General features: G+C 43.4%; 6 protein-coding genes across 10 annotated transcripts; 5 read left to right on the top strand and 1 right to left on the bottom strand.

Annotated features, from left to right (window-relative positions):
- Nucleotides 1-18,079: 18,079 nt before the first annotated feature.
- Nucleotides 18,080-22,580, top strand: LOC123114427 (uncharacterized). The gene is made up of 2 exons (XM_044535892.1): nt 18,080-18,257; nt 20,042-22,580. Exons 1-2 carry the CDS (start codon nt 18,240-18,242, stop codon nt 22,340-22,342), a joined length of 2,319 nt encoding a protein of 772 aa, XP_044391827.1. The 5' UTR covers nt 18,080-18,239; the 3' UTR covers nt 22,343-22,580.
- A 1,786-nt stretch (nt 22,581-24,366) lies between these two features.
- On the top strand, nt 24,367-25,069 carry LOC123117857 (pectinesterase inhibitor 8). The gene has a single exon (XM_044538525.1). It carries the CDS (start codon nt 24,425-24,427, stop codon nt 24,971-24,973), a length of 549 nt encoding a protein of 182 aa, XP_044394460.1. The 5' UTR covers nt 24,367-24,424; the 3' UTR covers nt 24,974-25,069.
- Nucleotides 25,070-26,018: 949 nt separating this feature from the next.
- LOC123114425 (uncharacterized) lies at nt 26,019-32,345 on the top strand. Of its 4 annotated transcripts, none has more exons than XM_044535888.1 (4): nt 26,019-26,375; nt 27,258-27,345; nt 27,749-29,353; nt 29,833-32,345. In XM_044535888.1, the coding sequence occupies exons 3-4, from the start codon at nt 29,339-29,341 to the stop codon at nt 31,078-31,080; spliced, it is 1,263 nt and encodes a 420-aa protein (XP_044391823.1). In that variant the 5' UTR covers nt 26,019-26,375; nt 27,258-27,345; nt 27,749-29,338; the 3' UTR covers nt 31,081-32,345. The 4 variants fall into 4 exon arrangements, with proteins under 4 accessions (XP_044391823.1, XP_044391824.1, XP_044391826.1 ...); XM_044535889.1 differs by having other exon boundaries at nt 26,019-26,380; XM_044535890.1 differs by lacking the exon at nt 26,019-26,375 and adding an exon at nt 26,573-26,610.
- A 2,688-nt stretch (nt 32,346-35,033) lies between these two features.
- LOC123114424 (beta-fructofuranosidase, insoluble isoenzyme 4) lies at nt 35,034-38,993 on the bottom strand. Its single transcript, XM_044535887.1, has 8 exons — nt 38,931-38,993; nt 38,262-38,316; nt 37,715-37,838; nt 36,311-37,185; nt 36,038-36,196; nt 35,703-35,944; nt 35,511-35,604; nt 35,034-35,436 (listed from the first exon to the last, which is right to left on the bottom strand). Exons 2-8 carry the CDS (start codon nt 38,292-38,294, stop codon nt 35,248-35,250), a joined length of 1,716 nt encoding a protein of 571 aa, XP_044391822.1. The 5' UTR covers nt 38,295-38,316; nt 38,931-38,993; the 3' UTR covers nt 35,034-35,247.
- Nucleotides 38,994-46,850: 7,857 nt separating this feature from the next.
- On the top strand, nt 46,851-49,945 carry LOC543415 (beta-fructofuranosidase, insoluble isoenzyme 3). 2 transcript variants are annotated; one of them, XM_044535886.1, is made up of 9 exons: nt 46,851-46,965; nt 47,044-47,278; nt 47,430-47,438; nt 47,578-47,971; nt 48,114-48,603; nt 48,745-48,903; nt 48,993-49,237; nt 49,326-49,419; nt 49,511-49,945. In XM_044535886.1, the coding sequence occupies exons 2-9, from the start codon at nt 47,110-47,112 to the stop codon at nt 49,703-49,705; spliced, it is 1,755 nt and encodes a 584-aa protein (XP_044391821.1). In that variant the 5' UTR covers nt 46,851-46,965; nt 47,044-47,109; the 3' UTR covers nt 49,706-49,945. The 2 variants fall into 2 exon arrangements, with proteins under 2 accessions (XP_044391821.1, NP_001414916.1); NM_001427987.1 differs by having other exon boundaries at nt 46,916-46,965; nt 47,102-47,278; nt 49,511-49,910.
- A 10,335-nt stretch (nt 49,946-60,280) lies between these two features.
- LOC123114423 (probable xyloglucan endotransglucosylase/hydrolase protein 30) lies at nt 60,281-61,851 on the top strand. Its single transcript, XM_044535884.1, has one exon. The coding sequence runs from the start codon at nt 60,538-60,540 to the stop codon at nt 61,618-61,620; it is 1,083 nt and encodes a 360-aa protein (XP_044391819.1). The 5' UTR covers nt 60,281-60,537; the 3' UTR covers nt 61,621-61,851.
- The last annotated feature ends 9,285 nt before the right edge of the window (nt 61,852-71,136 follow it).

The raw sequence follows: 71,136 nt of genomic DNA, 5'->3' as shown, positions 1-71,136 counted from the left end.
GTCTGAGAGCGACACGTGAAGATACGTTTGAACAAACCCCAGTGCGGTCGACAGCCCAAGAAACCCTCACACATGGACACGAATGCAGCAAGATAGGCAATGGAGTTTGGGGTAAAGTGGTGGAGCTGCGCTCCAAAGAAATTCAAGAAGCCACGGAAGAAAATGCTTGGCGGCAAGGAAAACCCACGATCAACATGAGTGGCCAGAAGCACACACTCACCCTCTTCTGGCTGTGGCTGCCACTCCTTCCCCGGCAACCTCGCAGCTCCGTGAGGGATCAAGCCCTCGTTGGCCATGTCGAGGAGGTCCGTCTCCGTGATGGTCGACTGGATCCAGTCTCCTTGGACCCAGCCTTTCGGCAGGCGGGATCTGGACGAGGACCCTCTGCGGCTGGTGGATCTCCCCTTCGCCTTCTCCGATGCCGACGCCTTCTTGGCACGCTCCAGCGCCGCCGTCTTCTCCTTGGCCATGGTCGCCGGTGAGATGCACGAAGGGAAGTGGTGCGGGGGCGAGAGCGGGCACGCTGAGCAGGGAGGAAGGAAGCAGAGGGAGAGAGGGAGAATGCTGAGGCGCAGCACAGAAATCCTCGCCGGGCACATTTATAAGGTCCCTTCCGAGTGGCTGACATGTGGGCCCGGTCGATCTAATCATATCTGGGAGCAGTTATGAGGACTGGATACGTGGCGAAAAAGGCGGCGCGGAGATCGAGGCGTCTATGCCCCGTCCCATCCGAACGCCGCGGTCTGCCCCGCTTCGCGCGCGCCCCCAAATTTCGCACCCCGCGGAATCCGCGAGCAACAAATCAGTCTGTCAGACGCGGTGTTTCCGGCGATCCGTCGCTCGGAGATCGTCGAAGCTCGAAAGATCACTCGACGCAAAAATAGAATGGATCGAGTCGACCGAAGACAAATTGCTCCCTGTCAACGAAGAGATTCTTTGATCCAGAACAGCGCACAACTAGAGCGCAAAGGTTAATCGGAAACGACATCAACTCCTTCTTCACTCGAAGCCTCAATCCATTCGGGGGCTAATGATGGGGTTATGTACCTAGGGTAGGGTCATGGACCTGTTCCAAGTAACTTACCCTAGGACATCCCTAGAAGAGGTCGCCTTCCAGTCGACCAACGAGGATTCACTCGACTGGCCTGAAGGACTCGACCACGAAGACTCACTCGACCACCAGGAGGTCAAGAGGCACTCTGCACCGCAACGGCCTGTAATTAAGTAGACTTTATGATAGTAAAGGCACTTTATGTGGGGCGTTACCAGTAACCCCCCAGACTTAACTCACCTTAAACCCTCTCCTACGTGGGCTGGCTGGGGTCCTGGCGCACTCTATATAAGCCACCCCCCTCCACAGGCAGAAGGGTTCGGCACCTTGTAATCCATACATTCATAATCCACTCGACCGCCTCCGGGCTCCGAGACGTAGGGCTGTTACTTCTTCCGAGAAGGGCCTGAACTCGTACATCCTTTGTGCTTACAACCTCTCCATAGCTAGGACCTTGCCTCTCCATACCTACCCCCCACTCTACTGTCAGGCTTAGAACCACGACAGTGACCTCGTAAGGAAGGACGAAATCGAGAAGCCCATGCCATCAACGTCAATCGCCACCATGTCTGAAGGTGCTAGTGTTGTTTAACGTAGTAAAAGAAACCACACCTATGATCACCCAAGATCAATATGAAGATGCATTACGGGTTGGGATCACGATCTTTACCGTCACCGAGTTGCAGCGGATGAAGAACATGTTGTAGTAGATCGTACTTGGAGTCTCTCGAACCGTCGATGAACGATCCCTCGTACAGACCACGAAAAGTCCCTCGAACTGAAAACCGAAAGCACAACCTCTCTACTTGGTTGCAAGCATGCAGCCTACACGATCCAGCAGCGTCTTTGCTGTCCAGAGCTAATCGTCGCCGGAGAATTAGAGGAAGGAGATTAGAACCACACTGTGTTTCTAATTATGAGGACAAGAGGATTAGCCACACTCTGATTAGTCAATTAGGACCAACTAGAACATGAACTACAATAACTAGAGGAGCCTCCAAAACTTATGTGTATAAATTTATCTATAGAAACCTTTTCCACCTATATATAATTTATCAGTAATACCCGATATTACCTGATACTCGTCGAAACCATTCCGGTGACACCGAAACGCTTCCGGATTCTATCAGAACTATTTCGAATATTCATGAAATAATTCCACAAATATGTTCTCATGACTCCCGTCCTACTAACACTCGGTGGATCATGATTGCCTTAACCTTATGAGCCGGTAGATTCGGTAACTCATATACATGGACGAAACCGTTCGCTCAGTGACCGACAACGAGACCGTGGACGTCTATATTGGTCCGTGTGAGTACAAACGAGTAAACCTTTGATTATCATGTATTGTTTCCTTTGCTTCGCGATACTTCACAAAACCCAAAATGCATCGGTCACCTTGGCTTGAACTGAGTAAGGACTACTAGGTGAGGTGGGGCGATGTGTTATTATAAAATAGATCCCGTGGGTGGGACGCATGTTTATCATGCGCTCGCTCGCTCGCTTGCTGAATTTAGTACGAGTAATTTTGTGTTGCCGACATGGGTGGGCCCGTTGGCTCCTACAGTTTTCTTTCTAGTGCCATGTCTCTTTCGCCTGTGCGCACGTAGATCCATCAACACATGTGAATGTGAATGTGAATGTGAATGTGATGTGCTGCTGCTGGGCCGTTCAAAATGAGCCGTGGAAAATGGCTCACCCATATTATGCTCCTACATTTTTGGCGGTACAGGTAGATCCATCATCAGTGTACGTGCTGGACCTGGACCTGTCTCCTGCTCCTATCTCAATCTGTCTCATAGTGAGTTTTTCTTTTTTTCTGGCAAGTGTAGAGTGAGTTGTTGTGTTGTGTGGCATCGGTCCCGGTCAGCCAACATTTGTCCACAAGCACTATGCAAGACGTGGACTGGCCTGAAAATAACGTCTCGTGTGTTTATTGTTTGTTTCTTTTTGGGATCTGTTTTTCTTTTCATATGGTTTTCTCTTGGTATTGGGAGACCGATTTTTGTCCGATTTCAGTGTTTTTTTTCCTTCTGGTTCTTCTTTCTGGTTTTGTTTCTACTTTCATTTTCCTACTTTTCTTCATAAATACATGAATATTTATTACAATAAATACGTGACCACTTTTCAAAGTTGCATCAGCATTTCTTAAAATTGCACGTATGGTTTTTAAACTTGGGAACACTTTTTAGTTACACATACATTTTTGTATGTGCATGATCAATTTTTAACTATTCAAACATTTCTATAAAATATGGACACTTTTTTAGATCCATGCACATTTTTTTAGAAATACGTAAACATTTTATTTTTGCGGTGTGTGAATATTGTTTCTATAACACATGAACAATTTTACTTCTAGTATTAAATACAATTATATATAAACTAATGCTATGATAAAAATGGTGCTCGTGATCCTACCTAGTGCTTGCGACAAGAGAATTTTCTATTTGATACTCTTTGCGTTAAATTGTTGGCATATCACACACGGCGAGCGTTGGTTTGCTGACCCAACTGCCATGGGTGGTCGATTTTCGAAATGTTATGGATCTAGTTTACCGGTTTTTGGACGGATCTAAAAGTTTCTCATTTGGTTTTTCGTGATTCTTTCTTTTCTATTGTTTTCTCTAAAAGTATTATTTTCAGTTTTATTTCATTTTCTATTTCTTTCATGTTTGCTTTTCTTTTTCCTCTTTTCGTCTCTTTTTTTCCTTATTAGTTTTCTAAAAAAAAGATTTTATGTTGGCTTTCAAATATGTTCAATTGTTTCAAAAATGTTCATGTATGCCAAAATACCATTTCTAAAGAATATCTACAAAACTTTTGAAAACTGTTTAGGTTTTGTAAATTTTGAGAACACTTTTGATTTTTTCACATTATCTCAGAATTAAATCTATATAAAATTCGGTGTCCTGGTTTTTAGAAAACAAACCCGTTGAAAATTCGAAGTCGAAAAAACTGAGCGAATGAAAATTGATCCAAAAAATTAATTCGGGAGTGATCGTCCATGCGAAATAGTCCGGCTCATGAGGAGCACTTCGTTTTTTGCCCGATAGGCCTCTCCGCAACAAGCGAGGTATAGGGGCGGGGCCTCCTATTTCGCACCTTAAGCGGCAAAATGGCGGTAAAATGCGCACCAGGGGCCGACTCAATAGCAGTCCCTTTCCTTGCTACGCTAGCTAGCCTTGCTCATATTCTTTTTCTTGCTCGATCATCTAAAGGCACCTCCACCTATTGCTTCACCTGAAAGATTGCTCACGGATTTATGTTAAGAATGCTCACGGATTTTTAAAAAAGTTCATGAATTTTAGAAAATCATGAATCTAAGAAATGTTTTCAAAATTTTCACAAAATTCAGAAAATTTTAATTAAAAAATTCTAACAAATTTGGATAAAAATGTTCTAGAATTTTAAAAAATGTCCATGAACTTAAAGAAATAGTCTTTTGAGGAAAGCTCGTGGCGAGTCATCTGTTTCCTTTGAATAAATGCCAAGCTACTCCATGGCATAGTATTTCTCCTCAAAGCGAATCGCCCTCTTCTTCACGCTCCAACGCGCTCTATCAAGACATCGTGACTGAGAGAGCGGCAAGACATCTCGGTAGCCTCTAGGTTGGGCGCGTTAAGGAGTAGGGTGTCATCACACCAGAAGTTATGCTCGACCTTCAGTCAGCGAGCCACCTCTCCCCTGCCTTCAAAAGGGCATGGTAAGAATTGTCCTTATCCAAGTTCAAGGATGACTTCAGAAAACATGTCCGGTCCTTGAGAATCGGAAGAAGTTGCACGGGCTTCGACATGACCTCTACCTGAAATGCCAAGCGAGCAATGAGCTCAAGGGTCACAACAAGATAGCAAGCCTTATATATGAAGACAAGCACTCACCAAGTGGAGAGCTAGAAGTTGGTCACCCAAGGCACGTTCTGTCACAGAAATCTGGGCCATGATCTACTCATCGGTCGAAACGACGCGCTCTCCACCTAGACATCAACATGGCAATGAGTACCCGCTACACACAGACCCGACGGGTAAAAACCCTATTAGGGTAAGGGTTTGGGAAAGTTAAATACCCAGGGATTTGTAAATGGGAAAAAATGTACCCAATGGGTAAGCCAGGTACGAGTACGAGAAGGCAATACTCATACCCGTGTACCCGCATATTTCACATCTTACAGGTAGGTCCCCTGCGCCATTAACTAAAAAATGAAAAAAAAACTAGCCTAAACCAGCCGCAGCCCGCACACAAAATCCACTCCCCTCACCCACCCATCCTGTCGTCACACTCATAGAACACAAAACCCATCTCCCCATCTCGCCTCGACTGAAATGCTAAATATACATGCTGAAATCCTGAAATTATACATGGTAAAATGTGATCTGAAAAGTGACCGAGATGGGTATTTTTACCCGCGGGTATTACCCACACCCGGCCAGGTACGGGTATGGTAACAATATGAAACCCGAGGTGCGGGTACAGGTATAGGTTTGGGCAAAAAATATTGGGACAGGTAAGGGTTTGGGCAAGCATTACCCGCACCCGAACCCTGCGGGAGCCATGTTGACCTAGACAAGCCGCGACAAGTCAGGTTTGACAAGTTATCAAATAAAGGAAGCTTAAGAAGGAGAGGCCCATACTTGACTCCTTCTCATTTGGAGCAGCGTCTTAAGGAAGGACGAAGACGAGAAGCTCATTCTCATCGTCATCAATCACCACCACCTCCCGAGGCGCCAACTCCAAGGAGCTCCCCACCAGCTCGATAAATACACGAATGCAAAAATAATAATATGTGACCCCTTTTTACAATTGCATGAACATTTGCTAAAATTATGTAAATATTTTTAAAGTATGGGAATACTTTTTAGTTACATGAACATCTTTAATGCACGAATAATTTGTAATTATATGATCTTTTGAGAAAATATAGGATTTTTTAAATACACAAATGTTTTTTGTAATTACGTGAATGTTTTATTTTTTATATGTGCCAACATTTTCTATAAACCAGTTTAGGAGTACATGAATATTTTTACTTCTTGTCTGGTTAACACACTATACAAAAAATAGTTTTATGAACAAAAATGAAGCAAATTGTATCTTTTTTTATATAAAAAACTATGGTTTTTTTTGAGTCAAAAAACTATGGACGGATCTCAAATCTCCACCCGAACAACGGGTCTGGGCTGAGCTGGGGTTGGGAGGTACTCCCTCCGTTCTAAAATAGATGACTCAACTTTGTACTAAGTTTAGTATAAAATTAGTACAAAGTTGGGTCATTTATTTTGAAACGGAGGGAGTAGGCGATAAGCCAAAAAGTTAAGAACCCCTCTCTTTGCAAGTGCACGGTCATCGTACCGCTCCAAAAAAAAAAAAACACGGTTATCTGCATCGTCTCCGGCGGGCGGCAGAGCGCACAATGCTAGCTTCCGGGCGAGCCAAGACGAGCGTTGTATTATTATGAACTACTCCAGGTAGATACTGCTGTGCTACTGCTAGGTGGGCAGGTGCTCCCGTGACTTGGGTGGGATGCATGCTCGCTCAATTTGTGTCTGTACATACAGGTTCCTACTGTTTCGATCCATGCATGTGACGTGCTGGGGCCTGGGATGTTCAAAATCAGTGAGCACCCTCATTGTACAGTACTACGTAGGTCCGTCATTGTGCTGCATGGATCTATCCGCCTCTCGATCTGACCCGCCGGTGGTCACCGGAGTTGCTCGATGCACTTGTCCTGCCCGCCCAGCATTTCTCTAGTTGGCATCTTTCACACGAGCACTATGTAGGACGCGGCCGGCCCAGTAGGAGGGGGGCCGAAACATCATTCAGTCACCCTCCTCGTTTTCCACGAGCACTATATATGTGATTGGTTGCAAAATTTAGCTTCTAGTACGTCTTAACAAAATGCGTTTTACTGGAGTGTGATTTATTTCGAGTAATTATGTTGGCAATATAAGTAATGCACAAATCTTGCTTGGATGAGAACGGTAAACATGTGAGCGAGAGATGCGCTAAACCGGTTTGTAGAAATGATTATAATTACAGTTGTTCCACAAACTCAGTTTTTCAATTTTAAAAGGACTAAGTTTGTGATGGTAACCAAAACTAACTCTCTCGCCTTCAGTGACAGGGGTACCGAAACCATGTCCTGGGCTGATTTTGAAGTTTTGCATTTTTTTTGGTTTTCTGTTGTTTTTTTTATGGGAAACCAGGGTTTTGTTTGGTTTTAGTGTTTTATTTCTCTCTCGTTCATTTCCAACCTTTTATTTCTACTTTATTCTTTTTTATTTATTTAGCATATTTTTTCTTTACTTTTCTTATTTTTTATTAGCTACAAGTTATTAAAATATATGATTTTGTATACTTACATGGACATTCCTTAAAATTCCATGAATATTTTCAAATATAAGATACTTTTCAAATTCTATGATATTCTTAAAATGCGTGAGCTTTTTCTTAGTTGCATGAATATTTCTCAAAATATGTGCATACTTTTTTAAACTACATTATATTTTTTGAATTACATGAATATTCTATTTTTGATAGCTGCGCTTATTTTTGAATAAGACATGAGTTCTTTTAGTTCTTTTATTATTAAAGTACTATTAGATAAGTTAATAAGATAGTCTTTTAGTTTTATGAAAAAATAGTAACTATTTTTTTAGTGGGATGCACTAATTGCAGCCAGTTTAGCCCCTGTTGTGGGCAACACCTACCTCTTGCTCGCAACGAGCGAGGTATAGGGGCGCCCTCTCCTTGGAACAAACTAACCAAAGGGCACCCATTGGAGGCTTTCTGCGACGAACACTTTTTTTGTGCGGAGCGCTCCAGCTCCGCCATGAGACTCTTATATGGTTGTTTGAAAATTTTAGCTTCTAATTTTAACATAATGTGTTTTTAGTGTGAAAACGTCTGCAGCGTGGGTGGACGTGCCGGCGGTGGCGGGGGCGCTGGTGGTCAACTCATGTCCAACGGCAGGTTCAAGAGCGTGGAGCACCACGTGGTGGCTAACAGCATGGGGCCCAGGGTGTCGATGGCCTGCTTAATCCGTCCCTGCCCGTCGTCGACGAGAGTGCTCGCGCCGATCGTCACCGGCGGTGATGGCCTTGTGACACATTACGTGCTCTGTTCACGTTCGGATCACTCTCGTCCGGTCTTCTCTCTCAACATCCACATATTGCCATGCCCCCTTATCGGGTTTTTTTCGAATGCCCTTATTGTTTAAGGCCAACTCCAGCGCACGACCCCAAACGGACGTCCATTTTACCTGGATTTGTCCGTTTGGGTAGGGCAATATGGTCGTCTCCCAGCCATTTCTGGGATGCGGTGGCCGTGCGCCCAACGCGAGGCCGCATCCCGTCCACGTATATTTTTCCTTGCAAGCACATATTTTTTTCATCATTGATTTTTGGTACATGAAAATACATCACCAAATTTTGACTAGAAAAAAGTAATACCAAAAAAAAAAAACCCATCAGAATACATTTTAGAAGATATCCAACTTTCATAACTGCCCCTGTAAGTTGGATTAGTGCCTTCTCGATGCATTCATTGTTGATCCGCGGAGGCTTGATCTTGCGTGCTTCTTTCTTCATCGAGCGTAAAGAAATAGACGTTGCTTCCTCGCATATAGTCTCATGCCTAGCTTCTATTCTAGCAACAACTGCACTAGTCTCATCTCTAGCCTCTATACTAGCTAAAAGTGCACGAACATTTGCTAAATTGCGCTCTATCAATATATCGATGTACTCTTCTTTCCAATATGAAAACTTGCATCCATTCTACACAATAAACTTTTAAGTTAGCACAACTAGTCAAATCTGAGAGCACAACCGAAACTAAAGTAGCACATACCCCATCGGTTGAGCACTTGATGAACACCCACCCGGGATGTTCCGGCGTTGTAGACACGCGTCCCAAAACCTTCTTTGGGCAGTCGTCGCACGTAATGAGTGGCAACTGTGCGCCGACGAGTTTTTGAGCCAGCACCGAGCCCGACCGACCGCCATTCATGTATTTGTCGGCGGACCGTCGACGGTGTAGATCCGAGTGGCTAGAGGAGGAGTCAGTACCTACATGCGGCCTTGCCGTGGCCTTCCGACCCGGTGCCCGGTCAGTCCATGGCGCGGTGCGGCCTTCCACAGCCGGGCGAGCTCAAGCCCGACCGAATCCTCTCCAAATCCGGCCGTCGGGTGCACAAATCAGGTGGCCGTGGTTGGGTAGCTCGGGGGCGTCGAGGGAAATGGGGTTGGGCGAGCACACGTCTGAGATGCATAGCTGCAATGGCAGTGGCTGCAGCGGCGACGAGGGGCAAGAGCGGAGAAGAGTGGAGGGGTGCGGCTGGAGGGAGAGGGGGCGGATAGAAAAAGGGATCCCTATGCCACCGACGGGCGGGCCAGGGGAGGACACGCGCACATGACCCGCCCATCCGCGCGCTGTACGTTTCACCCCAAAAGCGGCCAAAACTTGGGCCGGGATGGGTCAAAAGCGGACATAAAACGGACAAAAGTCCATTTGGGCCCGCGCGTTGGCCGTCTGATATGTCCGTTTTACCCCAAGTGGACGCACCCGGACAGGATGGGGTCGCGCGCTAGAGTTGGCCTAAGGTTCAGGCAAGGAAGTAGTACTACCGCACAAGAGAGAACATAAAAAGGCTCCAGACCGTGGTTATGAAAAAAAGCTCAATTATGTTTCAATGTCTTTGAAAATGTTCATGTTTGGAACTTTTCATAAATTCAAAACCTTATACTAAGATAAAAATGTTTCATAGGAAAAACATTAATTTTTTATAACACATTTTGTTGGCTATAAAAATGTTCATCTATGTCAAATAATATATTTATATATGTCAGATGAGATGTTGACATGCCTTCTGAAAAAACTCCCTCCGTTCCATAATTCTTGTTGTGGTTTTACATTTTATTATTTATTTTTTTATTTTTTTTATGATTATTTACTAAATTATTTATAAATCTTTTGGGATAAGTACACATTGTTTTAATACATGGATAGTTTATAGAATTCATATTTTTTTAAATGAATATCCCCTCTAAAATGCAGAAAATTTTAAAAATATTTGAATATTTTTTCTAAATTTTCTTGATTTCTTAATTACTTGACCATCTAATGAAGCATGTCACATATTTTGATTACATACAAAATTCCAAATGTGTGAACACTTTTAAATATATATATATAATTTTCAGGTACATAAATATTTAAATATTTTTTGTGTGTAAATATTTTATTGCACATGAATATTCTAAATTAATTAATTATTTAATTTATTATACATAAAGTAGTAAGATATTTATTCAAGGTCTATAGAAGAATTGTTGGTTTTGTTAATGGCCAGCTGTGATTGCAGCCCATTTAACTGTTGTTGTGGATGACACATGGCTCCTACTACGTGATTCTAACAAAAAAGCAACGACAGACGTATACCTTTTTCCTTCCATTCCGCGGCCAGAGTTACACGTCGCTTACTGCGACGTGAAAGAGATAGCATCGCATCAAGGGAGTTTTATAAGTGGTTCGGCCTGTCACATGGTTCAGTTTCTTCTGGTTTTCCTACCAATTTTTTATTTTGGTTTTCAATTCTTTTCTTTTGTTTGTTTGCCGGTTTTTCATCTGTTTACGGTATTTCTTCACTCGTTTTCTTCAGTTTGTTTCTTTTTCTTTTTTCAGCACATGTTAATTTTTTAATACACATTGTGCATTTTTTATATACTCGTAGAATATTGTTTTGATATTCATTGAATATTTCTCAAATATATGATATATATTTTTTAATACATGTTAGACATTTCCCAAATACATGTTGAACATTTTTTAATCGCACAAAGCATTTTCTTTAACTGCACAAAAAAAATTTCGGTTGTATAAACATTTTGTAATTATCACGAACATATTTTGAAATGCTTAAGTTTTTTAAAAATGTGACATACTCTTTTTTGAATGGTACAAAATCATTTTTTAAACTACATGATTTTTTTAACATTAGATAAACATTTTCCAATACAAATAGATAGATAACCCATGTTTATTCATGATTAGGAAATCTTGAAAGATTTCACCAGTTCGGAACTTTAAAGAAGGATGCCCTAGATATTGTATTTCCACCAAAAACTATGGTTTCCCTTGGAACTTTTTTTACGGGAAAACTTTCAATCTGCTCATCTTCGATCATGACAATACAAGGAACACCAGAAATAATAAAAAATACATCTAGATCTGTAGACCACCTAACGATGACTACAGGCACTGAAGCGAGACGAAGGCGCGCCGCCAACATCACCCCTCCCTTGCAGGATTTGACGAAACTTGTTGTCGCAGACAGTCGAAAAGTCATCGTGTTAAGGCCCCATAAGACCAATGCACAAGAACAGCAACCGTTGCGGATGAAAAGTAGGGTAAACCGGAAGGATCTAACCTGAAGACATACGAAGGTAGATGTTGAGTATATTGTGTACGTGTATATGTGTGTGTAGGGCCCACCTCCTGTTTCCTTGTATAGTTGAGGTTGTGGCCCACCTCTGTACTTATATATACGTGCCTGGTGCACCGATCAATACATTGAGATTGCACAGCCCATAACTTGTCCTTCTACATGGTATCTATCGCAGTACGATCCTAACCCTAGCCGCCGCCCGCCGCGCCTCCGCGCCGCCGCCGCCTCTTCACGCCGCCGTCACCAGCCGCCGCCGCCGCCGCCCTCCTTCCGGCCGCCGCCGCCGCCGCTGGTCACCGCCGCACCGCCCTCCCCGCCCCGCTCGCCGCCGCCGCCGCCTCCCCCCGAGGCCGCCGCCGCCGCGCCCCACTGCTTCCGCCTCCCTTCACCCGCGCCGCAACCCTCCCTCCCCTCCACCCGTGCCGCGCCCCTCCCTCTCTCCCCGCGCCGCGCCCTACCCCCTCTCTCCCTTAACCCGCGCCGCACCCTACCACCCGAGCCGAACCACCATGAGTTCCTCCTCCTCCACCGTCTCCAACCCGTTCGCTGGTCCCGATGTCACCCTCGTCCGCGATCTCAACATCCATGAGCGCGTCCCGGTCAAGCTCGATCACACCACCGCCTCCTACTCCGCTTGGAAGCGGTATTTTTCGCTTGTGTTCCGTGAGTACCTCCTACACGACCACGTGGACGGCACCGTGGACTCGGCGCTCATGATCAACGACGAGGAGTGGATGATCCTCGACGCCACCATCATCCGCTGGTTCTACCTCACCATCTCCAGCGACATCTTCCACACCGTGGTGAACGACGAGGACGACGCCTATGCGGTCTGGACCAAGCTCAACGGCCTCTTCACCGACAATCGGCTGCAGCGCAAGGTCCTCCTCTATGGTGAGTTTTACGGGTGCCAGCAACTTGACTCGTCCATCGATGATTTTTGCATGCGCCTCAAGAAGCTCGCCGATGAGCTTCGTGATCTGGGGGAAAAGATCGGCGACGAGCTCCTCATCAGCACCCTCTCCGGCGGCCTCAACGAGGACTTCGGGAACGCCGCCTCCAACCTCACCCTCATCCCGGAGCCCACCTTCGCCAAGGTGGTCGCGTACCTCAAGCTAGAGGAGCGCCGGATGCGGGTGGCACGGACGCGCGTGTCCCACACCGCCCTTGTCGCCAGCACCCGCGGGGGCTCGGCCCCGCCACCGCCCCGCCCGACGCCGCCCCAGCCGGCGGCGCCCGCCTTCCCGCCCGGCTTCCCCAGCCGCCCCCTTCCCGCCTCCCCAGCCGGCGGCCAATGGGGGGGGGTCGTCGCGGCGGCCGCCGGGGTGGCCGCAAGCAGGGAGGCGGCGGCGGCGCTCAGGGAGGAGCACCTCGCCAGCAGCAGCCGGCCCCTCAGCCGGCGGCTCCGTGGTACGCCGGCCAGAACCCATGGACCGGCGTTGTCCACGCCTACTCCATGCCGGTTCCTCGGGCTTCTACTTCGGGCCTTCTCGGCACTCGGACTCCGTCACACCAGGCGTACTATGCCGCGCCGCAGCCCTATGCAGCGCCCTACGGGCAGCAGCCGCCGCTGCTGCCCCTGACGACTGCGCTGCCCCTCCCGCCGGCACCGTGGGACCCGGCCCTTTTGGCGGCTCTCCACACCGCCCCTTCCCCGTCCAGCTACACCGGCGGCGGCGATTGGTACATGGACAGTGGCGCCACCGCTCATATGGCGGCATATCCCGGTAACCTCCACACTGCCCATCCTGTCCACACCTCCAGCCGCATTACCGTCGATGACGGTTCTTCTCTTCCCATCACCCATATTGGACATACATATTTTCCATCTAACTCCACTCCTATATCCATGTCTAATATTCTTGTTTCTCCTGACCTTATTAAAAATCTTGTTTCCGTTCGTTCTCTTACACGTGAAAATCCGGTCACTGTTGAATTTGACGAATGTGGTCTTTCTGTTAAGGACGCTCGCACGCGGATGGTGCTCCACCGATGTGACAGCCCCGACGAGCTCTACCCGGTTCACTCCGCCACCTCCACCACTTCCGCCGCCCCTGTCGCTCTCGCCACCGGAGTGGATCTCTGGCACGCTCGCTTGGGTCATCCTAATCCTGCCACCCTTCGCCACATACTTCGGAGTTTTTCTTTCACGTGTAATAAGAACGAGGATCACTCGTGTCATGCATGTCGCCTCGGCAAACATGCTCGTCTTCCGTTTAGGCCTTCTTCCTTTGTTGCATCGTACCCGTTTGAACTAATTCATAGTGATGTTTGGACATCTCCTGTTGCCAGTAATACGGGCTTTCTATATTATCTTGTCATACTTGATGATTTTTCGCATTATGTGTGGACCTTCCCGTTGCGCCGCAAGTCGGATGTTATATCCACCCTTGCCGCTTTCTACTCTTACGTTCTCACGCAGTTTGGTCGACCCATTCTCGCGTTGCAGACAGACAACGGGAAGGAGTTTGACAACACCGCTGTTCGTAATCTTCTCACCACACATGGCACGATTTTTCGTCTCACTTGCCCGTATACCTCGCAGCAGAACGGTCGTGCTGAGCGCATCCTTCGCACTCTTAATGACTGCGTTAGGACTCTTCTCTTTCATGCCAATGTGCCTCCGCGCTTTTGGCCTGACGCTCTAGCCATCGCTTCTCTCCTCATCAACATCCGTCCATGCCGTACTCGCGGGAACTTTACACCTCACCACCTTCTCTTCGGTGCACCTCCCTCTTATGAAGGGCTTCGCATCTTCGGCTGCCTGTGCTACCCTAGCATCGCCGCCACTGCGCCTCATAAGCTTGCACCTCGCTCCGCCGCCTGCATCTTTCTCGGCTACCCACCTAACACTAAGGGCTACCGCTGCTACGATCCCGTCTCCCACCGTGTTTTCACCTCCCGACACGTTTACTTTGATGAGATGGTCTTCCCGTTTCAGCAGCAGGTACCCCTTGTCGTCTCGTCGCCGCCGGCCACCGGCGGCCCATCGACGACCTCGTCAGGTGGACGATCACGTCTGGCTCGTGGACCGCCTCCGGGCTTTGGCGGTCCCCGCGCCCTCCTGCCGGCGCCCACCCACACGGCCTCCTCGGCCGGCTCCGACGGCGCGCCGGCGCCCCGCCTTCACCCGCCGCCCCCGACTCGGGCGCCGCGGGGTCGGGCGCTGCCGGCTCGGCCGCCTCCTCTGCCGCCTCGACGCCGGCCTACTCGCCGGCCCCGACGCCGGTCGCCTCGCCGGCTCCGTCGCCGGCTGTGATGCCGGCCCGCGACGCCGGCCGCCTCGCCGGTGGCTCCGGTGGCTCTGTCCGGCCCCGTCACCCGCGCTCGCGTCGGCATTCATTGTCCGAGTCTCCGGTACTCGCGTGATGAGTACGTCCTCGCCGCCTCCGCCGTGGAGCCGTCGCCCATTCCTGCGTCCGCTCACGCCGCCCTCCGTGATCCTCACTAGCTTGCGGCGATGCAGGAAGAGTTCGACGCTCTTCAACGGAACCGCACCTGGACCCTGGTTCCCCGGCCTCCTCGCGCCAACGTCATCACCGGCAAGTGGGTCTTTCGCCATAAGACTCGCTCAGACGGTACACTTGAGCGCTACAAGGCTCACTGGGTGGTCCGCGGTTTCCGCCAGCGTGCTGGAGTTGACTTCACAGAGACGTTTGCCCCGGTTGTCAAACCGGGCACGATCCGCACCGTCCTCCAGCTCGCCGTCTCCCGCGGCTGGCCTGTTCACCAGATGGATGTCTCCAACGCCTTTCTCCATGGCCATCTTGAGGAGCAGGTGATTTGTGAGCAACCCACTGGCTTCGTCGACGCTTCACTTCCCGGCCATGTGTGCCTGCTGTCTCGCTCTCTTTACGGGCTAAAGCAGGCACCCCGAGCCTGGTACCAGCGGATCGCCGGGTTTCTTCAGACACTGGGCTTCAGCGTCACTCGCTCCGACGCCTCACTGTTTGTATATCGCCACGGTGACACGACTGCCTATTTGCTGCTTTACGTCGACTACATCATCCTGACAGCCTCCTCCGCAGCCATTCTTCAGCAGATTACTCTACGGCTGCATGACGAGTTTGCTATCAAGGACCTGGGTGCTTTACATTATTTCCTTGGCATTGAGGTCGTTCGGCGTCCGGACGGTTTCTTTCTTCATCAGCAGAAGTATGCACATGAGCTTCTTGAGCGTGCTGGCATGCTCAACTGCCATCCTGTTGCTACTCCTGTCGACACGAAGGCCAAGGTCTCTGCTCTTGAGGGTTCGCCTGCGTCGGATGCTCCTTTCTACCGGTCTATTGTCGGCGCTCTACAGTACTTGACTCTCACCAGACCGGATCTTCAGTATGCTGTACAGCAGGTGTGTCTCCACATGCACGCCCCTCGTGACTCTCATTGGACTCTCGTGAAGCGGATCCTTCGCTACATCCGCGGCACGATGTCCCTCGGGTTGACACTTACGGCGTCCACTTCTCTGGAGATGGTGGCTTACTCCGATGCAGACTGGGCCGGCTGCCCCGATACTCGTCGGTCCACCTCTGGCTACTGCGTCTACCTCGGTCCTTCCCTCGTATCGTGGTCGTCCAAGCGACAACCCACGGTTTCGCGCTCTAGCGCGGAGGCTGAGTACCGAGCTGTGGCCAACGCTGTCGCCGAGTGCACCTGGCTTCGACAGTTACTTCAGGAGCTACATCACGATGTCTCACAGGCTACGGTTGTCTACTGTGACAACGTCTCTGCGGTGTACCTCTCCGCCAACCCCGTTCATCATCGCCGGACTAAACACATCGAGCTGGACATTCACTTTGTGCGCGAGCAGGTGGCTCTTGGACGCATGCGGGTTCTCCATGTGCCGACCGCTCAGCAGTTCACCGATGTGATGACGAAGGGACTGCCAACTTCTACCTTTGAGGAGTTCCGTTCCAGTCTCTGCGTCACTGGCGCCGCTTCGACTGCGGGGGGGGGGGGGGTGTTGAGTATATTGTGTACGTGTATATGTGTGTGTAGGGCCCACCTCCTGTTTCCTTGTATAGTTGAGGTTGTGGCCCACCTCTGTACTTATATATACGTGCCTGATGTACCGATCAATACATTGAGATTGCACAGCCCATAACTTGTCCTTCTACAGTAGATGAACAATGACTAGACCTAAGCAAATTCACTAAAGACAGATCCGCCGGAGATAACCTCCAGATGCTCACCGACGATGCTAGGCGCACCACCGGGATGGGTGCTAGATGGGAAGAACCTTATTATATCCTCAGGGAGCCGCCGCCGCCACCTAGTCTTCGTGAGCAGGACACCAACTCTAAAAAAGCTCAAAGAAACGTCTAGAAAACGGAGCCCTCCCGCCTGTAAAGGCCGGGATCCACCGCGCCTCCATAGCCTTAAGGCGACCGGAGACGAGACTAGCCGACAGCGACACCAATGGGAGGCAATGGAACCTTAATCTTCCTTGGAACCTGGAAGGCATGTTTGGGTTTATTAACTTTCAAAAGTATTTTTTTCTGTGGGTAACTTTCAAAAGGTTGAAAACCCACAATGAAGGGTGTTTACACTCACATCTTGATTGCCTTTTCTGGTTCTTTTGTTGACCTTAACTCAAGCTTCCTGGTAGTGGAATTTTGTAACTCATGCGCTTGGGATGGAATGTTAGCTGAACGTTAGTCTCAAGCAGTGGGCAAGGGAGACTGCAATATATACCTTATTTACTAATAGGGTATTTTTGGCCCGTCATGCTATTTTGCAGGATATTTTTGGTAATCAACCTGCATAACAGTTTTAATTCATATTTTTTATTTTGCAGAAAAACTTATAATTTTTCTGGTAATCAACATGCAGGCGAATTTTAAGTCAGATTTTCACTTTTGCACAAAACCCCCTGATAATTGGGTTAAACATTTTTTTAATATCCACATCTTCAAAACACCAACTCCAATTTTAACATGTTATATAAGAAATTTGATTAGAAAAATGTGTAGAATATAAATATGATGTTATTTTACCAGTTAACCATTAAAAAATGCTATTTAGGATGCAAAATCTTAATTAATACCGCATGATCCATCTTTCTTTCATACCGATGCCTATTCAGAATGAAAAATGAACACCTCAACAAAATCAGGATTGGAGACGAAGGAAACCATCTATAACCATGCATGCATGCCTCGCCAAAACCTCACGAGAAAAAACAGATTTACCATTTTATGCCGGGAGCGAGACACCTTAGGATTGACAACATTCAAACGTGTTATGATTGTATGAGCATCGAGGCCACCGTCGGCGAAGGTGAGAAGAAGAATAAGTGACAACACAGATGATACGTCATGTGTTGAAAGAAATGACATGGTCCTGTCAGGGTCTTGACTCATGGTTATAGGGTTATTGGAGTGTGGTAATTTTTTTTCTCCCATGGCAGTGCACATGCTCTTTTCAGAAAGGAAACGCAGCAGCATCTACATTTGCTTGCGCGCTGCGATCTGACACCAACGGCTTTATTCTCTTGCGTTGCTTTTCTTTTTTCACTGTACCAAGGCAAGTCACCAACAGATGCTCTACTTAGCTAACAAGAAAAGGCACGCAGCCAGGGCCGGTGAGTGTGAGTCATAACTCCTATAGAATAGGACTGACGATCGATCGAGTTGTAGAAAATCAATTGAATTGGAGACGATATCGACCATCGCCATTTCCATGTAGCCGGAGCTTCGGCCGCTCCTCTCCTCTCAAGCCTCATCAGCTGAGCCCCGAGGCCAAAAGATGGGCCGATATGCCGCGGTATGCAAGCAAATGATCCTCACACGTGAAATTTTTCTTTACTTCCTATTAGGTCTATATCGTGTGTGTACATACTTTTTTTTGACCATGGTGTGTGTGTACATAATTAAGTCGACTGAGAATTTTTTTTATGGCCTGCGTGCATTTTCTTTCATCGAAATGAATTGCATTTTTCTTCTTGTTTGGAGGTCGACGAAGTTTCAGAAATCGACTTGAGCATGCAGAAAACCTACCGCGTATTTGATTGAACCGGGAGGATCTAGTTTCGTATCAAGACAAGCCAGCTTCTACCAGCGTGTTTTCTCTGAATAGTTTGGGTTGCTTACCACATATAACCCGTGATGCCGGCATGTTTTTGTTACATCAAGTCACTGAAGCTGCGTTCGCGCTCACCTCCACTTCTACATGGCGTCTCGTCCCCATCCCAGCACGGGCCTCCCCTTCTCCCCCGTTTCTCCGTCCTCTTGGGGCCTCCCCGCAGCATCGCCCCCGCCGCCGCCAGCGCCGGAGATGGCGACGGTTTACTTGGGGGGACGCCCCTCCTTCCCTCGTCGCTGGCTCCATCCCCATCGCCCCTCACCGTCCTCTCGATCCATGGCGGATTCGGCGGCGGCGAGGCGGCATCGATTAATTTTGTTTTCGGACATAGGTTTGCCGTCATCTTACTCCGTGGGCATCTCTCTCGCTCGCTGCTACGGTTCTGCCATCTATCTGCTTAGTCTACATATTCAACCAATATTATGCTACCAAGCATCTCATCCTTCAAGATTTTCCTGCATCTGTAAATATTTGTTTCTGCATATCCTAATGTTCCCTGCCATAACTCAATGTTTTAATCAAGAAAGTCATCGTCATGAGTTCTTTTTGTAAGATAAATTTGTCCCCGCAATCGGCATGTCTATCAACTACTCCCTCCGTCCGAAAAAGCTTGTCTCTCAAATGGGTGTATCTAGCACCAAGTTAGTGCTAGATACATCCATTTGATGGATAAGCTAGGGACAAGTTTTTTCGGACCGAGGGAGTAGTAATTAAGTACCAGTCAATCAAAAAGAAAAGTCAGTCAAAAAAACTAATTAAATACCATTGAAATACGACCAACCTAATTAAGCATTACTAGAAGGAAAAAAAATGCTTGGCCAAATTAAGGTCGATTGTATTTAGTTGGAAACCAAGGAAGTACTGTAGTACTCCCTCCGTCCCATAATATAAGAACGTTTTTGACACTAGTGTAGTGTTAAAAACGTTCTTATTTTTTGGGACAGAGGGAGTAGTTTCACTTGCTTAGAAGGAGAAAAAGGCTTGGCCAAACCAAAGTCGATTGTATTCATCTGGAAATCAAGGAAGTAGTAATTTTCACTCTAACAAGGGTATTGCCTTCGTACAGATATTGCTGCGGAAAGTGTTTTTAAAAGCAATGAATGAGTTGATTGTCATGCTCGCTGTGTTGATTGGTTACAAGTACATTTGCACATGCTATTGCTTTGCTCTAATGAGTAATGAGTACATTAGCTGTGTCATGTCCGTTGTGTTTGTTACAAGTACATTTGTAAATAAGATCAGGAATCACAAGGAAAGCATATCTAGTTGTGGCATGTAGGCACGCATCATGCTTATTGATAATGATACAAGATGTGAAATCAGCCTACATTTTGTAACATACATATCATCTGTGGAGATTAAGACGAATTTCTTCTTGGACCAGAAACTTGTTGGTATGTGATGGTATAACTCTAAACTCCTATGTGTGTGTGTATATCTTACAATAGCTGTACTGATCATTGAAGGTTAAGGTTCATGAGGATGCGTGGAAGACAGGGCGACAATCCTGGAATTCCACGGTGATGAGCTGGTCACACAGTGCAAAAGAGCTGTGGAAGAACCCAAGGGTAACAATGATCCGGATCGAGGTGCTTGTCTCTTTGGTTGCTGGTGTCATGCTCTTCCTCGCCATCTTCGGGTTCTGCCGTCGCCGATGCAGACATTGGTTTGTCCAGAAAGGTGTCCTAGGCGCGTATACGCTGTCCTTCTCGCTGGCAACGTACGTGCTCGGTTCCATGCAATCTTCAGAGTTGAAGAGCAGCATGTACCCTATTTGGGCCATATCTCTCTTCATGCTTCATGCTTGCACCGACTCTATCACTGCTTATAGTCTCGATGACTACAAGCAAGTAACAAGACTCAATTACCAGGCTTTTATGTACTTTATGTACACGATGTTGCTTTTGATCACAGTGCATACGGACTACAGCTTAGCACTTGGTTATATGGCTTTTATTGCTTTTGTCAGATATTTGCAGAGACTGGGGGTATGTGTGCTAGCAAGCCGCTCATGGAACTTGAACAAAATGGTTGCTGATTATTACATGTATAATAATGATGAAAAGTATAGCAAGAGTGTATCTGATCCAGCCACCATGGAAGGTTGCAATTACCTGGTTGATTGGCCCGTTAGCAAATTCAAGTGTGATGCTTCGACGTCATATGCAACACAATTAACAGTGGGGGGTCATGATGAAGAAGAAGATGAAATCATTGACATTGGGAAAATATGGCGGTGCAAGGACAAGTCACTAGGCCCAGAGCTGAAGGATGCATGCCTTTCCTTTTCTCTTTTCCATGTGCTGAGACTGCGCTTCTTTGGATTTGCGCGCGGCGAATCCAAAGACAGGGCGGCACGTAATTTTGTCTTGGAGGTGCTCCTACCAGACCCAGAGTACAAACTGGATGGTGCTACAGACCACAACAGGGTGTTGAAGGTGATCGAGGTTGAGTTAGCATTTATGTATGACTTCTTCTTCACCAAGCATGCTATCATTTATTATGGGTCGGTGGCAGCAACAATCTGGTCCCTGATTTCAGTCATTGGTATATCTATCACGGCGTACATTACTGCGAGGGCTCCATTGAAGATTTCTCAGGGTGATTCCGCAATCACGAGCACTGTTACAGATGATGTTGTTATAACATTGGTGATACTTGGATCCACTGCTTTGCTTGAATTCATACAGCTGCTATTTTACTGGACGGGAATCTGGGGCAGAGTATCATTTGTTTGCCAATCTATCAGACAAGAAGCAAGATTGAACCCGCAAAGGAAGAAAACAAGGACAAGGGGAAGCTGTCACACTCACATCATGGGATTAAAGGGGTTTCTTGCCAACATTGGTCTGTCACGTGCATCAAACAGCCACTACTGGCAGCACAAGCTTGGGCAGTACTCATTACTTGATTCAATCAGCTGCAATCCGAGGCCATCGGCGGTTACATTTTCTCTCTTCACGCGCTTGTTGGTGCTGGTTTGGAGATTTGTTTATCTTTTCGATTGGGTTTTTCATCATAGCCTAAATGATCAGGTATCCAGGGCCCGAAAGAGAGCTTGGAAATCTGTGGAGTTGCCTGATGAAGTAAAGAAGGCGGTTATCTGCTCACTTGAACATAGTGGTGGTACACTAAGCAATGGGAAATCTTCCTTACGGTTCAATGGAGCACATGACCTCTTATGGGCTTGCAAGTGGGAATTGCACCCGGATCCAAGCTGGTCCCAGAGGAAGCAGAATCAGACTCACATTATTTTGACTTGGCACATTGCAACATGGTACTGTGAGATGGCAACACTTTCTAAAAATAGGGCAGCAAAACAGGACATGTATTTTAGCACTGCCACAAAACTGTCGAAATATTGTGCATACTTGGTGGTCTCTGTGCCAAAGCTTCTTCCTGGGCATCACTATGATACTAGAAGCAAATTTGATGCAGCTGTAGTAGAAGCAATTACACTCCCGCCAGAGTCGACGAGCATGTATGAGGCCATGAGGAAGTTAACGGTACAACAGGAGCCGAAGACGATCTTTGAGAGCGGTGTGAAACTGGGGAAGCAACTGGAGGAAATGGAAGAGGGCGCCCGTTGGAAGGTGATGGCTGATTTCTGGGCAGAGATGCTGCTCTACCTCGCGCCATCTGATAATGTCAACGAGCACATCGAGCAGCTTGCGCAGGGTGGGGAGTTCATCACCCACCTCTGGGCTTTGCTATCTCATGCAGGCATCCTTGAGAGAGATCACGAGCATCAAGCTGGGGGCGTGTAACCAACAACGCTTGCATAGTTTCATTTTCACTGCTTTCTCTTTCTGTGAGTGTGTTGAATTAATTCTGTTTGTTGTAATATGCGGCATGTGCCGCTGTTTGTATTTGATGCGTGAACATTGTGATTGGTTTATTTGTGGCGTGCGATATGTCTGTAAGTCCAAACTTAATTGAGTTTTCTGTATTTTTTGATTATTGATTGTACCGATCGATTTTGCTGTAATGCAACCCATGGCTACTTGTGTATTTACTGATTGTCACATATGTACAATAAATGTTCGGTTTTTCACACGGAGAAGCGGTATGATCTGTTTGCAGGAAATGGTGGTTTGTGGGCCTAACCGATTGCCACTGCAAATTGTTTTGTGCAAATTTATTCCTAATGGAGCTTGTAAACTTTTGTTGGCTGTAGCCAGAGTGCAGATGAGGTCCCGGCCGGTGAGCAGTGGAAGACTTTGGAGTAGGTACTTTAAATGTACGCTTTTTGTGATGTTCATAAATATACAGAAATACACCTTGCACCAAAGATCCATTTGGAAGGGCTAGGTACTCTAGGACCTATCTGCACATGTAACAAAAAAAAAATATGCAAAATGCTATTTTGCGAGTTCACAAAATTTCTTTAGATGCCAACGTATAATGCTACTAGGAGCTAACAATCTCATAATTGAATGACTTTGTTTTTTTGTTTCCAGGTAATTCCATATAATTGAATGACTTTGTTTTTCTTTTTCCAGCTCTTATACTGTACATGTAACAGAAGGAATTTAACGCAGTAATTACGAAGAGAGCTACAACACCTCCTGTTGGAAAGCCGGTTGTCGCAAGTTATGCATCATCACACACTTTTAGTAAGTTAATTATTACTCCCTCGGTCCCATAATCCCATAATGCAAGATGCTTTGTGACACTACTACTAGTGTCACAAAACGTCTTACATTATGGGACGGAGGGAGTAGTTATTATTATTGCTAAAATTGTCTGCTAGCAAAACTAACACTAACAAACGGAGAGAGCCGCAACACCTCCAATTGGAAAGCCAGTTCGAACACCTCGCATTGAAAAGCCAGTTGTCACCAGTTATGTATTTACAAACATCTTTATGAGTTGTTTATTATTTACCATTACTGAAAAATATCTCTGCTACAAAATAAATAAATGACAGGTAGTCTAACAAATGGAGAGAGCTGCAACACCTCCAGTTGGAAAGACAATTGTGGCCTGGTGTGTATTTCCGCACACCTTTAATGAGTTGTTCACTATTTACCGCTACTGGAAAATATATCTTCTTACAAAAAAACAAAACAATAAATGACAATAACTAATAGAGTGAGCTGCAACATGTCCTGTTAGAAATCCAGTTGTCGCATTACTTCAGCTGTGCATTTTCAAACCTTTAATGAGTTGTTTATTACTTATCATTGGAAAAAATTGCTCAGCTACAAAAACCAACACAATAAATGACGCTAACAGACAAAGAGAGCTGCAACAACTCCAGTTGGAAAGCCAGTTGTCGTCAGATGTGTATTTCCACACACCTTTAATGAGTTGTTTACTATTTATCATTACCGAAAAATATCTCTGCTAAAAAAACACGATAAATGACTAGCTAATGGAGTAAGCCGGAACATCTCCCATTGGAAATCTAGTTGTCGCCAGTTATGTATTTTTCACAGATCTTGAAAAAAGAATCCTTGCTACAAAAACCAATATAATGAATGGTAGTAACTAATGGAGGGAGCCGAGAAGCCAGTTGTTGTCAGTTGTGCATTTCCAAAGCTTTAATGAGTTATTTATTACTTATTATTGAAAAAAATCTCCTCTACAAAAACAAACAAAATAAATGACAGTAACCATCAAAGAGAACCGCACAACCTCCAGTTGGAAAGCCAGTTGCACAACCTTTAATGAGATTTTCATTTTTTTTATCACTGAAAATACTCTAAAATTTATCACAATAATTCTATGTGCAAGGCTATAAATAAGTACCCACCCCTAGCTTTGTCAAATAACTTAGTATCACTACTGTAGTCAATAGAACACCAAGCACCAAAAAGGCAACCTCTTCCTCCAGAGAAGAGTAGATGAGAAGTGTTTGGATGGACAAGCTCCTCCTTGCTCTCGCTGTCACCGGTGCCCTCTTCATGTCCAATGGGGTTGGCGTCGCCGCCACACCACAAACGACATGCAAGGCAGCGGCCAACATTGACAAGCGCGTCAACTATGATTTCTGTGTGTCGCAGCTGCTAGATCACCACGAGAGCAGCGAGGCCGACACATGGGGCCTCGCCAAGATCGCCGCCTTGATGGGAGCCAACAACGCCGCTCATGCCAAGGCCGACATCGACGCCTTGCTAGCAAAGCCGGGCACCGGAGACCAGATGAAGCGTTTGCTAGGGCAGTGCAAGGGCTTGTATGATCGCACGTTCATGACGTTCGTCTACGCGCATGAGGAGCTTAAGAAGCGCAGATACGCCTCGGGCAAAGAGAAGGCGGCGGAGACTGTGGCGCTGGTGCACCAGTGTGATGAGGCCTTCGTGGAAGCTCGAGTCCGCTCGCCGCTCACCAAGCAAAGTGCGGACTCCGTGCAGCTGGCCATCATCTGCACGGCCATCACCAACCTCATCAAGTGAAATGAAATTCTCTAGGACTTTTTTTCTTCAGTTGCTAGTAGAGCTGCCATGGAGCAGCCGATTGAATAAAGCGCCTTTCCTGAGCTGTCATCACAACATTTTGTTTTCCTCCTAATGACTAATGATTAGACGTGACGTGTTAATCTTTGTCTTTATTATGTTTGTCATTTTTCTTTGTTAATATTTAACTCGTCACAATGTTTACAGAGGTGAAAGTAAGATCATCGGGGCTACCTAACCAGACATGTCGGCCAACCCTAGTGAGAGCATGCTTCATTAAATTGTGATCCTGAGTATTCGAGGTCCTAAATTCATAACTAAAAGAGCAACCAGTAGAAAAGCTAGAATGACCTAAATTATCTCCGATAATTGCACCATACACTGCCGCGCTCTTCCACTTGATATTATCGATAACGATCTTACAATATGAAGCAACATAAATTTTTTGCTCGGACTGCAAAGGATTCAAGTGTTGTGGGGGTTTGAAACTCCCATAAGAGTAATTGTTCAAGATCCAATATAATTACGAACCAACCTATGGTTGAGATGGGTAGGTGGACAGTGATATCCCCAACCCACCAGGGTTCAACTCCTGGTGCTCGCATTATTCTTAGATTTATTTCAGGATTTCCGGCGATGTGCTTTCAGTGGGAGGAGACGTTTCCGTCGATGGCCTACGGTGGCTTCGTAAATTTCAAGATGATATGCCGGCTCAGTCTCTCAGAGGTGCTCATAGGAGTAGGGTATGCGTTCGTAGGGATGAGTGTATACGCGTGTATATGAGCGCTTGTGTCTGTACTGATGCTAAAAAAAAGATCCAATATAATTTCCCGATCTGTCTCTGCACACCGCGGCCACGCCTGCCAATGATGTGTTCCGCTATAGAGCAGCATCGACATTTTTTAGGGATCTTCATTAATTAGATTTTTTAGGGGTTCATTAATTAGATTAGACGTGGACGCTGGAAGCCCGTTACCATCGAGAGGCAGAAGTGGGCCGCATCTCTGCGAGCCCAACTACCGGTTGCTTTACTTGCGATCTGGCTGAGGGCTCTGTCCCTCCACCTAGTAGTATAGAGAAAAAAAAAGATGCCACGCCGGCGGTCCGCCGCCCGGAGCGGCTCCTCCGCCTCCGCCTCCCCCCGTCCTTCCTCCCCTCGTTCGTCCAAGTGATCGTCGTGTTTGTTCTTCCCCATCCCGGATCTGTCGCCGGACGATGTCGGCGGGGCCATCTTCCTGCGCCGGCAAAGTGCAGGAAGCCGGAGGGCAGGATGGGATGTCGGCCGTGCGACGGTCTGATGGGAGGAGAGGATCAAGAGCACAAGACCACGCGTGTCGGCCGTGCCATCTTCCTGCGCCGGCAACTCGTGGACGAGCGGGACCCGGAGGGTGGCTCGGTTCTGGTAAGGTGCACTGCGCTGATATGTTTGGTAGTAATATTCACTGAACCACAGTGCAATAACTTGTTTAAATCGTGAGCAGAGGCAAGTCAGTGAACTGGGAATGGGGAGAAATTCCATGGTTATTCAAGACTAGGACATCTTGAAGCATTTTATTCTCATCTGGATTTTCAGGGGGGCGGGGGGGGGGGGGGGGGGGGGGGGTCTCTGAAGTCTGATACTTTGAGTTCTCATACAAGTTAAGTGACATTTTGAAAGCACCACTATCTATTTGCACCTCAAGGAGAAGAAGATATTTTTTGTGGACGGTTTAACTGTAGCCATCTAACAATTTCATGTGGTTCTAATTATAGAATCTACTCCCTCCGTTCCTAAATATTTGTCTTTCTAGAGATTTCAACAAGTGACTACATACAGAGCAAAATGAGTGAATCTACACTCTAAAATATGCCTATATACATCCGTATGTAGTCATTTATTGAAATCTCTAGAAAGACAAATATTTAGGAACGGAGGGAGTACTTAATTATGAGGTACAGTAGCTACTTTTCACACCTAAACATTAGTGTTTCCTGCTTAATAAACAGAATGACTGTTTTCTGTTATTCGACAGCAGTCTGATTGCTGAAAGCATCTGTTACTATATCATAATCTTTTACCACAAGTTTGCGATCATGTAAATGATACTGTTGTTTAACATGATATTCGGTAGTATCTGGTTATCTGGGCTGTATGAAAAGGCAGATTACTACTCCTTTCTTAACCATGTTCAGTCAATCTTATACTCTGTCAGTTTTGCAGCATATTCCACTCTCATTGAGTCTAGTAGCTCTTCTTTTTCCAAGTAATTTCATAGAATTGAATGAGTTTGTTTTCCTTTACCAGCTCTTTTACTGCTGTCAGACATCAGAGTTGCGTTGTGCCGCAATGTCAGATCTTCGCCATCGGATCCTTGTTCTAGACCAAAGACAAGGTGATCATACCGAATCTCCCCTCAGCTAAAAAAAAGGCATTTTGTCACTGATTAGTAGTTGGACAAAATCAAAAGTTCATTGAGTTCCATCCAGATGAATAACGAAAGTTATATTTGAGTTAAAGTAAGAGCTCCCAGGACATGGTTATTTCCATGTATAATGTTGATTGACTTCCCTTGCCTTTGTTTGCTTTTGGTTCCTGCCAACCTTCTTTTTATCTGAAGGCTAGACTTAGCTAGAACAGTTAGCATGGCAATTGACATTATTGATGGTGCCTGAATATGTCAAAAGGGACCATGGATTACCTGATCAACCATATTTTTCTCTCGAAAGGACCACATATGAAAAACTTTGCAGTAGCGCTCAGTGTTGGCTAACCTGTGTTATTGATGACTGTTGCAGTTATATATCACCCATATCAGCAGCGGAACTGCCCTTATGCACCTCCAGAAAACTGTAACAGTTTGTCCTCGACATAGCAGCGTGTGTACTAGTCAAGAGATGAGAGGACGAAGCTCAAAGAAGACCACCAAATCAAATGTTCTCGCTTGTTTTAGCACCCACGCTGAAAAGGTTTCGTATATATTAGGTGTACAAAAGTAGTTGAAAATCGGGAGGTATATCACTGGTAAGGTTAGTTAGGTCCTGTGTGCCGTAGCATGTTGTTATCAGTTAACCTTGTTCGGTATTTGATATTTCGATCTACCTGTAATCTGCCTTTGTTTTCTATACCTACTATATAAATACAATTTTCAGGTTTATGCATTTGCCCTCTGAATTGAAACCTACTACGCACTTGCTGTACAGAAGAAACGCCAACAGTTGGCCGCCCAAATTTTGTCGTTTGCCAAGCGAGCATCGCAAGATTAAACAACTATCGAGAAAACAAGCTCCCTCGGTCTCTGTAACACCCATGTTCTCCCATGGGATCCAATACATGGACCGAGGATCCAATTGATAACTAGACCTAAAATAACATCCATGATGACCACATGATATTAAAATAGCCAAGCAGCTAATCACCTACCCAATTCATCTAATCCTGAAATGTCCTGTTTTTGTAGACTCATGAACAGACTGAGGTCACTCACCTAATCCTGAAATGTGCTGTTTTTTCTAGACTCTGCTTTGTTCTTGTTATCTTCGACCATGTTATTTTTTCATTATAGATGTAAAATGTTGAAATGGATTGAATTTGTGCTAGTATGATTTCCCCACCTTTTATTTGTAGAAGAAGCCAAATATAACAGTCTAGAAAGCCAGTTTAGCATAGTACTCCAGTTTTTTGTACCATACCTAATGACTGACATTAGAACCTTAATTTCGATGTGATTGTCTTTAAAATAATTGATGTGACGATTTTCTTGGGAACTTTCCAAAACTCACCTCGTTATATGGACCTAGTCAAATGTTGAACTCTGTGAGACTGTGACGGCAGATATTCTTACAGTTTGCAACTTTCTATACATGGCTATGCAGTGCTGGTGATCATGCTGAACCTGACAGATTTTATTACTCTCTTTTGGTGGGACCTAGCCGTTTAACTTGGTGGATACAGTTTTAGCAAGTTTAATCTGTCCGTTTTTTATAGTTTGCAAGATTACAACAAGAATCTTGTAGTCCCCCCGGCCTCCGGGACAGTCGTCAGCTAGCCATGGGGATCCAACGCAGATCCAGATGACCACACTAGTGATCTACTGAATGATAATCTTGGTTAATGAATCTTAACAATAACAAATTGCTAGTAGGCCATGTTCTGCATGGATAAAGGATGAGACTGCTTCTTGTTCTAGTCTTGGCTGGACGTGTGTCGTATAAATAAATAAGATACATCTATGCATTGAGTTACTGAATGGTACTACAAGATACAGGAAAGAGAGGCAGCGAGCTAGTGTCTGGATCTCTGTCTAAGCGCCATTCCTTCCATTTGGTTTGAAGCACCTCCCTGTCTGAAAGGAAAGGAAGGAGAAAGCTCACCTCAGCGCCAAGGAAATGAGTCAAGACCAGGTATGTGATTTACATTCAGTAAAGACTCATGATGTTGGAAACAAGTCTAGATTCATGATCCGCATCATCCTTCACTTCTGTTAAAGATTTTCTAGAGGTGGCTGAGTTAATTTGTGGGTTAAAACATATAATCAATTCTATAAATTAAGCCATATCGTCGGCTCCACATCTCATTTCAGCTCTACCTAGCTAGGCTGGTGCCGCGCAATCAACATATTAAGTATAACTTCTCCAACACAGAGCTAGCTAGTGAAGACAAGAGAGACTTCATCCTCTCTTTTGTAGATAATATCCCTTGCACTTAGGTCTTCATTTGTTTTGAACTTAACCCATCCCTCCCAAAGTGGAGTGTGTGCATGATGTAATTATGACTTATACATTGTATTCTTCCTTTATTTAAGTATAACCATTAAGATTGATTTTGTTCTTTCTTACCTCTGAATCTTAAGATGATTAATTACGTTTTCTAATCACTGAAGGCTAAAGGAACATTCAAGGCAGGTGGGGATTGGAATACCACATTAACGAACTGGTCACATGATGCAAAAGACTTTTGGAAGAACCCAAGGGTAAAAATTATCCGAATCGAGGTACTTGTATCATTGGTTGCTGGTGTCCTACTGTTCCTCGCCATCTTTGGGTCCCGCCGTCGCCGAAGCAAAAATGGTTTTCTCCAAAAAGGTCTCCTTGTCGCGTACACCTTGTCCTTCTCGCTCACAACGTACATAATCGGTTCCATGCAATCTTCTGACTTGAAGGGCGAAATGTATGGTATTTGGGCCATATCTCTCTTAATGCTTCATTGCTGCACCGACTCTATCACAAACTATAGTCTTGAGGACATCAGACAAAGAACAAGACTCGAATACCAGGCTTTTGCCTACTTAATATACTCGTCGCTACTTCTAGCCACTGTGATTATGGATAGTGGTACAAAAACCCTACCAAATATTTACTTCTTTCTCACCATGATTCCTGCAATCGCCTTTGCCAGATATATACACAGACTTGCGGTATCTTGTCTAGCTGGTTACTCATGGAACCTAAACAAAACTGTTGCTGATTACATGTATGATCAGCAAAATGGGAGTGTATCTGATCCACCCACCATGGAAGGTTGCCATTACCTGGTCGACTGGCCCCTTAGCAAATCCAAGTTTGATGCTCCAACATATGCAACACAATTAGCAGTGGAGTATCCTGATGAAGAAGATAAAGTCATTCACATTGGGAAGATTTGGCGGTGCCAGCATAAGTCACTAGGCCCAGAGCTAAAAGATGCATGCCTTTCCTTCTCTCTTTTTCATCTGCTGAGAAGGCGCTTCTTCGGGTTTTCCTGTGATGAATCCAAAGACAGGGCACGTAATTTTGTCTTGGAGGTGCTCCTAGTGAACGGTGCCACAGACTACAAAAGGGTGTTCAAGGTTATTGAAGTTGAGTTAGCCTATATGTTTGATTTCTTCTTCACCAAGCATGCTGTCACTTATTACGAATCAATGGCTGTAACGATTTGGTCACTGATTTCGGCCATCTTCATATCTGTCATGGTGTACATTACACTGAAGGCTCCGCTGAAGATTTCTCAGGGCGAGTCCTCTGTCATGGCCAACACAACAGTTGATACTGTCATCACCTTAGTTATGCTTGCATCCGCTGCTTTGCTTGAATTGCTACAGCTATGTTCTTTCTGGGCAGGTATCAGTTTGTCAGAGAACAAGCAAGACTGAATGGAAGGGCCTCACAGATTATAGGAACGAGGACAAGCAGGGGAAGCTATTATGACGACATCATGGGGTTTCTTACCAAGATATGTGTCTATCTTGCTTCTTGCACCATGGGATTAAAGGAGGTTCTTGCCAATATTGGATTGTCATGTGCATCAAACTGCCACTACTGGGAACACAAGCTTGGGCAATACTCATTGCTTGATTCGGTCAGCTACTACAATCACAGTCCATTACGGCTCATATATGGAATTATCACAGGGAGAAGTCGTCTAAGGATCCTTCTGGCAACGAACGAAGTTTTGTATCTTCGAGACCATACAGTCAACCATCCATTTAATTTTCAGCCATTACTAGTCCGTAAGAAAGCTGGGAAGCCTGTCGAGTTGCCTGATGAAGTAAAAAAGGCGGTTATCTGCTCTCTAAAACGTACCGGTGGTACACTAAGCAATGGGAGATCTTCTTTAGTGTCCAATGGAGCACAACTCCTCTTATGGGCATGTGAGTGGGAAACACACCCGGATCCAAGCTGGTCCCAGAGAAAGCAGAATCAGACACACATTATTTTGACTTGGCACATTGCAACATGTTACTGTGAGATGCTAACACTTTCCCAGGAATACATGATATCTTTTAGCATTGCCACAAAACTGTCGAAATATTGTGCATATTTGGTGGTCTCTTTGCCAAAGCTTCTTCCCGGGCATCACTATGATACAATAAGCAAGTTCGATGCAACTGCAGTAGAAGCAATTGCACTCCTTCCAAAGTCAACGAGCATGTACGAGGCCATGAAGAGTTTAAAGGTACCACAGGAGCCCAAGACGATCTTCGAGAGCGGCATGAAGCTCGGGAAGCAACTGGAGCATATGGTAGAGGGCACCCGATGGAAGGTGATGGCTGATTTCTGGGCCGAGATGATTCTCTACCTTGCGCCCTCTGCCAATGTCGAGGAACACATCGAGCAGCTGGCGCAAGGTGGTGAGTTTATCACCCACCTCTGGGCTTTGCTCTCTCATGCGGGCATCCTTGAAAGGGACCAGGAGCATCAAGCTGGGGAGGCGTCGCGTAACCAACACCGCGTGGATAGTTTCGTTTCCGCTGATTCCTCTTTCTGTCAGTGTGAGTGTGTTTAATTTCTGCTTGTCGTAATTAGCGGCATGTGCCGCTGTTTGTGTTTGATGCATGGACGTTGTGATTGGTTCGTCTGTGGCGTGCGATATGTCTGTAAGTCTGAATTTACTTGAAATACCTGTAATTTTTGTTACTGACTGATTGCATCGATCGATCCTGGTGTAATATAATGTGACTATTTGTGGATTAGTGACTGTCAAATAAGTACAGACCAAGTGGCGGCCTTTTTTTTTTTCAAATGGAGACCTGGTATGATCTGGGTGCAGGAAATGGTGGTTTGTAGGCCTAACCAACCACTACAGTTATACTCCCTCCGTTCCGAATTACTTGTCGCACGTATGGATGTATCTAGATGTATTTTAGTTCTAGATACATCCATTTCAGCGATGAGTAATTTGGATGGAGGGAGTATTGTTTTGTGCAACTTCATTCCTAATGGAGCTTCTGAACTTGTGTTGGCTGTAGGCATGTAGATAGAGTGCAGATGGAGCAAAGGACTCGATGTCCGGGTGAGTCGTGGTCTTGAGGAATCAGGCCTTTCCACCGAAGACTTTTGACCTGGTGGCTGGTTCTCACTTCTCAGGTATGTGTCATTAATCCTTCGGTTGTTGTAGGAAATCTAGCTATATATCTGTTTGAAAGCTTGATCCGTGCGCTGCTGATTCCAAGGGAAGCTATCTTGTACTCCCTCCGTCCAGAAATACTTGTCGCATAAATGAATAAAAAAGGATGTATTTAGAACTAAAATATGTCTAGATACACCCATTTCGGTGACAAGTATTTCCGGACGGAGGGAGTACCAAGAAGAGCACCTGGCAGAGGAGGGAGTAGCAGTCCTTGACCACCTCCTGAAACAACACTTGTTCGATACAGCAGCGCAGCTCACAGAAGGCCGTTAAACCCTGCGCCGTTTATTGTAGCACAAGACCCAAACTCAGAAGGTGTAGTAAGTTGTAATACTCGACAGACGAAACTCGTCGAAGAAACCGGAGGCGTCCCAGACAGTGTATGTCCCTGGTTGGTCACCCTTGTGACTAGTGGCGTAGCTTGGTTTCGTTCATCTGATTTCTGGGCGTTAGTCGGGAACTGAAACACTCGACTGCTGCTGCTGCTGCTGCTGCGTGTTGTGTGCAAATCTTTCTTTGCTACCTGTACTGTACTGTACTTGATACATTTGTTCTCTTTGAGCTGATCATGGCATAGAATTCTCAGACTTGATAATGAGTTTCGGTTGGCATTTCAGTTTTGGGATCCTTATTTCATCTCGGTTTCCTTCGATTTGTATAGGATTACAGCTCTTCTCGTTCGACAACATACGGCGACGCGATCGCCGCTTTTTCTGGAGACAAAATCAGAGTTTCAGCCGGCCGCTGGTTGAGAGGCTTGTTCTGAGCGAGTAATACCGTTCAGACCGTGACTGATGGATGGCGTGGGAAGTAGACCAAGTACATTTCTCCTCTTTGAACTGAATTTTTTTTATGTTCAAGCGCCCCCCCCCCCCCCCTTTTTTTTTATCTGTACAACTTTCTAGTGGCTTCGTTTTTCTTTTTCAGTGGTCTTTTCATTCGATTTTCCAAAAACCACGAAAAAATACTTCAAAAGTGGAAATTTATAATACTTGAAATTTCTATTTTAAAATGCAGAACATTTTATAAATAATTATGATAATGTTTTTTTAAAACAAATAAGCTCAATTTACAAAATTATTATTTCTAAACTAAAATAAATAGGAAATATGAAAGAAAATAAGAAGGCAAAAAGCTGGTAAAACCGATAGAAAAACAATAGAAAAAGCCGGATTCCCAAAATGGTTTCTTGTATAAGTTGAAGTCCATAGGTGGGCCCATTTAGCTTTCTAGCTCACTCTGTCTTCTACCATTGGGCTGGGACATACAGGAGGATTTTCAAGCGCAGCTATATCTCGGTTACTACGAGATGGTAGGCGATCACTGAATGGGCTGGCTCAATGTTGCTGGTTTTGGAAATCTTCTATTCCCGGTTTTAGAAGTTTCCACGCATTCTTTTAATTTTTCCAGATTCCAGTGCTTTATTTATATTTTTCCTACAAAATTTTACATTTTTAAATACATGTTGTACATTTTTTGTTTACACGTGGAAAGTTTTTTTATACACATTGAATATTTTTCAAATACATGATCTAATTTTTTTTAAGTACATGTTTTGAATATTTTTTGGATACATATTAAACGAATTTCAAATACATATTAAATTTTTTTAATGGCATGAAGCATATTGTTAAAAATATGAAAAAAAAGTATATTGCATAAACATTTTTTAAAATGTGACCAGCATATTTTTGAAATGCTTGAGCATATTTTGGAAACACGTGAATATTTTTTTAAATGTCAGCTACGTTTTTTGTATGGTAAAAAACAATTTTTCAATGACGCAAACCTTTTTATATTGTATAAATATTTTTCAGAAAACATATAAATAACATAAACTTCATGGAAAAGCAAGCATTTTTAATGGATTACAGGAACAGCAAGCATTTCATGGAACTTGAACAAAAATTAGATGTTGCATGTCAATCGTTGGTAAGTGGACCTATTCTGATTGTATCGGCTGCTATTTTGTCGACTTCATGGAAACCCATTTCTGTGTTTTCACTTTTCAGTTTTTTGTTTGACGGGGTTCTAACCTTGACATCTTCATTCTGTGTTTTTGAATATTCTGGTGGTAGCCGAACTACTACAAAACTGAAGCAACAAATGTCCTTAAACCATATCATTCAGGGACCACAGTGAAGAGCAGTACTGTATCTTACAATCTCGCAAGCACAAACACATTTTCATCAGGAATTCTGGCATGCACAAGCTCATATTATTCACTCCGAACCTCTGCAAATTTAAATCATAAAACATGGGCATTGATGCCAATGCTGACAATAAGCACATACTATGCTTACTTACCAATTGTCTCTACTTCAGCTACCCATGCTAAATATTGAAATCAACAAGTGATTAGATTAAGATGGTCCTCCAATCACATGTCAATTAGAATTGCTCTTCTGCATTAAAAACTCGCTTGTGCTCTTCTCATGCTCCATGCCCTAAGCTGCGGCACTATGACCGTGGCACTTCCATTGTTGAAGGCATACATGTGGGCACAGCTGATGTCATCGGCAAGCGCCACTGGATAAACTCTAGCCATGATGCAGACCCTGCCACCGCCGCCAAAGCTCTCCACTGCAGACCGATCAATCTGCATGGCGTTGTTGATTTTCAGTTCTGTCATGAAGTGAATAATAAGATAAATGACAAAGCCTCCCAACTCACCAGAGTTCTGAGAGATATCTTTCTTTCCTTTTCAAAGTCAAATTCAAAGAAGCCCCCATAGGCTGGTGTGTACAGTCCTGGTCTCAGGGAAGACCTACAAAAACAAATGAAAATATTTCCTTTTAATTTCCAGACATCAATAGATATGGACATTTATGGAAAAGACTAGGGAAAAAAAATATAAGCACTAACCTTCTTAGATCAGAGCACATGAGGACCATGTAATTTTGTTGTGATTTGTAAATTCGGAAGTGCACATCAGTGTGCTCCTCCATGTTGTCGGAGGCCAGAATAACAAGTCCGAATGGCCCTATGCCACCATGAACTGACGCACCCGCTTCCCGGCAGTGCTTCTCAGCGTCAAAAAGCCAGGAAGGATCAAAAGGGTCGGCGTCATCGATGGACGTCAGCTCAAAATCTATCTCGACGTCAGCCTGTTTCAAGAAAATGATGTGCCTGGTTAGCTTTTTGAGGTAAGAAAAATTCTTTGGAAGACCAGGTAAGCACGTTTGTGAAAAGGAAATTACCTGCAAATTCTCAATTCCCTTGATCTCAAATAGATCTCCCTTCTTCAGCTCTAATGCTTGATGGTTGATTTCATTTGTTCGAAGGGACTCAATCTCTTCAACTGGCCATTGCAGCAACTGCTTGCCATGGCTGTCTAACCAAATTGTCCTTGGGATTGACTAAATGTAATAATAAAAAAATGAGATTAAATATGTTACACTGATTTGTTACATCAGTTAAATCAGTTTTTTGGTTTGATGCAATTACAGCCAATTAAGGGTAAATTTTCTTACATGGATTCCTGCCCAGCCTTTTGCAACATCATCTGAAGAACTATCTGTCTCGCTACTCCAAGCCCATATGATCCTTCGGCCATGTTTTGAGTCAAAGAAGGATTTTGAAGCATAGAAATTCCCATAATCAATCCTCGGCCAGAGCCGACTGTCATTTAGGACAGTATCGGGCACAAAAGCATCACGTTTGAGATCATAAACCCCAATCATGTACACGTCATCAGTGCAATTCATGCTAACTTTGAGGACATGCTTGGCGCCATTTGGGATTGCTGAAGACAAGTCCAATCCACCCCCACTTCCCGGCAATACTGCAAAAAAATCCAGACACTCCCACATATTGGATGAATTGGATGAATATAGTGGGTGTTCAACTCTAGTCCAATTCAAGAAGTCTTCACTCTTGTACAAAAGTGCAGCACTATAGCTGTTCAACTCAGCACCAACTGCTATTCTCCATAGTCCATCTGGTCCGATCCAACCGGTTGTCGGATCCCTGAACTGGCTCGAGTTCAAGCCTGGTACGACCGGTTGGATAACTGGGTTATTGTGTGCTTTGGTCCATTCCCTCAGGTATGGATCAGACCGGTTTTTTGGAAGCGCAATGTTTTGGACCTGATGCTTCTGTATGTCGACGAGACCAGTGTATATGATGACCGGTTGATCACCAGATAGAATTGTGGCTGAGCCAGTCCAGCAACCACTTATGTCACTTGGGGTATCCGGTTCTATTGCGGGCTCAAGATTGATCCAGTTGATGAGGTCCGTTGAAACCGAATGGCCCCAAACAATGTTATAGGAGATATTGGGATTATAAGAGCCATTGGGGTTATACTGGTAGAATTCATGGTAAACTCCATTGTAGTACATTGACCCTGAATTTTTTATAAAGACAATATAAGATATAGAATGTTGCAGTTCTTCTTCTTTTTATTTATGCCGGAGATATCTTTTTGTTGTCGTAGATTTCCGCGCATTGCCAATACATCAAATATATGAAAAAGTGAGAGAATGTCAATGTGCAACAAATGTACAATTAATATCATTTGGTTATTGGTAAAATGGTACAAAAGTTTATGGAATATTGGCACACCAAATTATGATCGGCTACTAGATTTAACAAGTACATTATTGAATGCAAACACATCCATGTTTAATCTCATATTACATTTCTAAATATAATTTGGTTTAACAAGTATATTATTGAATATTGGCACACCAAATTAAGATCGGCTACTAGATTTAACAAGTATATTATTGAATATTCCAATTAGTCGAAACATTGACCAATTTAACTTGGACCAACAGAACAAGAAAAGCACACCAAATATATCTGATTGGTCACAGACAAAATTCAACAGAAAGTATAGAGGAAACTTAAAAAGGAATCAGAGGTAAACGTACCATTGATCCAGTTCTTCGGGGGTTGGAAGTGGTAGTCAGTCCTGTACCTCTTGCTGACAATGGAGGGGACCTTTGGAAATTGTGGGCAGAAGAAGACTCCCTCTCCATTCCTACAAGGTCGTACCTAAGACATTCGGGGCCAGCATGAAAGGTCAAGTTAGGTCCTACTTATAGGAAGAAGGAAAAATCATTCTGAGATGACCAAATATTTCGAAACTCATACCAGTGTTATCCTATCATATTCACAAAGTCTTATGATAATATCGGCTATGACGACAATTTCCTTTGCTATTTCAAATACATTAAAACTAGCAGTACGAAAACTAGTTGTTTTTATTATAACGGTTTCAAAGCGAACATAGTTATAGGATATCATTGAAATATACTCAGTTGAGTGGAATATACAGGATATGTTTTAGGGGTGATACTTTGTAGAAACTAGTTAATAGATTTACATTGTACTTTCTCTAAGATTAATATCAGAGACCTGATTCAATTTGTAGAAGGAAAAAGGAGATTTAGAGGCAATTGAGTGGACATGGCTTACCAGGATTTGGAAAACAATGCTGGTGGAGAACATACACGCAAGGCCAGCAAGCCAGCTGTAATTGCATAACACTAATTAATCATAAGAAACAAAATGAATAATTAATGAACCTAACAAATAATGGAATGATTCATGGACTTACACTGTCAAGACACACATCAAGAGTAAGTTGACAACAGCAGCATCCAACCAAGCAGCAGACAATTAAGGAACATTTATAAAGCAAAGTTAGTCAAATTAACACTTGGGCATTCACAGGAAAAGATAGATGGATAGATGGATATTAATACGAATGAACTACTCAATCGATGGATGTACTAATTGGTTTGATGCGATATTTGGCAAAATTAAAAATTTGCCAACAATTGACAATCTTTCTAGAAATTGGCAAGAACCACTTGATAGACAACCAATTGGTAGGAAACTTTTTAGATTTGCTAATAATTAGCATGCCAAATATTGACATCAAACACAAGGCAGCAATTCCATTTAGATATCCCAAAACCAAAAATCAACGAAGAAAATATTAACATCAAACCAATTAGTAATGCACGAAATGCGGTTTGGATTGGAATGCAACAACTATATTTAACTCAAACATCCAGTTGAACTGAGAATCTCTCGATTGTGTTTGATTTGGGAGGGGACAAGTAAGAAAGAATCCCTCACCTTGCAAATGCACGGTCATCCCCATCGACGGGCGGCAAAGAGCGCAAATGTTTCCTAGCGAGCAACGTGAATGAAGATGGGATATATAATGCTATTAACAAGGTAGGTAGTTAGATAGGCTTCCGTGAGTTGGAATGCATGTTCGTTGTAAGTTTGTGTGGCTATTGGCTGGCATTGGTTGGTTCCTACTGTTTTCTGTTGGTGGTCGTGTCGTTTTCACTTGTCCATATACCTAAGTACATCCATGGTTATGCCGGATCTGTCTTCTCCTCCTATTGTCCACATCCTTCTTTATGCTTCTCCATTTGTCTCCTAGTGAATGACTAGCATGATCCATTGGAGACAGAGTTGTTGAGTTGCTTTTGTCATGATTCATAGTTGATGCACTTATCTTGTGGCATGTGTCCAGAGTTGTTGAGTCGTTTTTGTCAAGATTTACAGTTGATACACTTGTCTTGTGGCAATTGCCACTGTGAGCTAACATTTGTCCTCCTCATTTGTTTGCTACATGGGCCTGGCCCAACGCACATTTCCACTTCATTTTAGTTCCTATTTTTATTGCCACGGAGAAAAAAAACATTTTTTCTTCTTTCTTTAACTAACGGCCGTATTTAGTTCCTTTTTTCAACTGATGTTTCATTCAACATTCAATTCTGAAAGGTTCCATTTAATTTTAAAAATGATGATGAATTCTAAATTGTATCCATGGATTCAAAGTTGTCTATGAATTCAAAAAATAATTAAATATTCAAAAAATTAAGAAAGCTTGTGAAATTTGAAAAATATTGTGAAATTGAATTAATGTTATTGAATATGAAAATGTATTGAAGAATTCAAAAAATGTTTGTAAAATCAAAACAATGTTTGTAAAATCAAAACAATGTTCATGAAACTGAAAGATATTCCTGAGTTTGATTTTTTTTCAAATTTTAAAAACATTTAATTTATCAGAATTTTTTTATGAATTTGAAAAAAAATATAATAAAGTTAACGAGTTTGAAAAAGTGTATGAACTCGAAAAGGAAAAAAACATAAAGCATACAATGGGAAACATAAAACAGAAAGAAAAATCGGTGAAAAACCAAGAACCTTTTGGAATCTTGGCAAAACCAAGCAGAAGTTTCTAGAAGCTTCCTAAATCTGGAGGAAACCTCCTCCATAACTACAACCTCCACTGATGGCCTGGGGCTAGTCGGCGATTTCTGCATATATGTACTGCTATAAGAGATACATATAATTTCCCATGGCCCACGCCACCAAGTCAACATTAGCAGGTACATCTATGTCTCACTTATAGCGAGACAGAATGACGTCTCGCGTAAAGGAATGTTGTACTATTCTGCCCTAGTTGCTTCTCCATTCTTCCTCTTCTGCGCTCGGCTCATTTATTTTTATTTTTTATTTTTTACTTATTTTTTATTTCAAAATTTTTAATCAAATATGCTTATAATTTTCGAAAACTAATTTAATTGGTTTTTCAAAATGTTCACCGCACAATAAAAATATTCGTGCAATGTAACAGTTTGTTCATGCAGTTTAAAAAACTCCCTATGATTCAAAAACTATTTATGACAATTTAAAATTGTACATATGTTTAGAAATATGCTGTTGAAAGTAAAAAATATTTATCTCATTTGAAAAGTATTCATGTTTAAAAAAAATATAGGTTCATGACATTTTTGCAAGGAAAATTATGAGTTGTGAAATATTGTACAAGTAATTTTTAAAAAATGTTTCGTACCATTCAAATAAATATTCATGACATGTAAAGAATGTTTTCACGTTTAAATATATGTTCATGACATTTTCTAAAATGTTCCATGAGTGTCTAAAAAATGATAAACCAGTATATAAAAAAATGTTCAGTGTTCACTATAAATATGTTAACCCATGTTCATAAATCTATTGAACCTGAACTTCAAATGCTCGACGTGTATCTGATAAATGATTCACATGTATTAAAAACCTTATGTACATTTTTTTTATAATTACAGCATGTATTTACGAAAAGGGTAAATTAAAAAAGACAATATGTTTTTAAATGACAATGCGAAAAACTGAACATAAAAAATAAAAATAATTCTGATAGAAAAAACAGAAAAAAGTGAAGAACCTTTCGAAACCGAGTAGAATGTTCCTATAACCGGTCCGTAGAAGGGTTCTAAGGAAAGAGGTACTGTTTGGCCAGCCCGCTAAGCAAAACACTCTAGGTGAGGATTTCTTGAGAGCAACTAATTGAGGAGCGCTCCTTCGAAGCCTCCCCAAGGGTCACTTGGGGTGGGCTGAGAGCGCATCACTTGGCGCTCCCTTCGATTTTTTTTAAATTTTTTTGCACGTGTTTTCGTATTTTCAGATGGTTTTTTTCTTGTCTTTTTTGGCATTTTGGTTTTCTATCTGTCTTTCTTAGCTTTTGGACAAAACAATTATGAAAAAAAATCGCGCGAGAAAATCCTTTTTTTGCTTCCGCGAGAGGCATGGTTTTGTTTCCGTGAGAGGCACGGCCGTGCCTATCGGAAACGAAAAAGCGAATGCGTCTTTTTTCCTTCCGTGAGAGGCACGGTTTTGCTTCCGCGAGAGGCAAGACCGTGCTCTCAGAAACGAAAAAAAATGTATTTTTTCCTTCCGTGTGAGGCACGGTTTTGCTTCCGTGAGAGGCACGGCCGTGCCTCTCGGAAACGGGTTTCGGAAAGGAAAAAAATGCTCCTGGCCCGATTTTGTTGTCCTTTTTTTGTGAAAAAAAGTTCATCAAAACCTATCAACATTGGATCTAAATTGGAAGATCTCGATGCGAGAAATCCATGGTGAAAATGGTTCGAGATTTGGCCACATGGTTTAAGAGATAAAACGTTTTGAATTAACGAATCTACGAAAAAAGAGAAAAACTACCAGGTTGCAACAAGTGACGCACATGCAGCGTGCCCCTTGTGGCAACCCGGGGAGGGTGAAAATAATGTTTGGAAGGAGTGCTCCTCAATTAGTGATTTTAGGCTTTCTTCGGTCCCGCAATAAGCAGGGCACGTCTATTTTTTGCTAATAGCGAAATGAAGGGGGGCGGGGGGGGGGGGGGGGGGGGGGGGGGGCTGCCCCAGGTGCTCACGGGCGCAACCACGTTTTTTTTGCTTTATTTTCATGTTTTCTTATTTTCTTTTATTTTTTTACTTGAAAATATTATAAATCTATATATTAATTAAAACCCTCTACATAAAACATTAGAAAAATGTTAAATGTGTATAAAAAATATGTTTATCACGTATACAGAAAATGGTATATGAAAAATATTAATCAAGCATTTGAAAAAATGGTGAACAAATATGTAAAAAATGTTAATCAAGCATTTGAAAAATGTTAAATGTGTATAGAAAAAAATACTGACCATGTACTACAAGATGTTAATCAATTGAAAAAATGTTCATCAAGCAACTGAAAAATTATTGAAAAAGTATGTGAACATTGTTGATCAAGCATGTGAGAAATGTTAAACGTATATAGGAAAAATGATGACCCTATACAAAAAAAAATTAATCTTGTATTTGGAAAAAAAATGTTAATCAAGCATTTAAAAAAACATGTTAACAATTTGTATAAAAATGGTGACCTCTATTCAATTTTTTTAATCTTGTATATAAAAATATGTTAATCTTATATTTGAAAACGTTAATCAAGCATTTCAAGAATATTAAAAAATTATAGAAAAATGTTGACCATGTATTAAAAGTGTTAATCTAGGATTGAGAAGTGTTAATTAAGCATTAAAAATGTGAATAGAAAAAATGTGATCATGTATTTAAAATGTTAAACTTGTATTTAACAAATGATAAACATGCATAAAAAGGGTATTAGATATATACGAAAAATGTGTATTGGAAAATAGTGAAAATCCGAGAGAAAATGAAAGAAATCTAGATGAAAAACGAGAAATAGCAATAAGGCAGTTTCGCACACGCATGTATAGCCCATGAGTGTACATGGTCCTGTTTTACTATCTTCCACCGATCGTGTGAGTAATGACGACGCAAGGTATGCATACTTCTACAATAGCCTTTAGGCCCTAAATCGTACCTTTAATGACCCAAGTAATCTTTTGCCGTCTGTCCGTCCGTTCATCCGTCTGTTGCCATTTTTTGCCGTTTGATTTTGCTGGCTGACGGCAAACAGTATAGGCTGACGGCAAAGTCTTTGCCGTCATCTAGAAAAAATAGCAGACGGCAAAGTGTTTTTTGCCGATTAATCTTTGCCGTCTGACTTTGCCGTCTACTTCCTGACAGCAAACTCTTTGCCGTCTGGATTTACGTCTTTGCCGTCTGTGATCCACAGACGGCAAATTACCTGTTTCCTGTAGTGAAACTCGGTCAAACCGATTTAGTAAACCTAGTGGCCGTTAGGATTTTCGATAGGACCGAAATGCAACTCGGTAGGACCGATATGATTACGGTTAGGGCATAACGTAATCTCGGTGAGACCGATTACACAAACTCGGTAAGACCGATTTTGGTAATTAGCTAACCAGAGAGTTGGTCAGGTAAACTCGGTGGGACCGATTTGCTCTTTTCGGTGAGACCGAAATGTTACAAAAGGGAAAGAGAGAGTTTACATTACAATCTCGGTGGGACCGATCCCTCACTTCGGTTAGACCGAAACGTTACGAAGGGAAATAGAGAGATTACAATCTCATCTCGGTGAGACCGAGATCCCTATCGGTGAGACCGATTTGCCTAGGGTTTGTGGTAGTGGCTATGACATCTGAACTCGGTGGCGCCGGATAGAAAGAATCGATGTGACCGATTTTGGCTTTAGGTTTAGGTCATATGTGGATGTGAGAAAGTAGTTGAGGGTTTTGGAGCATATCACTAAGCACATGAAGCAAGAGACTCATTAAGCAACACCTCATCCCTCCTTGATAGTATTGGCTTTTCCTATAGACTCAATGTGATCTTGGATCACTGAAATATAAAATGTAGAGTCTTGAGCTTTTGAGCTTGAGCCAATCCTTTGTCCTTGATAATTTGAGGGATCCACTTTCATCATCCATGCCATGCCATTCATTGAGCTTCCTGAAATAATAGTCTTGAAATAGTATTAGCTCAATGAGCTATATATTGTTATGAATTACCAAAACCATCTAGGGATAGTTGCACTTTCAACGGCCATGCGAGGAGCAGGAAAACGGGATTTCCTATACCACTCAGTGCAAGCCGCGAAGATGCGGAACGCCCCCTGTTTCTTTCATTTCCTTTTCTACCATTTTCTTTCAAGTTTTCGTGTTTTCCTCTTTAAAATAATTCAGGATTTCAACAAAGTTCCAAATTACAAATACTGTGAATTTTGAATAAAATTTTCTAGAAATTATAAAATATTTGTCTATTCAAAAACTGTTCATGGTTCAGAAAAATGTTCGCAGATTAAACAACGTTAGTGATCTTGAAATATTATGCGTATATTCAAAAGAAATTCATGATTTGCAAAAACCGTTCGGGAAATAGAAAATGTTCATAATTTCTTTAAGAATTTTGCGTATTAAAAATTCTCGTGAATTTCAAGTAATTTCAGTGAACAAAAAAAGGTTCATGAATTCTAAAACAATGTTGTTAAAGTTATAAAATGTTTGCAAATTTAAAAAATAGTTCATCGCTTCCAAAAAATGTTCGTTGGTTTAAAAAATGTTCGTCAAAACCACAAAAAATGTTTGTCCATTTAAAAACTATTTTACAGATTTTCAATAAATTTACCAATTCAAAAAATTGTTCATGAGTTTCACAGAAATGTTTATAATTTCAATAAAACTGTTCATAATTTCAAAACAATGTTCGGATGCCTGAAAAATTGTTTACAATTAAAAAACAAATTCACAAAACTTATAGAGTGTTAGCGGATTTCAATAATATTCACTATTTGAAATAATATTCAATATTTGAAAATTCAAACTTGATGAATTTATTTTCAATTTGCATTGACTTTTTTAAATTTGATTATTTCTTATTTGAAATCATAGATATTTTTTTCAAATTCATGGGTTTTCTTTAATTTTTGGTAAAAAATCTAAATCCATGAACATTTTTTTGTCATGAATTTTTTTATTTCTCATTTTCCGTATTTTTTCCAAAAGTCAACGGTTGACCAGTCAACTATTCAGCTGCGACCGGTCAAAATGCGATGGAGCAACTAGGAGGAAACCAGTCACGGTCGAAGGCTCGCCTCCGATATGAGCTGTCCCATGGGCATGGGCGCGTGAGCGGCTGTTCCGCCATGTGGCGCTTAAGCTGCCACATGGGAGCTCCCTGAGGGGTACACGCAAGGTTGCTATACCCCAAAGAGGATCCGCGGAGGAAAGCAATGGGAAAGAAGGAAGGCGGCGGGGTGGTGCTTTGTCCGATGCATCAATGTCCAGGGCCCAAGGAGACCGCGTCGTGGCATTTGAATCAACACAGTATAGGCATATAACGTTCTTCTCCCTACCCGGTGGCAAAAATTTAAATTTCAGAAGATAGAGCAAAAGGATAAGTGAAATAGGCACACGCAAAAATGAGTTAATCGAGAATAGGACATGATATTATTATGCCTGTCTGTAGGGGTGTGATGTGAGTCAGCTCATGTCGGGAGCGTCTGTATCTCACCAGCAAGGGAGACGAACACACAGCTCGCCTCAGGCAACCTCATAGTGGGCCAGCCCTGTAGCAGTCGTTTCATTCATTTTTTTCTTTCATTCATTTGTTCGTGTTTTCCCTTTTTATTTATTTTTACTTTGTTTTATATTTCAAAATATTCAAATGCATATATTCCAAAATTAATTTACTTCAAATTTTCGAAGTCTTCATTGCTCCTTTAAAAAAATGATAATGCAGTATAAAAGACTTCTATCATATAGAAATAGTGTTCATGGCATTTAAAAAATGTTTGCACGTTCAAAAATATTGACATGCTTTTTTTAATAATAATCTTGACAATGAATATTTTCTTCACAGAATTTGTAAAAACTGTTCATATGATTGAAAAAATTGTCCGTCGACATAAAATATTCATACATCATAAATATGTTTGTGACATTTTAAGTAAGTTTACACAATTGGTCATCTGACGAGGATATTTCCCACACCCCACAGGTTCCGAGTTAAAATGTTTCGTAATTCATGCAAAAATGTTAAATATGTTAAAATGTTCACCTGTATTTTTGAAATGTTCATTGCACATTTGAAAAAAAGTTCAATATGTATTGTTGACGTATAAATGTATCGCCTAGTCTCTTCCATCAGATCGGTCTTTTGGTTGCATTGGCTACAACATGCACTTCTACATGTATTTGGAACTTTCCAACTAGTATTTAAAAATAATTCAAGTTCTGTCTGAAAATTATTCAATCTCCATATAAAAAATTTCGAATTTGCAAATGTTGAACATGTATTAGGATAAACTTTCAACCCGTACGGTAAAAATGTTCAATGTTTGTTAAAAACTGTTTAACTTATTCAGAAAAAGTGACATATATTGGAAAATATAAATAAAAATAAATAGCAAAAGATAAAAAGGAAAACGCCAAAAAAACAACAAAATTGATACAGAAAATAAAGAGAAAAAAAAAAGAAAAAGAAAATGCATGGACGCTTCTAAAACTGGTGCATAGAAGCTTCCCAGCTGAAGCGCAGAGTGTTTGCTGTCGCGAAGAACCCGTTTACTACGAACTTGGGCCCATGTATGGTGTTTGAGATTTTACTACGAATTTGGGCCTAGCCAGCGGAGGCGGCCCAGAACCGAACGAAGCGCGCGAAGAAACGAGCGCCGCCATGCACGAACGGATCAGCCCCAGTCGAGCGAGCGACCTCGTCCTCAACTGCTCCCGACGTGCTCGCTCCTCGCCCTCATCCACAAAGACTCTACCCCGCCGCCGCATCGCGCGAGCGTCGACTCTATCACTCTCCCCCCACCCGGCCTATAAATCCACCAGCAAGCCATGTCCGATCCTTCGTCGTTCCTCTTCAACCTCCGCATATCAATCCATCCACCCGTCCTCCTCCGCGACGCAAGATCGGCCGATCCAATCCAGGTTCGTGCATGCCATATCTGCTTGAGATGTTGACTTCTTAATCTGAAATTAGCACCCCCCACGTGCATCTGAAATTAGGTTGCGGATTAAACGTCCTCCTAATTTAGTTTGCAAAATTGCACGCGCTCTGCTCTAGTAACGAGGATGGCGTCGGCGGCGGCGCCATTGATCGTGTCTCTGTTGTGCTGCACGGCGTTGGCGGTCCACGCGTCGCATGTCGTCTACCCGGAGCTCCAGTCGTTGGAGGCCACGGAGGTGGACAAGGAGCTGCGCACCGGGTACCACTTCCAGCCCCCCAAGCATTGGATCAATGGTACGTATGTGTGGAATAAATATTTCCTCGTTTCACCATCAGTCTCTTTAGTACGTATGTTACTCACTCGACACAATTTCTTTTGTGTGACCTCTGCTAATTGGATGACATCGAACCTACCCTTCACAACGACGATGCAATGATTGATCAGATCCAAATGGTACGTACGTGCACCCATACAAATTGACCATCTCGGCATCTATCTATTGCTCAAATGACGAATCAGTAATCAGTTTTGCATGACTATCTGTTGTGCACATTGTATGACCCAATGACATCTCAACGTCTGGATGCTGCAGGGCCGATGTACTACAAGGGGCTGTACCATCTCTTCTACCAGTACAACCCAAAGGGCGCCGTGTGGGGGAACATCATCTGGGCGCACTCGGTGTCGACGGACCTCGTCGACTGGGTGGCGTTGGAGCCCGGGATCTACCCGTCCAAGCCGTTCGACATCAACGGTTGCTGGTCGGGCTCCGCCACCATTCTGCCCAACGGCGTCCCGGTCATCATGTACACAGGCATCGACCCCAAGGAACGCCAGGTGCAGAACGTCGCGTACCCGGCCAACCTCTCCGACCCCTTCCTCCGCAAGTGGGTCAAGCCCGACTATAACCCCATCATCAACCCCGACCACGGCATCAACGCCAGCGCCTTCCGTGATCCCACCACCGCTTGGTACGGGCCAGACGGGTACGTACATTACCATCCACATCACTTTTTATTGTATCGTATGCCATGTTGACACACGTGTGCATACATTTGTAAATATTTTGTCGGCTTGATATTTACATAAAGATTATGCTACACGCTGATGTGAGTGATTGATTTGCAGACACTGGAGGCTGGTGGTGGGCAGCAAGGAGAACATGAGGGGGATCGCGGTGTTGTACCGGAGCCGTGACTTTAGGAGATGGATCAAGGCACACCACTCGCTGCACGCTGGGCTCACGGGGATGTGGGAGTGCCCAGACTTTTACCCCGTGGCGGTGGCCGGCGGCAGACGTCACCACCGGAGCGGTGTGGACACCAGAGAGCTGCATGACAGCACAGTCGCTGCGGAGGTAAAATATGTGCTCAAGGTGAGCCTCGACGTAACGCGCTACGAGTACTACACCATTGGCTGGTACGACCATGCCAAGGACAGGTACACCCCGGACCTCGACTTCCCAGACAATGACTACGGTCTCCGATACGACTACGGCGACTTCTATGCATCGAAGTCGTTCTATGACCCGGTCAAGAAGCGCCGCGTGCTCTGGGGCTGGGCCAATGAATCCGACACTGTCCCCGACGACCGCAACAAGGGTTGGGCCGGCATCCAGGTCACTACACATCCACATTTGCATCACACGAACAGAATGTCTTTGCTATTGTTTCCAAGGCCGGGGGGGAGCGCCCCCCTGACCTTCATATGGTTCTTCACGTACTGAGATTTAAATGTATTGTTGTTTCTGAATTTTTAGGCGATACCGAGGAAGATCTTCCTGTCACGGAGCGGGAGGCAGCTAATTCAGTGGCCGGTAGAGGAGATCAAGTCATTGCGCGCGAAGCACGTCAATGTCAGCAACAAGGCCGTCAAGGGTGGCGAGTACTTCAAGATCGACGGCTTCAAATCCGTGCAGGTCAGTACAATAGTGTATATACACATGATATAAACTCGGGGGCGCCTATGAATTGTTAGTGAATGATGAGCCACTGCTATATATGCCAGTCGGACGTGGAGGCGGCGTTCGTGATCAAGAACCTTGAGAAGGCAGAGAAGTTCGACACCGCGTGGCAGACAGACGCGCAAGGGCTGTGCAAGAAGCTCAACTCACATGTTAAGGGCGGCGTCGGGCCGTTTGGTCTCTGGTTGCTCGCCTCTGACGACCTCAAGGAGAGAACAGCTGTTTTCTTCAGGGTATTCAAGAACAACGACACTAGCTACGTCGTGCTTATGTGCAACGACCCTACAAGGTAGATCCCATGCATATAACTCACTCAATTCACGTTTTTGTATATGTATTACTCTAGGTCCAGTAATCCTGAATGATCGATCACGCAGGTCGTCGTACGAGTCGCTGATCTACAGGCCGACCTTCGCCGGCTTCGTCAACGTCGACATAACCAAGACCAAGAAGATCGCCCTCAGGACATTGGTACGTAACCACAAAAACTACATTGAATTAGTTATTTACTGAATACACCATTGCAAGAGGGTTGTAAGCCATGTCGCGGAATACATTTCAGATCGACCACTCTGTCGTGGAAAGTTTTGGCGCCGGCGGCAAGACGTGCATCCTGACGAGGGTCTACCCGAGGAAGGCCGTCGGGGACAACGCACACCTATTTGTCTTCAACAATGGCGAGTCAGACATCAAGCTCACCAACCTGCGTGCATGGGAGATGAAGACCCCCACGATGAACAAGCGTCTGGGGCAGTAGTAGCAACAGAGCCCGGCCTAGTAGATCGAAGATTCAGAGTAGCCTAGACTAGCCATAGCTAGCTAGCTTGTTGATTTAGTTGAGATTAATTAGGATAGGCTCCAGGTTTAGTGATGAGTTGTTAGAAATGCAGGAAATGGTCCGTTTTGTTTCAGAACCTTTTTCAAATGGCAGGAGGCCTTGAAAAGCCAACATATCAACAAAATTTCGAAAGAGAAAGAGAATAAATATTGTTAGTCTTGTCCTGGCCCTTGAAGAAAGAAGGCTTCTGGTGATGACGGTGAGCAGAGAGTAGGTGGTTCCACGTGAGGTTATACTGAGGTAGAGTGAGGATCCACCTGCTTAGCTAACATGTTGGTCGCCGTTGCCGTTGGTCAGTAGAGGGGGGCGCTGCCCACCCACACTATAAAAAAATTGCATAGAAAAATAAATTGGGGGCTTAGATTGGAAAAGAAAATAGCGTTTCGCATCCCAGATCTTCAACTTGTGTACCCTGGATGGACAGATCTTCATGTGCTCTGTCTTTTTTTTTCGAAACGAAGGCAAAAGATTTACCTCATCTCATTAATTAAGAAGAGTTTGAATTACATGAAGTCTACTCTCGCGGGATAAGAGAACTCAAACGTTTGGCTCCTGCCAACCCCCAAAGTCTGACCTCCGCCTTGATTCTAGGCATGGAAGACACCTTTCTAAACACTTTTGCATTCCGCTCATTCCAAATCTTCCATGAAACCAACATGATGAGAGATGCGAGACCCTTTCTCACATTGCCGTTGACGCCTACCAAGTGATGCCACCAATCGTTGACGTTGTCGAAGCTACTCCGGTCGGTGATGTCCACACCGGTCAAACCCATCTAAGTCTTGATCTCCGTCCAAATGCGCACAAAGACACGACGAATGGTATTATTTATCTTTTTGTAAATTGGTAGTTCATAACCTGCATTCATGATTATTTTCCTACATTTTTCACCCCGAGTCAATAATATGAGATGTTTATGCAAAATATGTTATGAAAATCCCCAAGTTAAATTCTCACTACTTGTGATTACACATAGTTAGAAAAATATATATACTATGAGCTACACTTTATTTTACGTGTACCATAGAACAGGTCCGTAATCATGCATGAGGACTGCCCAATACTTAACTTTTCTTTTTTATTTCAAGTGACTAGTGTGGAAATTGTAGTATGACTAATGTTTGTTGTATTGACCTGACCCATGTGTAGGGTATATATAGAAGTACATGTGAGGGAGAGAGACTTGGAGTAGAAGACAAGTCATACATGATTTAATATATTTTATCTCTAACTCCTATCTCTATCTTAAACACAATATTCTTCTAACATTCCCCCTCAGTCGTAGCGGGAGTGAAACGGGCGATTACGACTGAGTTGGAAGTCTTGTTTCCGTCGTCTTCTCCGCTGCGCCATCATCACTACGTCTCTGGTGGGTCGACACCTAGGGCGGTGACTGCGTCCCTTTCTGGTGCCTCCCTTGTCTCTCCTCTATTCCCTCCCGCAGTCACAGCGGGAGTGGCGTGGATGCTGGTGACGACGCGGACGCTATTGACTGGAGTTGTCGCTGATGTGTTGCTGTAGACGTGGTCGTGTGTGTCGATGTCGGTGTAGCCGATCATGATGTAGCCGTGGTCGAGGCAGTCGTGGTCAATGAAGTAGTCGTCATGAATGATAAAGCCGCACAAAGCCGGAGGCGCAAAAAAAATGCTCTATGTTGTAGAGGACGGAGCTGCAGTCGTGGACGATGCACCTTGCGGATGTCAGAGGGTGCCGTCAGTGATGAGTCCACCAGTTTTGCCAGGACCAGGACCAGAGGAAACTCATCGAGCACACATCAGTTTTGCCAGAACCGTGCGGCCGTGTAGGGTCGTCACTGTAGTGACGCCATGTCGATGCAGTCGTGCTGTCGTGGATGACGCGGTCGATGCCGTCGTCGTGACGCGGTCATTGCCGTCGTCGTGGTCGCGTCTTGCAGAAAAGTCTGTGACGCTAGGTGTCCATCTTGTGGACAAAGCAGTGACGGTGTGTTGATGAAGACCACGTTGATGAAGACCTTGGCGATGAAGTGTCGGCGTTGGCGTAGCAGCGGCGTGTCGACGATGATGCGTCGCTTGAAGGCGTCCCTCCGCGGCGACGAAGTGTCGATGCCGTGTCTTGCCGGAGAAGTCAAGAAGGATTGCATCTCTCTCCACACCGGCCTGGCATGTGGATGATGCAAGTCGTGATCGCTTCTTGTAGATGCACTCGACGAAGAATTTTTTTTGTTGGGCGCGATGTACCCGTAGATGTACAGCTAGCTTGGTGTCGCGGCATGAGGTTTGGTGCAGAAGCTTGGTGCAGCGGTTTGTGGACGTGGCTCGAAGATTGCATGGGCGACAGTGCAGTCGGTGCAGGTCAGCCGGCTCGATGCAGAAGTAGCGGGTCAATGTCGATGTAGACGAGTTCGGCCGGTGCGTCGTAGTCACGTACGCGTACAAGACGGCTGCTGTGTGCCGTAGTCGCGTAGACGGAAAACTGAATGGAAGTGCACCATCAAATCGTGGAGTCCGTGTGTAGTCCGTGACGAGGCTGGGGAACCTGCATGGAGACTTGAACATGGACGATCGTTAATTGTATTTGCACTTGGCTCGTCTTTGCTCACGTACTGCCAACACGCATGGACGGCATGTTCCTCTTGTTTTGGGTGGATCGGGAAGCCGCCGCCCTCCCGGTGCCGGTGCATGGTCCCTCCTGATGCCCGGAGACAGCCCGTGAAGTACATCGGGCGCCGTCGGTGTGGAGATCGCCTGCATGAGCAACGCGCTGATCGGATTGTATGTGTGGCGGCTGGGCAGTTTAGCGATGTAGAGCCCGAGCCTGCCGCGCCGCATGATTGTGCCGCTTCCTGGTTTATCGGCGACGGCTTGATCAGATCGACGAAGAAGTCCATGCAGATGCAGCCGCCGGGAGATCCGTGTATGCGATCCGAATGGATGCCTACGCCGGACGTATTGCATCTAGGGATCGCCGGATTCTTTTGGTGGCTAATGGAAAAACTAATCTAATGAGAATTTTTAAACCTGAAATTGATCTACTGATGAAGAACTTGAAAATTGGATCTGAACTACGAGAACGATCTAACCTTTGATTGATCGGGTGCCGCGCCCCCGAGGAGAAGAGATTAATCTTCCCGGGGCGGCGCGCTGCAGAAGTGGTGAGAAGTCCTAGAATCGGCGTCGTGAGACTTGTTAGACATAGAGATATATTCTGTTGTAATCTTAAACTACTTATCTCTTCCTCTCCCTTGTAACCTCCTATCTCTTATCCTACCGAATCCTAGCGATCGGTAGAAGACTTGTAAACCACGGCGGGGGGGATTCCTGCCCTCGATCAATAAAACCCGCGGCTCCTCTACGGAGGAGTAGGAACGCTTCCACCAGATAACTCTTTCATGGTATACAGAGCCACGTCTCTTCCTATCGTCTAGCAAACCAGAAACCCTAAACACCCTTCCATCGCCATGGCTACGAGCTCGAGCGCCGTCGGCCTCAACCTAGGTGCTCCACCAACAGAGAAGCTCGCAAGGGGGAACTACCTCCTATGGAAGGCGCAGGTCATGCCAGCACTGCGAGGCGCGCAAGTGACCGGCCTCCTCGATGACAGCGACGCCGCACCACCAAAGACCATCGAAGTCACCAAGGCGGACAAAACCACGGCCATAGAGCTCAATCCTCTGTACGGCCCGTGGTTGTCGAAGGATCAGCAGGTTCTGAGCTACCTGCTGAATTCTCTCACTCAAGAAATCCTGGCGCAAGTGATCGGTAAGGATAGTACCTTCGATCTCTGGACTGCTCTTACCACTTTATTCACCGCGCAGTCACAATCCCGCATAACCAATCTGTGGATGGCCATCTCCAACACCAAGAAAGGAAACATGTCAAGCAACGCGTTCATCGCCAAGATGAAAAGCCTCGGGGACGAGCTAGCTGCGGCTGGGCGTCCGGTAACCGACCCGGAGATGGTGGACTACATCCTTGCTGGCCTTGATCGGGACTACGATCCCATCATGGCAGCGGTCGGAGCCATCAAAAACTCCATCACTGTCTACGACCTTTTTGCGCAGATCGCTGCGTTTGATCAGCGGATGGAGATGCTGGGCGACGGTCCAGCAGGATTCCGCTCCTCTGCCAATGAGGGCGCGGGCAGTCCTGCGGCAGGGGAGGCCGTGGCCGAAGCAACAGAGGGGGGCGCGGTCGAGGAAACCGCTCCTCTCCCTCTCCTAGTCGCGGGGGTGGCCGCGGTGGTCATCACCAACATTTTCGCCCTCAACCACAAACAGCAGCAACAAGAGGGCGACTACCCCGAGTGCCAAATCTGCTACAAGTTCCATGCTGGCGGGGCAAGAGCCTGCTGGCACCGGTACGATGATGATCATGAAGAAAAGAAGGCAGCCAACCTCGTCACCAACAACTATGGCATCGACACCAACTGGTATGCCGACTCCGGTGCCACTGAGCATATCACAGGGGAGCTCGACAAGCTGACGATGCGGAAAAGGTACCACGGTGGTGATCAGATACACACGGCAAGTGGAACTGGTATGGACATTACTCATGTTGGAAATTCAATTGTCAAAACCCCCGTAAAAGATCTACATCTTAACAATGTCTTACATGTTCCACATGCTTCCAAAAATCTTGTTTCCGTTCATCGTTTTGCTCTTGACAACAATGTTCTCATAATATTTTATCCTCACTCTTTTGTGATCAAGGACTTGGCAACGAGGAGAGTCATCCTTAGAGGAAAATGCGAGAGGGGCCTATATGCACTCATATCATCTTCATCTTCATCATGGTCGAATAAACAAGCATGGAGTGTCACCAAACCTTCCTCGGCAAGGTGGCATAGTCGTCTGGGTCATCCCTCCTCAGTTATAGTTTAGCATGTTCTTAGCAAGAATAAACTACCTTATGAGTCTAGCGTTGAGTCAATTTGTGATGCTTGCATGCAAGCCAAGAGTCATCAGTTACCTTATCCTATATCAACAAGTGTTTCCACTGCTCCATTGCAGCTTATTTTTTCAGATGTATGGGGACCAGCCCCCACATCAGTTGGTAGATTCTCTTATTATGTGAGTTTCATTGATGATTATAGCAAGTTCACCTGGATCTATCTGCTAAAGAAAAGATCTGATGTTTTTCAAGTCTTTACCAACTTCGAAAATCTTGTTGAACGCCAACTAGACTCAAAAATTCTTGCTATGCAAACCGACTGGGGTGGTGAGTATGAGAAACTAAATTCCTTCTTTCAAAAAATTGGAATCTCTCACCATGTCTCTTGTCCCCATGCTCATCAGCAAAACGGGTCGGCTGAACGTAAACATCGTCATGTTGTTGAGGTAGGATTAGCACTTCTAGCCAATGCTTCCATACCTCTAAAATTCTGGGATGAAGCTTTTCTCACTGCCACCTATCTCATAAATATTCGACCCAGTAAAGTCATCAAATTTGAAAGTCCAATCACACGTTTGTTTGGAACAAAACCAGATTTCAAATCTCTACGAGTCTTTGTTTGTGCATGTTGGCCAAACTTAAGACCTTACAACACACGCAAACTTGCGTTTCGTTCAAAAAAATGTGTGTTTTTGGGCTATAGCCCTATGCACAAAGGAGTCAAGTGCTTAGATGTTCCACATGCCGAGTTTATATATCTCGAGACGTTGTGTTCGATGAATCAGTTTTTCCTTTTGAATCTCTCCATCCCAATGCCGGCGCTCTTCTTCGTCAAGAGATTCTTCTTCTTCCACCTACACTTCGAGCTTTTGATCATGGGGGAAACAATTGCACAAACCAACATGATGATAATATCCCTGCTGGAACCAGTTCTTGTCTTCCGTGTGTGCAGGTACCTGAAGAAAACAGAGAAGAAAACGGTCAGAATGATCAAAATCCCATCCAAAATGAGGCTATATTTCATGTAGAAGAAGAAGACGAAGATGGCGCAGCGTTCGAGGATGATTTGGCGGCGCCTGCCACCCCTGCGCGTCAATCTCCCTCGGATCACGCGCGGATATCCTCCTCGGATCGCGATCCGGTCGGTCAGGAGAGCCAGGTGCGGGCGAGCCGCCCCGCAGCCGCCACGTCCTCACGCGGAGGATCTCCCTCGAGCGGCCCGCGCATGCAGCCAATCGCTGCGAGGCGCAGCGGGCGCATGAAACAAACAGGCCCACCTGGCCCGACTGGCACGGGATCATCTACGGCCACAGATGGTGCGGGCGTGGAAGAACATGCCACACCTGCGACCACAGGATCTGATGTGGCAACGCCCGTCTCTTCTCCAGGATCTTCTGCGACAAGTGGATCCGTGCGCCCGCGTGTACAGCAGCAACCAGCTACATCCAGAGTCACAACTCAGCTACAAAAAGGTATCAAGAACCCAAAAATAAGAACTGATGGCACAATATCGTATGGTATGCTGTGTATTTCAGGAGAGCCAACAAAACTAGATGATGCACTTGGAGATCCAAAGTGGAAAAAGGCCATGGATGAGGAGTATACAACCCTGATGAAAAATAAGACATGGCGTTTGGTACCAAATCAAAAAGGCAAAAACATCATTGATTGTAAGTGGGTGTATAGGATTAAAAAAAGGGCAGATGGCTCCATTGACAGGTATAAAGCACGTCTTGTTGCTAAAGGTTTTAAGCAGCGTTATGGTATTGATTATGAGGATACATTTAGTCCTGTGATAAAATCTGCAACCATAAGACTTGTGCTAGCAATTGCTGTGTCCAGGGGATGGAGCTTGAGACAGCTAGACGTAAAGAACGCGTTTTTGCATGGTGTTTTGGAAGAGGAGGTCTACATGAGGCAACCACCAGGTTATGAAAACAAGCAAAAACCACATTATGTATGTAAGCTTGACAAGGCCCTCTATGGCTTGAAACAAGCACCTAGAGCGTGGTACTCCAGGTTAAGTATGCAGTTGAAACGCCTTGGTTTTGTTGCATCAAAAGCTGACACATCTCTCTTCATATACAATAAGGCAAATATTGTCATTTTTGTGCTCATATATGTTGATGATATTATAGTTGCAAGCTTTTCTCAGAATGCTACTGATGCTCTTTTGCATGACCTAAGCTCGGAATTTGCCTTAAAGGATCTTGGTGATTTGAGTTTCTTTCTAGGCATTGAAGTTAAGAAGGTTCAGGATGGTATAGTGTTGAAACAGGAAAAATATGCCACTGAACTCTTGGCTCGGATGGGAATGAAGGATCGCAAGCCTTCCCCCACACCATTATCCTCATCAGAACAACTGTCATCTTATGAAGGGGAACCACTTAATGAGAAGGAAAGCACCAGATATAGAAGTGATGTTGGAGCCTTGCAATATTTGACCTTGACACGGCCAGATATCTCATTCTCTGTTAACAAAGTATGTCAATACCTGCATGCTCCTACTTCTGCTCATTGGACAGCTGTCAAAAGAATCATACGGTATGTCAAGCACACTGTAGGTTTGGGGCTATATTTCAAACGTTCCAATTCTACACTGGTTAGTGCTATCTCTGATGCAGACTGGGCAGGCTGTAAGTGATGATAGAAAATCCACAGGAGGGTTTGCTGTTTTCTTTGGGTCTAACCTTATTTCATGGAGTGCCAGGAAACAAGCAACAGTGTCAAGGTCGAGTACTGAAGCTGAGTACAAGTCATTGGCAAATGCTACTGCAGAGATTATTTGGGTTGAGTCTTTGCTTGAGGAATTGGGTGTTAAGCAACATCGTGTCTCATGCCTATGGTGTGATAATTTGGGTGCTACTTATTTGAGTGCCAGTCCAGTTTTTCATGCCAGAACCAAGCACATCGAAATAGACTTTCACTTTGTACGGGAAAGAGTTGCAGAGAAGAAGTTGGAGATACGTTTTATTCCTTCTAAAGATCAAGTAGCTTATGGTTTCACCAAAGCTCTACCGTACAAGCCATTTGAAGCATTCAAGAACAATCTCAATCTAGGATAGGTAGTTCAGATTAAGGGAGGGTGTTAGGCATAGAGATATATTATGTTGTAATCTTAAACTACTTATCTCTTCCTCTCCCTTGTAACCTCCTATCTCTCATCCTACCGAATCCTAGCGATCGGTAGAAGACTTGTAAACCACGGCAGGGGTGATTCCTGCCCTCGATTAATAAAACCCGCGGCTCCTCTACGGAGGAGTAGGAACTCTTTCACCAGATAACTCTTTCAAGACTAACCGCTCTAATACCATGTGAAAATTGTAGTATGACTAATGTTTGTTGTATTGACCTGACCCATGTGTAGGGTATATATAGAAGTACATGTGAGGGAGAAAGACTTGGAGTAGAAGACAAGTCATACATGATTTAATATATTTTATCTCTAACTCCTATCTCTATCTTAAACACAATATTCTTCTAACACGCCCTAGGTGTCTCTCTTGTCTCTCCTCTATTACTAGCAGGTAAATGCTGCTGGATTTTTCTTAATGAACCGAGGGTGTACTAGCTAGCAAGTAGTTGACCAGGCGTGTCCAATGAATGCATGGGAATCCATGACAACCTATTGCCTCCAAGGCTTGCTTCAGGTATACCTAACTGGCAAATCAATCAACCTATAGTGGTTGCACCGTCCCATCCGTATTGATATTATTATACTCTACCATACATGCATGGCCGTATACGTGTACGTGTATATGCTGCTAGCTAAGCAGTACCAGTAGTTGATCGCTCACGTCTCTGTTGTATATAGTTCGCATCTCATTGTCCTTTTATCGCCTCTTAATTACAAATTAATACGCGCCAATATGTGTCACGTCCTTGCTTAGCTACCCATGCATTTATTTATTCACTCACAGATGCCTAGCCAGATAGCTACCTTACCAGCATGCTACTACTAATAAACTATCCTTTGTTTCATCAGACCTAATGGAACAAGAAAGAACAGCCAATCGCCCATGTTCTGTCGTCTCCATTTTTGGTTTGTTCACATGGGAACATATGTGTGTATAGTTATATTTGTTCTATTGTTCACATGATGAAAGATTGACGAGAACTAATTATAACCGTCAAAATGCACTTAAATAAGTTAGTAGGTGTTGTTGTTAAGTACCCACGGACTATTAGCATCTTACCACAACAGGAGTTGTTGCACCCCCACATGCAGTTCAATGATCACATATGATACATGATTTGTTCCCTAAACTTATACAAAAAGCTGTTCATACTCAAATTTCAGGAATCACTAGCTTGCTAGTACTCCAATAGTAACTACTAATTTTCCATCAAAAAAAATACAACCTTCGATCCAAAATAAGTCGCAACCTTAGTACTCTCTCCGTCCCAAAATTCTTGTATCTAGGCAAATCTAAGACAAAAATTTTGGGACGGAGGGAGAACAAAACTGCGACATGGTTATGGATTGGAGAGAGTAGTACTCCCTCCGTTCCTAAATGTAAGTCTTTGTAGAGATTTCACTATGAACTAGATACGGATGTATATAGATGCATTTTAAGTGTGGATTCATTCATTTTACTCCGTATGTAGTCCACCTAGCGAAATCTCTAGGGAGTAACTAGTAATTAACCATGCATGCGGGGATTACCTGGGCTAGATGAAACAGTAATTATGCACGCAGGCTGAAATTGTTGCTTAATTACTGTGGAAAGCATGCATACATGATGTTAGAATTTGGAGAAGGACATGCGTAAGTATTTATTTTTTGTACTAGCACAGTGGACAACCGCTGGCGGCTCGATGAGTCGTCGTCGCTTATATAAGTACGCACCGTCCGTGAATGAGACCTCAACTTTACTCAACCGCTATGCATGTAGGTAGTTAACATATCCCAATCAGCTCTTTTCGATCATATCCACATGTCCCTAGCAAGCTTTCCTTTTCTAGGTTCTGTGCAAGGAGTTTGATTATATGCAAATATTTATGTACACAGAAATCAAATACAACATATATATGCATATGCAAATAAAAAGCATTAGCTAATTAAATTTCTGCAGCCTCATTTATGTGATAGAGCACTCATAGCAAGAGATTTATCTTGCAAAAGTAAAAAAAGAAAAGTACTAAACAAAATCCATTCCTTCTCCAAGAAAGTTGTATCTTGGTGGATGTATTGGTCTTTACTCTTTAGACACACACACGCACAACCCTACACAACCAAGAACCAACCATGAAAAGTTGAAAATAATCACTCCTTGGATAAAACAATCAAGGAATCAATCAAGCAAATATATATATTAATGTACATACAGATATGCATGGGTGGCTTTTCAACAAGACAATAATACACTTCCACAACTTTCTATCCAGAAGATTATATCCTACTCAAAAAGCAAAAATGAAATACTCCCTCCGTCCCAAAATTCTTGTCTTAAATTTGTCTAGATACGGATGTGCCTAATACTAAAACGTGACTTGATGCATCCGTATTTGGACAAATCTAAGACAAGAATTTTGGGACGGAGGGAGTATAAAATAAAATGGAATCTTGCATTAGATAAATAGATATAGATGTCCCGTGAGCCCAGCCAACCAGGTAAGGACCGGCGCGGCGCCGCCGGTGCCATCTCCAACCTCCACCTAGCTTATTACGTGGTGCTACGACCATCTCTAACCTCCCTATCATTTCCACCGTCATGTTCCTATCTACTCCCCAAACCAACCAATTTTTGCGACATCACATCGTATATAAACACAAATCCAAACCCCTTTCCACTTAACTCGTCTCCTCCAATATTGTTACTCAAGGAGGTGCATCGGCCGATTGATCAGCGCCAAGAAACTTCCATCCTTCGACTGATCATGGCGGCAGCAGCGGTGATGCTGCTATTGTTTTTCGCCTCCTGCATGCATGCCGCCGTGTTCTGCGCGGCCGCGGGTTTCGACGAGGTGCCGACGGTGGCCTTCGACGAGGCCTTCGCGCCGCTCTTCGGCGAGTCAAACATGGTTCGCTCCTCCGGCGGCGACGCCGTGAGCATCACCCTGGACCGCAGCACCGGCTCCGGCTTCATCTCCAAGCGCTACTACCACCACGGGCTCTTCAGCGCGGACGTCAAGCTCCCCGCCGGCCACACGGCCGGCGTCGTCGTTGCCTTCTATCTCTCCAACGGCGACGTCTTCGAGGCCACCCACGACGAGCTGGACTTCGAGTTCCTCGGCAACCGCGCGGGCCACCGGTGGCGGATGCAGACCAACGTGTACGGCAACGGCAGCACGGCGCGCGGCCGGGAGGAGCGGTACGTGCTTCCCTTCGACCCCACCGCCGCGAAGCACAGGTTCTCCATCCTCTGGTCCTCCAGTTCCGTCGTTTTCTACGTCGACGGCACCCCCGTCCGCGAGGCGCAGCACCGCCGTAGTCGCCGTCGTTTTACGGACGGCGGCATGGGTCCCGACGGCGACGACAGTGACATGGGCGCTGACTACCCGTCCAAGCCCATGGCGGTGTACGTGACCATCTGGGATGGCTCCACCTGGGCCACCGAGAACGGCAAGCACACGGTGGACTACAGGCACGGGCCCTTCACCGCCGACTTCTCGGGGCTCGTGCTCCGCGGCTGCCCCGCCGACGCCACCGGCGCAGACATCCGCCAGCTCCACCTCGGCGCTTCCACGCAGCGGTGCGCCACGGCGGAGTGGGAGCTGATGACGGCGGAGTACGCGGTCATGACGGCACGGAAGCGCGCGGACATGCGGCGGTTCAGGCGGAGGCAGATGGTGTACACGGTGTGCTACGACACGGACCGGTACCCGGCGGCGCTGCCGGAGTGCGAGGTGAACGCGGCGGAGCGGCAGATGTTCGAGCGGTGGGGAGAGTCCAAGGCCTCGTTCCGCTCCCGGACGACTGCGCCGGCGCCGCTTGTGTCCATGATGCAGGCCGCCGACTGAGTGATCGCCTGATCGGAAGGACCACCGGCGGCCACGTTGTTGCCTGTACAGTTGCTTAGCTAGTGATAAGAAAATGATTATTATGATGAGCAGTTGGTTGATGGAGCTGTTTAGTTTTGTATCTAATATAATAATAAGTAAAAAAAAAAGCTAGTACCTAATTGAGTGGGTCACTGATAGATTAAAGGTGGTGCTAATTAATCCATTAGCAGGACCAGTATCATTATCTTCTCATTATGTACTAACTCAACTAGTTAGGCTATGATGGCAACATATGATACTACAACATATTCTTTGGTTAGACTGAACTATGAACGGCTTCAAAACTTGGACCTAGAAATTAAGCAATGTTCTTGCAAAAAGCATAACTACCGAACCTACAAATGTTAGTATTTGTTTAAAACATTCAGGTTGAAATATATTGCTGGAAACCACACAATATTAACTAGCCTGTATGTTGGATTTACTTAGCGTGCCTTTACTCTTATGAGGACAGAACCTTACTGTTAGAGGTTTATTTTTTATCAACTTTGTACTAACAAATAAATTTCATGTGTCAGGTAGGTGCATCGTCTTGAAACCGAGGCCAGGACATTGATAAAATATTGTCTTTCTTGCATCACTTGTTTTAAGCTCCCATAGCCTCTGACCCACCCAAGGACATAGCTCATAACCAAGCGATTCCGAGCTATTGATCTGTCCGAGGACCAGTGATTTAATGCCACTGCCTATCTCGAAAGATTCTTATAAAGAGAACGGCTTCCCGGAGCAAAAGATGATTAGTTTACTCACCATTTTGTTTCTATCGAAGCATATTGTACAACCCCATTCGTGTGTGTTTTGACGTGTCCCTAGATACTACTCCCTCCGTCCGGAAATACTTGTCATCAAAATGAATAAAAGGTGATGTATCTAAATGTATTTTAGTTCTAGATACATTCTTTTTTGTCCATTTTGACGACAAGTATTTTCGGACGGAGGGAGTACGTACTAGTATTTAAATTTCATGGGTATGGGCATAGAAGGTACCGGGAACTGGAATACAACATGCACTCCTGGACTAACATGAGTGTTGCGATTGGGTATCAGTTGATGGGGGTGTAGTACACGGTGATGACGACAGTGAATCGCTTGGCCCCACCGTGGTTCGGGTGGAGGTAGATGGTGTACACGGGAGGGGAACTTTTGGTCTATGGGACATATGCACCCTATATGGAATTTTTTTTAGTAATTCAACAAAAAGTCAAAAATTCCTGAAAATATTTTTGAAATAAACTTGACCTTCTATTGTACTCGTGAGAAAAAAATCCACGAAGAAAATATCCCTTTGACTTTTTTCAAAAAAGACAAAATTTTGGCTAAAATAGTGTGAATAGTGACATATAATAGTAAATAAATTTTGTCTTTTTTGCTGTGAGGTCAACTTTTGTTTTCTTTTCTGCCGAGATTTATATACTAGTGCAAAAGTAAGTCAAGTATTTTGTCAAAATAGTTCTTACCTATTTTCACTTTTTATTAAAATATTAAAAATAAATCCCCATATAGGGTGCATATACAACAAGGAACACAAGTGTATTTCCCACACGATGTGCTACAACATGGACCAATACTTGGGTCGTGCTAATGGAATGCGAGTGACATGGCAGGCATCCGTGTTTGAGTGATCTATTTACCCAAAACCACCAGACTTGAACAAGATGAGGAACAAGTAAATGAACAAGATGAAGAACAAGTAAATGTCCTTGTATTGTCATGAAATTATTGGTACGGATATAGTCATTGTTGTAGTTTGTCAGTTTTTTCTCTCGCTTAGGCATAGGTTTGATCTTATATGACTTTGCTCTTTACCAGCGGGCTTTGCATGTGTTGGTGTTGGATGTGTGCATCCTAGGTATGCAGAGGCCTGGTGTGGACTCATTGTGTTTGTATCCACTTGATGCTTCATCTTGTGTCAATAAAATCCATTCTTTATAAAAATAAGTAAATGAGCAAGATGAAGAACAACTAAATGAACTCACCTTCTGTCTATCACACATGAATGTGTACTTTCCGATTTAGCCTCTTCAGTTCCTCTAAAGGCATACTTACTCCAACCACTCCAACCACTCACACATGAATGTCTATCACACCTGGCTGTACGTGTGTTGAACGCGGAAGCGCCGTCCATTCGGCGTTAGATCGGATCTTCCGCGATTTGAATCGCCGCGAGTACGACTCCATCATCTGCGTTCTAGTAACGCTTCCGCTTAGCGATCTTCAAAGGTATGAAGATGCACATTCTCTCTCTCTCTCTCTCTCTCTCTCTCTCTCTCTCTTGTTGCTAGAATCTCCTAGATTGATCTTGGTGATACATAGGAAAATTTTGAATTATTGCTACATTTCCCAACATACGCGCCAAGTTTTTTTTGGAATTTTTTGACATTGCAAAATATGTTTAAAACACTTTTTTAAAACTAGGAGCGCACATGGCTTTACTTAACTTCTCCTTTTGGTTATAGGACAGAACCTTACTGGCTAGGCTTTATTTTACATCAAATTTGTACTAACAAATAAATTGTGTCTCAGCTAGGTGCGTCGTGTTGACGCAGGGGTTAGAAGATTGGTACTTTCTCTATCTCGTATTAGTAGTCGCCCAAATGGATGTATCTAGCATTGAAATACGTCTATCTACATTCATTTCAGCGAGAACTATTTATGCGACAGAGGGAGTAAAATATTGTCTTTCTAGAAACAAAATGCAAGTAAATGCATGCTTCTTTAAAGCTTACTTAGGCTCCAACTACCGATGACAGCTCATAACCAAGAGATTCTATTGATCTATGGGAGGACTAGTGAGTAAATGTCACGTCAATCTCGGAAGTATGTTATAAGGAGCAAGGCTTCCCTGAGCAAAAGATGAATATCTTACTCACCATTCTAGTTCTTTCTGAGCATAGTTCACACCCCATTTTGTGTGTTATTTGATGTGTCCCTAGATACAGTAGTTGAACTTCATGGGTATATATAGGCATAGAAGGCAGCAGGAATTGAAATACAACATGCAATCATAGACTAACTCGGTCATCTGCATTGCGGCTGAGTAAGAGTTGATGGGGGACGAGTATGCACTGATGACGACGCTGAATCACTTGGCGCCATGGTGGTTGAGGCAGAGCCAGATGGTCTACACATTGTGCTATGACATGGACAAATACTTGGTAGTGCTGCATGGAATGTGAGTGATGTGGCAAGCACTAGGAGTTTGAGTGGTAGGGCAAGTCGGAGATCCTCCACTCCATTCAGTACCGTACAATGGCATCAGGTCCGTGCATGTAGCATGCCGAAAAAAGGTGATCCAAGATACTGTAAAATTGCTTAGCTAGTGGTACAAAAGGAATTGATAACAATTGTAACTATTGAAGTTTACGCAACGAATACATCACAAGGGTATGCTAGTAGTTGTCTTGATGTATAGATATTTTTTGGACTTTGCATTTGTTAAGAACGCCGAAAATTGCAAAATCATTTAAAAAGAGAAAATTGGGATCATAGCATATCCGTTTCATTTGTTTGCACCGGAAAGGAAATACCATAGCATGAGTATTCATTTAGCGGGGAAGACATTCACGATAAACAAAAGTATGCAAGAATTGTGGAATAGAAAAAAGGGAAAATAAATAAGAAAAGAAAAGGAAACCAAAAACATGAACAAAGAGATTAAAAAGGAAATCAAAGTCAAAAGAAAAAATAGCAATAATCAAATGGAAAAACTGTAAACAAATAATGAAGAAAACTGGAAAAAGAAAACAAGACAAAGGTAATAAAGAAGAAGATACAGAAAGTAAAAAAGTACATATACAAAGAAAAAAAGAAGGATGAAGCAAATTGACACTGAAAAAGCATGTGTGATACACCAAAAATAAGAAACAGAAAAAACCAAGGAAACCTAAACAATAACCGGATCAGGGGCACGACTTTGTCATGTTTTGTGCGAGACCGAACATCCCCTCGACAAAGGAGGTGTGTAGTAGACCAGCTGATTAGCGTTAGTTTGGATCATTTTATTTTTTCTTTAAAATTAAACAAATATAAATACATACCTTTAAAAATAATTTAGTTAAATTTTTAGAAGTGCCATCGCACATGTTTTTTTAAATACCCATGCAGTAAAAAAAATGTCCGCACAAACATTTACGAAAGGTTTGATAGAGTTTTAAAATGTCTATTAAATTAAATGTTCACACACTTATCCATATGTTAGTGACATTTAAAAATATATTAATAATGTCTAGAAAGTTTTACGCACGGAACACATCACATGGGTATGTGAGTAGTCATCTTGATGTATTGCTAATTTTATGGGCGCCTAGTGCCTTGTTCAATTTGCGTTTGTTTAGCACGTCAAAAATTACAAAATCGTTTAAGAAGAGACAAAATGGGGTCATGGCATGTCTATTTTAAAACACACAAATTGATCTTGCTTTTGACTTGAAAGTTATTTGCAGGGATGTGGTTCACAGCAGAAAGAAAAGAACATAACATGATTATTCATTTAATTAGTGGGTATGACATTCCCATCGATAGCGATGGACATACATGTTACATGTAGCAACTCTGTTAGTCCTCGTCTCTTCGATACACATACCAACCATGTTGTGCTTAATTCTAGCTGTTGGATATAGCTTCATACCTTTATTTTATCAAAGAGAATGCGGAATGTCAATTTATTATAATTGCTAGTTAATTTTTCCTTCAATTTTTTGATTCACCATTAGGTTTCAAGTGTAGTTTAACTATTTGAGTAGTACAAAGTCACAAATTTGTTTGAATTCTAAATTAAAATCAAAAATTCATGCATAGAGAATATTGGCATAATTACAGTGTCATGTGGCATCCTGTCACACTGTTTCTTTGGATTAAAAGGCAGAAACCATGGTAAATCAATGCGTTCAATTCAGGTTTGACCTTTTATTATATTTAAAATGAAATAGAAGAAAATCCTTCTCCTCTTAAACTTCAGTAAGAATTTTCAGTTTCCTTTTACATAGAAGAATCGGATGCGACTATATGTTGCTTACTGCGATATGTATGAACCGCTCGCTCGCACATCGACAACATGGGCCTTGATGTGGCCCGCAAAGAATACACGTTGGAACCTGGATTGCGATGGTAGCTTATACATGTCTGTTCATCTCCTTAGAAAAACCGGATTTGTTCAATGTCGATGGAACATGCTAAAAATGAAACTTCTTTCGAATTTAGAAACGAAACTCATTGTTGTGCTTATACGTGTTTGTCTGTATTTTTTATTTCTTTTTCTTCATAAAAAGTAGTCTATTTTGGGTAAATATGCTAATTTTCTATGTAGTCCCTGAAAAGTGTTCACCATCAGAAACATATTAAAATACAGCAATAAATTTAGTAAAACGGCAAATATTTTCTAAAAAAAAGAATGAATTTTAGATTCCCCATAAACATAGTTTACACATGATGAACATTTTCTAAATACACGACAAATATTTTTCAAATACATGACTAACCGTTTTTATGCATGCTAAACATTTTTTAAAAACACGAGCAACATTTTTTAGTTAAATGATAGACAATTTTTAAATACATGATGAACATTTTAATACAAGGTATACATATTTTGAATACACTGTTTTTTAATGCACTATAAAAATTTTTAATGCAAGATGCAGACTATTTAATAAAAGATGAATACTACTTCAATAAAAGATTGGTATTTTTGGAAACTACATGATGAAATTTCTGAAGCTTATGTAAATAATTTTTAATACATGCTCAGCATTTTGATGAAATACACGAAGAAATCTGAAATGCATGGCGAGCATTAAAAATGATAAAAACCATTTATGGAGTAGGAACATTTTATACAAAACCAATGAATATTTTTTGTAATCATGATAAAGAAAAATATGTAAGAATCGAGGAGAAGAAAAAACAGAAATGATATAAGTAAAGAAAAGGAGACCAAAAGCATGAATAAAGAAGTTAAAAAGGAAATCAAAAGTCGAAGGAAAAAATACCAATAATCAAAAGGAAAAAACAATAAACAAAAAATGAAGAAAACTTTAAAAAATTAGGTAATACAGAAGAAGAAACAGAAAGCAAAGAAGTTCATAGAAAAAAAAGGGTGAAACAAATGGACAAGCTACAAATAAAAAAGCACTTGTGATACAACAAAAACAGTGGGCCGGCTGACTAGCATCAGTTTGGTTAATTTTTAACATTTTATTTGTCTTTAAAATAAATTATTAATACATATTATTCAAATTTATTTAGTTAAAATTTTAGAATTGTCACCACACATTCTACCCATGCAATGGAAAAACTATCTGCACAAACTTTTATGAAAGGTTTATAGAGTTATTAAATGTTTACCAAATGTTAACACACTTATCCATATGTTTGTGATAATTAAAAATAAACAATAAATAAAATATTCATACCATTTTAATAAAATGATTCTGACATTTAAAATATGTTCATGTGTTTAGGAAAAATGTTTGCGACATTTTTCAAAACTGCTTATACAATGCAAAAATGTTATCAAAATTTTTGAAAAATATATTTCATACCTCTTTCAACAGAATTGTTACGTGACCTTATCTAGTAAGTTTAGAAAGATCTTAGTATTGTTTCGCTCTTTTTTTCTTTATTTCCCAATTCTAAAGATGGTCTATAATGATATGCTGAGCTTATATCAGAACTTCATCAGCAAAACCACAAGGTATATGATAGCATACTATTTTTACACTGGTTTTTATTGCTGTGTTTTCTTTTGTAGTGTGACTATTTTGAGTATTTTCCTACTAGGTATTGCAATACGGTGGTGAGGTTCCACGTTAGAGCATGCCTCCAAAGAGATTGGCTTTTCATGATAATTTAGTTTTCACTGCAGTCTCTTAGGTTATGTTTTCAGAAACACTTGATTCAGTTTTTTTTCTCTAGCCAAACTAAGTTTTAGATTGTCTATTCTTTAGCATGCTGTTTTATCCCTTAGTGTTGTATATATGTAATACTCCCTCCGTCCCAAAATTCTTGTCTTAGATTTGTCTAAATACGGATGTATCTATTACTAAAATGTGACTTGATACATCCATATTTAGACAAATCTAAGACAAGAATTTTGGGACGGAGGGAGTACTAGAAAATGTGTGGATATTTGAATTATGTGGTCTTACTCCGTTGTTTCTTCTACGTGGTGTGGATACTTGAATTATATGCTTACAAGCGATGCAGTGATATTTTATTCGTGGAACAGTGGTGTTGTCTTCACTCTACTATTACCTTTTTCTGTTGGTCATATGTGATGAGTGAGATGACAATGATACTTATGGGCATCCTCGAGTAGTGTGTCCGTGATTATCTATCATACCTTTTCTGTCAATATGCCAACTCTTGGTTCCAGAGACACACGTGATCAGAAGCGTATACAATTTGTTGGTAGGTCATGTATGCACGAATGTGAAGTTGGTGACACGGACAGGGTGAATATATAAGATGTGCTAGTTGGTGACAACTCATATTGCAAGCGGTGCCATGGAACATGTGCAAACTATTGGCGTTCCAGACCTTGAAGGAGATCATATAGGTTAGGTACTCACACTTGCTAGATTTCTTCAAGATGCTTGATGAAATGTGTGAACCTAAACTTATTCGTAAACTTACTTCCCATGGTACGCTAAACTATTCCTAAATATGATGTTGATTGTGTCCATGACACAATTCTCGACCCACTCAACCGCGGTTCATGGGAACCAACATTTTCCCCCGTTGCCGCCCAGGAGATTAACTATACCTACTCGTATACGATGACTGACCCAGCGTATAGAATCGAAACTTCTGTGTAACCGGACAAGTACTAGTTAACCCTTAGTTACGCTTACGGCCAAGTACCAGTCCTGGCCGGACTCAGCATGCAAACTAACTATTGGATACCTACGCTAATGGCACTGCACCACGTAGAGCTAGTTTAAACTACTTTGATTATCTCTAACAAGTAATTTTAACATGCTCTCTCTTACCCCTCTTTTCAAATGGGAGGTCAGAAGATAAAAGCTAATCAGACAATTACTTAATCAAATCAATAACTCAGATCTATTATGTACTCTTACCTCTCATGTGAGAAGGGGTGGTAAGAAGGAGTGAGGGACCATGCTAAAATTTGCCATCTCTAACACTGTACTCTAGAACAGAACCATGCCAAGGGAAGGGACAAAGTGGACAGCAAAGAGTATGAATATATAAGAATTTCAGCACAAACGGTTCAGTTCAATTTTCCGGAGAATTCCGCGCGAAGCTTTGATATCTTGTTGGTTCTTCCCCGTTGATGGACTGTGAAGTATGGATGGCATTGCTAAAGGAGGAGTCTATGCTATGCTACGCTATTCTTCTAGGTTGCTGCTCCGCTGACTATCATGCATTCTACCTGCTCCGAGTTTAAAGTAAAGTACTAATTAAAAGGAAGGGAGGGTCACTGGTGAAACAAAACCGGGTGTAAGAGTCTATTTCGCAGTTTTCAAACTAAAAACAGTCAAATGTGTGCATGTGCATACTACTCCCTCCGTTTCTAAATATATGTTGTTTTAGAGATTCCAATAAGAGGCTACATATGAAGCAAAATGAGTGAATCTACATTTTAAAATATGTCTACATACATCTGTATGTAGTTTGTATTGAAATCTCTAAAAAGATTTACATTTAGAAACGACGAGAGTACCTCTTTTAAGGCGGTTCAAAATTGATAGGAGTCACTAGTCATCTGTGATCGTGGCCAATATTACTGTTTTCTCCTAAGATCTGAGATGCTACGACGATAAATTGTGTAACCCTAGTATGGACTTTGCACTTTTGCAAAATAAGAGGGAAATTATAAGGCTATAGAAGCACATGAATTAATAAGGAACGTAAAAACAATGCTATTTAATTAATTTATCTCCATTTCAATATATTTTTGGTTTCCTTGGATGAAGTCATGAACAATGATGGAGTTATTTGATTTGTAAACAATCACTTAAAGCCTATCAAAGGAAGGGTGCTACAAAATCCAGATTTAGATAAATTTAAAGAAAAGTTCTTGACAAATTGCAGGTCAACTTTTGCATACCACCTTTTGTTTTTTTCCTAGTAAGCAAAACATCCCGGTAGTATTGCTTCCTGAACCAGTATCTAAAACCTTGGCGTGATCCAAATTGGAGCCGGTAAATGTAGCCATGGATTCAAGTTTGGCCACGCGTCACTAAGTTTCCGCATACTCCTATTCTTGATATCCCAGATACCAAGATCTTTCCGTAACATTGGACTGTCGTCAGAACAGTCGTCCGTTAGGTAGGTGCAGTTTGGCTCGAAAGCCAGAAAGTCCTTTGTCGGAAGGCACACGACGGAGTTGAACCCCACGAAGAGAGCATGGTCGCCAATGTCCCTTAGCTCCACTAGCTTCTGTCTATCGACGTCAACCTTGAAGACTAGGATCTCGTCCGTGATGACCTCGTCAACTAGCCGATGTGGCAG

Source organism: Triticum aestivum, chromosome 5B (assembly GCF_018294505.1).
Source record: "Triticum aestivum cultivar Chinese Spring chromosome 5B, IWGSC CS RefSeq v2.1, whole genome shotgun sequence".
NCBI lineage: Eukaryota > Viridiplantae > Streptophyta > Magnoliopsida > Poales > Poaceae > Triticum > Triticum aestivum.
The sequence above is the reverse complement of the archived record's forward strand: the minus strand, read 5'-3'. Positions and strand labels throughout refer to the sequence as shown.

Bases quoted from the DNA above. Each gene is read 5' to 3' on its own strand.
- LOC123117857 (XM_044538525.1), top strand. From the start codon at position 24,425: ATGAGAAGTGTTTGGATGGACAAGCTCCTCCTTGCTCTCGCTGTCACC.
- LOC123114424 (XM_044535887.1), bottom strand. From the start codon at position 38,294: ATGTTCTCCACCAGCATTGTTTTCCAAATCCTG. The intron at 37,186-37,714 runs GTACGTTTACCT...TAAAAAATTCAG, and splicing joins CCCGAAGAACTGGATCAATG to GGTCAATGTACTACAATGGA. The intron at 35,605-35,702 runs GTTAGTGCTTAT...TTGTTTTTGTAG, and splicing joins ATGTGCTCTGATCTAAGAAG to GTCTTCCCTGAGACCAGGAC.
- LOC543415 (XM_044535886.1), top strand. From the start codon at position 47,110: ATGGCGTCGGCGGCGGCGCCATTGATCGTGTCTCTGTTGTGCTGCACG. The intron at 48,904-48,992 runs GTCAGTACAATA...TATATATGCCAG, and splicing joins ACGGCTTCAAATCCGTGCAG to TCGGACGTGGAGGCGGCGTT. The intron at 49,238-49,325 runs GTAGATCCCATG...TCGATCACGCAG, and splicing joins ATGTGCAACGACCCTACAAG to GTCGTCGTACGAGTCGCTGA.
- LOC123114423 (XM_044535884.1), top strand. From the start codon at position 60,538: ATGGCGGCAGCAGCGGTGATGCTGCTATTGTTTTTCGCCTCCTGCATG.